Below are 72,089 nucleotides of genomic sequence, written 5' to 3'. Positions count from 1 at the left end.
ACAGTTGCAGTTACATACTGAAAAAGCTACATCGGCCATAAGAAGGAGTTTTGCATTGTCCAGAAATTAAAAAAGAGTACAAAATGCAAAGTGCAGAAAAAGAAGGAAAAAGTACAGAAAACATTCGAATCAAGACTCTTTAACATTGGCAGCCGGAGGGGCTAGGACCTCGGAAGACTCTGGTGGAACCTCCTCGGCAACCTTTTCTGCTTCAATCTCAGCATCAATCTCAGCCAGCGTATTGTCCAGATTTCTTTCAGCCAAAAGAAGGTCGGATGATAGTTGCCCGATGGCAATTTCCTTGGGTGCCTCCCCAACCTCATCACCCTCCTCATCCAAGGTTAAATCCATCACTTGCTCAGCAGGAGGAGGGGACTTAGCTTCAGCAGCATCCTTGGGTTTTCTCACCAAGGCCTCATCATCATTGTTCTCTTCATCCTCATCCTTGGCATCAGCCTCAAGCTCTGACTCGTCTTCAATCTGACTTGGAGGAGGAAATGGTAAAGGAATGGCATCGGCATTACGAAAGGGCGAGTCAACAGGGAGATCAAGCTTTTTTATCAGGGACATCCAACCAAGGGAAAATCCCCTGTTGCATGCCTGCCTGACTTGAAGTTTGTAATCCTCTGTGACGTAGGCCATACCCTGGGCATAGGCCTTTTCGTCGGCCTCTTTGACTTCGGCCTCTTTGGTGGCCAGAGCTTGCTGGAGCTCTTTCTCCGCTTGGGCCTTCTTAGCCTCGGCCTCTCTTTTCTCGGCCTCAGCAACTTTTTTGACAGCCTCAGCGGATTCGGCCTTCTCTTCGGCTAAAGTTTGGGCTTTAGTTGCAACCTCGGCCTGATCCTCCAATTTTTTCATTTTTGATTCAAGAGACTTTATCTCCCTCTTCAGAGAGGACGCCTCCCTCTTCATATCAACCAATCTTTGACGATTTTCAAAAGATTGCATTGAAAATGAATGGGCGTGTTGGACGGCCTGAAGGAAAACAGAAGTGTTAGAAAATATTCTCAGAAAGAAACAGAAGGAAAATTCACAAGTGTAAACAGAAACACTTACTTGCACGGAGTGTTGGAGCATGAGAGCGTAATTCTCATACTCACTGAGCTCAGCATTTCGCTCCAAATCCTTCGGAAGGAGAAGAGCAGTGCTGAGGGCGACACCAACGTTGATATCATCGGCGCTTTCGCTGGCCATAATAGGCCTATCCTCCAGAGTTAATTGAGGGGCCCATGGAACGTCGGGCTTCTTGGACGCCGAGGTCGTCGCAGACGATGACCTCGGCCTTTTTGATTGTGTAGACCCTGAGGGTTGGGCCTCAGCAGACCTCTTGGTGGAAGCAGAGGTTGATTTTTTGCTTTCTGCCAGCTGAGAAATAGGCAAAGCATCCTCAGCTTCGGCATCAGTAGCCTTGGCCTTGGGCTGAGCCTTTTTTACTCTCTTCGGCTTTGGTGGGGGCATCGCATGCGTAGGTACAACATCGGCGTCGGTTGGAAGGTCGGCAAGAAGATCTTGGGCGACAGGCCTTGGACGAACCATCTCGGCAGTCTTCACAAGTCTTCGTCGACATTTACGTTCTGGAATTGGTATTAAGTAGGGGGCCGAAGTAGATGGCAGATCGGCTGGATCAGAAGTGGATCCTTCGTCTGCTCGTGATATAGAAGCAATGGAAGGAGTTGTGGCAGAAGGTGGAGAAAGGCTCTTTTTCTTCCTTTTTGGGACGTCTGGTAAAGTGGATTTATAAGTTGGAATGAAATTTAGCAACAAGGGAGCCCTGCGCTTATGGATAGGAAGACCAAGAAGCTTCTTTAAGTCTTTTCCAGGAAAGAAGGATTGACGGAAGTTCTTGGGTGGTTGATGAAGATTTGCAGGACAAGAAAACAGACATTAGAAACAGACCAAATTTTAAAAACTTAAATAAAAACAAACCAAGTGTCGGCACTGGGCTCTTACCCTTGCCCTCTTTAACTGTTCAAGGAAGAGGGTAGAGGTGGACATCTTCGTCTGGGCCAAATTCCCAATTTCCCGAAGCAATAACAAAGTCATCCCCAGCCCCCTTGTTAGAGTCTGGGAGGTCGGCTACAATTTTGAACCCGGTAGACCTCGGCTTAAGGTAATAAACAAAGCCCCTGTCCTTCAGATTGAGGGGGCACATTGTATAACAGTACTGAAGGTCGGCCAGGGTGATCCTAAGATTCTCTTGCCTAGCTAAAGCTATAATACCGTTAATCACCCTATAGGAGTTGATAGTAAGTTGCATGGGGTTCAGCTTGTAGAAATAAAGAACTTCACGAAACAGGGGATTAAGTGGTAGCCAAAGTCCACATTCAGTAAAGGCTACTATAGGAAAGGGCATCGTTTGGTCTGTGGGCATGATGGTATCATCATCCCCAGCTAGCTTAAGGTGAACATCGGCTGGGATAGAGAATTCCTGTCTAAAGTATTCGAGTTTTGTTGGGGTATTTACCCTATGCCTCCACATACCCATTACGTCAAACTAAACAAAGAAGAATATGTTTCAGAAAATGGGCGTTCAAAGAAGGGTTGCAAGAACCTCGGCAAAGACCTAGGAAGGGACTGATAAGGCTTGTTTCAGTTTTCCTTGAAAAGTTGAAGGTTCTACACACAAACTCCCAAGCCAAAGAACTATAAAGATCAAAATCGAAGGCACAGAACTGAAACAGATACGAGAAAACAAGAAAACAATGGCAAAGTTTCAGATTCAAGAACAACGATGGGCTATCAGAAACACGAAGAATACAAAGGGTTAAAAGCCAAGAATTATGGCAAGAAAAGTGGTGAAATAGTGCAAGTATTCAAGATATAGCCCCGATTCAAGATACAAATGAATCCAAGGCTTTAAACAAGGCAATAATGACAACAGGCAGACGAAAGCACATAAAGAGAACTAAAAGTAAAAAGAACAGAATCTTACCAGAACAAATGAAGCCGGAGCAGTATTTGCCGAAATCAGATGTCGGTTGTGACAGCAAAGAAAGCTTCGCAAGAATGGAAGATTAAAGACAGTTGCAGAAGAGAGATTGAAGCAATGGCAGATTCGAAGAAAAAAGGGCTTTCGGAGAGAGAAAGAGCAAAAAATCAGAATGAAAAAGTGAAGAAAGAAAGGGGCAAAGAAAAGTTTTTGTCAAAAACTTAAAACGGCGGCAAAATAGGGCATTTATTGCCCCTAGACCACCGGATACGTCAGACGGCGCAGACGGATGAAAAGACAGCCTTAAGGCGCGTCGCAGGAACGGGCCAATAAAAACAGAGCACGCGAAAGGAACGGTTAGATGTGCATGACAGCTCATGCGCGTGGTGGAGTACATTTGAATTCTTGTTCTCAGAAGCGAACACCTCGGCTTGGAAAAGAATTAGCTCGGCCAAACAGTTTCTTGGCCACAATGCAGAAAGAAATATCAATATAGGTTCCATCACCTCAGAATGCCGAGGTAATAGAACCTAAGGGGCAGTTGTGGGGATATATTTTCTGAATACCAACACGTGGCATGGTGACGCCGACGTGTCAGCCGAGGTGCCACGTGTTGTGGTAGTTAGGCCGAAGTGATCTCGGCGTTGCCGAGGTTATCTCTGAAGATATCGGAATCCGAGATAAACGAATAAGGGATAAGAGTCCTAAGACAAAGAGGGGACTTAACCAAGATAAGGATAAAGCTCTTAGGGAGTTTAACTTTATCTCTTGAGGAGTCCAAAGTAAGCACAGAATTGGAGTTCATAGAAGTCATACTTCTAGTGGGACTTGGATTGAGTATATTATAAAAGAGAGGCACCCCCGTGGGTCTAAGGTATGCAATTTACATTTTGAGTATTAAGTTTAGCACTTGATTATCTTTAAGAGATATACTGATTTGATCGTCGGAGTGCCCCCGGGTGGAAGAACCACCGCCAGAGCCTTTTCCTTCTGTTTCAGGTTACTGAAGTCATCTATTCTGTCTGTACTCTCCAGTTGATTACTAAGCAGGCAGTGTGATCAGATTTTCACCCACACAATACTTTATACTCTTCATCAATTATGTTTCCATGAAATATTATGTACCAAATAATCACCCGAGGACCATGATAATCAAAATGAATACATTGTCTTAGTTGGTGCATTCTTTAACAAATTAACAAATTTGCTTAAATCCATCTTTTTTTTTCTGTCAACTTTTTTTTCTATCAAACCCCCCCCCCCCCCCCCAAACCAAGAATGGAATGGAAGGGTAACATTAGATAAAAAATCATTTTCAAACACGACTTAAATGAAAATGGAATGCAGTTTTAGTTGGGGAATTACGGTCAAACCCCATGTTACTTTTCAACATGATCAGTGGTGAGTTTGGGGAAATTATCAATTTTTCAAAACAAATAGACGTGATGTCATTACTTGAATTTGATTGATTAAAATAATATAATTCATTATTTTTGGGTCTTTGTTTAAGGAGATAATATTGAAAAATCTAAAATCTCTGAGATATTGATTTATAATTATATTTTAATTTTAAATAACAAATAATAATTCTAATCGAATAATTAAAGACAAATCAATACACTGATTTAACGTGAAAAAATCACAATTAAAACGCCTCCGATTGTGATATAAAAAAAAAATGAACCAATATCATAAAATAATCTGCTAAGACAAAAAAGAATTACATATGTATACCCTCAATTACCTAGCGAATCCACACTTGAATTGAACTAATCCTGCTGTGCCTCTTCCACCCCGTCTTCACTTCGGAATTGTCTTACCCAACGTTGAATCCACAACACTAATATTGAATCCACGGTGATGAGCCACTCTAGAATCTACCAAAACTCCAGGTCCAAATTTTTCAAAATCCATCGAACAACAACTCTCTCTTTTGTAAATAAAAAAAAACAAACAAACTCTTGATGATGTAGATATGAAATTTATGGATCCATTGATCACTCTTAAATAATCAAAGAAATACTCATAAAGTACCCTCTAATATAAAACACTTTTGTTTTTTTCTTATTCTCTAAAAATCTAGACGATTCAAACGCTAAAATGAGCAAATAACACATTTTATAGTAAACCAGATCACAATAAACGCTCGAGTGCACACTTCACCGCTTGAGCAATGTGAGCAAAGGCGGAGAAGTGGCAAACAAAAGCACAATTCAGGTTGAATTCACATCTAAACACTCATATCCTCACTAAAACATAAGAGTGAATAAAATTACAAGTAAAAGGAATTTTGTCAAACAGAATTACCAATTATAAAAATCTAGCAAATATGATCAATATTTTTAAATGAATAATGTGAAACAATATTCCAAGAACATCGACCAACATCTCGTTGACTTTGGATGTCTATGGTGGAAAATTACTTTGTGCCCTTCGAGGCAAGAATATTGTTATGTTTTAATTTGATTTTTATTGTTTTAAATAATAGATTTTATTACTTTTTATATTATTTTTTAAAAAACAACAACATACTTATCATAAAATGAGTAGTGTGGAATATTATTCGAATACTACCAAAGAATCTTTTTATCATCTGTCTTCTTATCTTTTTATCTCAAAATATTCATAATTATCGAATTAGTGATAATCTCAAAATGCATTAATCTCAAGACATAATTTAATGAATGTGAATATTTCAAAATAAAATTATAAGAAAACTTTGGAATAACGGATCCCATGTCGACTTGAAGTAGTCCCAAATGATGTCTCCACTAGCTACTCGTGATCATTCATCCTCAAATTCTCATATCTTAATACATCTTCAACAATTAAATTATACTTCAAAATTCACTAGACTCAATATTTTTACATAATTTAATAGTTAAAAAATGTGTTAAACAAAAAACACAAAGATTTAAGGAAATAAAAAAATAAAAGAAATCACTCAAACTTGCAAATTCTCTTATCTTAATACATCTTCAACAATTAAATTATACTTCAAGATTCACTAGACTCAATATTTTTACATAATTTAATAAATGTATTAAACAAAAAACAGAAAGATTTAAAGAAGAAAAAAAAAGATAAAAAAAATCATTCAAAGTATTTGCAAGAGGACTCATTCAAGATATTTTGGTAAAACAAGAAACTTGTGTTTGCACAATAAACATGTGTTTGATTTGAGACCATTAATCATATCTTCAAAGCCTTTACAAAGAACCCTTATCTCTGAGGCTGATGATCTTTTTTTCTCACCTCAAATCAAAGAATGTGAAATGCCACATTAATCTTTCCCCTTCATATGTTTCAAATGCGTGTAGGGAAAGAAATTGAGATATAAAAGTTGACTAGTCAATCCTTTCACTACAATAAATAATGATTTTAGAAATTAAATTATTTTATCTTCAAAATTAAAAATATTATTATAAAAAATTTTAAGAGATTAATTTATGTATCACTAAAAAGACATTTCAAAAAAAATAAAAAAAATATAATCTTTAGCAGTACAATTTTGAAAATGTTGCCAATATATTCATTTTTAATGACAAAACAATTCTGTGTTAAAGAGTTTAACTTTTAGAGATGAAAATTTTAACCTCAAAAGAATAGTAATTCATTATTACCAAATGTCTCATTTCGTCACTGTTGCTGCATAATGCACTTACGTTATTGTAATATTAAAATTATCTATATCTATACATGTGTATATATATATATCATGCCATGAAGTGCAGTCAATCATATTTGTACGGGGAGGAAATAATTCTCCTCGTATAATCCTGTTGACCAAGTCCACGCTCCTCCGTACGACGTCGCTTTATCACCTGAAAACACAAACGTGAGCTAGCCGGCGGGTGTGTGCCGGAAACCTCTCCGATGCCTAAGTCAGTAAGCTTGACAAATAGACAAAGTTTTATGTTCTCAGAAAGATTGTGTTCAATTACCTCCTCCAAGGTGATGCTTGTGGGCTTTTATAAGTTTTCCGTGGCACAATCCTAGTAGGACTTGTATTTCTCCATGTAGAGTCCTCCTAGGATTCATACTCCTAAGGATAATGCTTATCCTTTTACACCCTCCCCCACTGCTTAAACCAAGTGGGATGGTTTTCTTTATGGCCGAACTTCCATTTGACCGAAGTAAAAATGGCTATGCTGAGCCACAAAGTAGGCCGCACTAACAGTAGTTCGGTTCTTCTTCATGCTACAACATATCTCGGTTCTCTCATACATGAACCGTGGTGTGTTTGGACCGATCCACTGAGTAACAACATTACAACCGACCTATCCCGAGTTCAATCATGACCGGACTACCTTTTGAGACCGGACTAACTCAAGTTGTCAAAACCGAAGCAGCTTTACATTCCTTTAGCCGAAGTAAGTCAATCATCTCCGCAGAGCCGGAGTAAATCTATCGTTCTTGAGCCGGAGCCACTTCAACAGCTCGGGCCGGAGTGACTTTTATCTCTTTTGGGCCGCAGTAACATTTCGGCCTTTTACCCAGTCCTTGGCATTTTGGGCCACCAAGTCCATCTCACAACTCGGCCCAATTTTTACAAGAAATTACCCTCTCAATTGCCCCTTAATTCCATCTGCATGGCATGATTGGGATTATCAGTCTATCAACCGAGCTGGCGTCGTTTTAAGCTTTTCCAGCCGAGCTAAGAATACTTTAGCCTCTCCAGCCGAGCTAAAAACTCTCGAACTTTTAAGCCGAGCTAATTTCACTCCGGGCTCCGTTCTGCCCGGTCAAAAACGTCTCTTCAATCATAGCGTCTGTAACGCTTCCCATTCCAGTGACACGTGGCAAGCTCTGATTGGCTGGGAGCAGCTGTCACGCCGCCCTCGTAGTACGAAATTTTTGAACAGTTCCCGCCCTTTCTCTCCTTCCACAAAACGATCATTCTACCTTTGAACCATTCACCTTCTTCTCTCTCTGTGCCTCTGCTTCTCCAGCCTCTGAGCCTCCTGAGTCTGTGTTCTTCGTTGGTTCCGTTGCTCCTGCCCTCTGCTTCATCTTTTCCTGGTAAGCGATCCTTTTTCCTTTCCTTTGTTTTGCTTTCATATTCTGTTTTCCACGTTCTGCTTGCTTTTGCAAAACATTTTTCTTCCAGCTCTATTTTACTTTAGTACTTTCATGGAAAAAATCAGTAAAGCCCATGACTATATGTCATATACCCTAGAGAAAACTCGATTTTGATCCAGAATCACGTCCCAACCGAACTAGGATACTGTTTGTGTTATGTATGTAGATAGATTCAGAAAATAACCGAACTAGAACTTGTAGGAATATCAGTAGTCTCTTCTGAACCACTCTAGCCAAGATAAGATCACCGAACAAACGTGCACATACCGAACTAGGTACTTCGGTCTACAACCGAGCTAAGCTTTTGGGGCCAAGCCGGCTTTCTTAGTTCTTAAACCGAACTCAGAAAGCCGCCCCTAGGGGCTCAACCGAAGTAACTTTCCTCACACTGCAACCGATTTAGGCCTTGGGACTAAACCAGCTTTCTTAGTTTTTTAGACTGAACTCAGAAAGCTGCCCCTAGACGTTAAACCGGTCTATCGAGCAACCTGCTCAAACCGAGATACCAGACCTTCTGATGAAAGAACTAGTTCTTTGAGGCCGAAGTAGGGCTTTTATACCTTGCTTTTAAATTGTAGCACGGTCCATTGATCAGTGCTTTAACCCCCTCTTTTTTACTTTGCAGACTTAGGTTACCCAGGCACTCCTGCGTGCGCTCAACCGAGCTTCTGAGCACGATTATCGCACCGAAATAACTTATTCGTTAAATTATACAACAAATGGGTAAGTATAGGTATTTAGTTGAGACCCCTGGTGGGATGGCCGAATTCAGGAAGGACTATGATATACCGGATGACGTTCATTTGACTTTAGCAAAAAAGGACGTCATTCCATGGGACAACGAAGGTTTCGTTCCTTTTACTCTTCAATCCATAATAGAGACCGGACTACGGTTTCCTGTACAACCGTTGATCTGTGAGTTCCTTAGGCAAACTAGGTTATGCCCCACCCAACTGTCCACCAATACATACCGTATTATTATGGGAATAGCCGCACTAAACCACCAAACCGGTTTAAACCTCGGCCTTGCCGAAATATTCCATCAATATTCCATCGGCTCGAAAGATGCTGGGTGGGTCTATTACCTTAGGATCCGCCGCCGCCGAGAGAAGATTGTTAAGCACACACCGGACAAAGACCTTAATGATGATGACTTCTTCTGGGTCTCTGGGAATTTTGAGGATTTTCAAGCCCAAATTCCTGACCGACCTATAAATTGGAAAAAGGGCGAGCCTGGTAATTTAACTTCGGTCTTGTTCCTTGTATGTTATCTCGGCTTTTTTAGTCTATTGACCGAACTAACACTTCTTTTTTGCAGATTTTGCCCACCTCCATTCTCTATATAGCTATCCCAACCTTGCGGTTTTGCGAGCCGCACTATGGATTAAAGAACGAGGTTGGGCCAAGCTTCTAAATTTTGAACCGACCTACCGATATAGTGGTCGCCGAAAAGCAAGAGTGACCGATTTCCTACTTGAGGAAGCACCAGAACCGGACCCAACTTTGCCCGAAATAAGACTTGTTCCATTAACTGCTGAGGAAGAAATGGCAAAGAAGAGCAGAGTCAGGGCCCTTCTGACCGCAACAACCAGAGCCGAAGTACCACCAACCATTGAGGCGCAGCCTGCCGTTGTGGCCCTCCCCTCTCAACGGCCTTCTTCATCTCGCCCTTCCAAGCGCGCCCGATCTACATCGACCGAACAGCTACTTGTCGATGAGGTTGAATCCATCCCCCAAAGTCCTCAACCGTCCCCCCAACCGGAGCAAACTGACTGAACCGAATCTCCGAAGTGGGCTCCGCCGCTGACCTTTAACGACCGAGATATCAAGGCTACTGACTCGGTCGTGGCTGAAAAAGACCACCAGTTGGCCTTTAACCTGGCCAAAAGTGTGTGCCTTCCCAAGGACATGGAGCACCACTTGAAGCAACTGAACACCGAAATGAAGTCAATTCGGTCTGCTTCCAAGTCCATGATTTTGGTAAGTATCTCTGTCCACTTTTTTCTTGTTTGAAGTTTCTAACTTTTACTTCGGCTGAAGATAAGTCTTCGTTTTGTCAGGCCTTGCAGAAGAACAACATCACTTATAAGAAAGTCCAAGAACTCCGCAAAACCACAAGGCAGGCGATGGCGGAAGCCGAAGCAAAGGCGGCCGAACTAGAGGAGGCCGAAAGGAAAATGACCGAGCTTCAAGCAGAGAATGGTCGGCTTGCCGATCTGGTTAGCTCGGCCAAAGCGGAGAAGCAGAAAGCAGCCATCGTTATGAAGGACAAGTATCTGCAGGAGTTGTTGAAGCTTGAGAAGAGAAAAGACGCTGAAATAAGCGAACTAAAAGAGAGGGTGGAGGCGGTCGAAAAGGAGGGGTACAAGCGAGGTTATAAGAAGGCAGAGGAGGCCTATGTCAAACAATGCGACGCCGCAAAGGAGCTTTTCTTCAAGTGCGGCTGGAGGGCGGCTGTGGAGAAGCTCGGTCATGATGAACAGACCGAGGTCTTCGACCCTCCAGCATACTTTATACCGAAATCCCTTGCGGCGTATGCAGACGCCTTGCAACAAGAGTTTCTGGAGGACTCAGACACTGATGACTCCTCTGCTCCTGAAGACATTTCGGTTGTTGGTGCCGACCCATCACTTCGGTTGGAATCCATGGTAGAGGACCTTCCTAACGAGCAGCCGAATGAAAACGTGGTTCCAACCGAAGGAAACCTGGCAGCCGAGAGTGAGCTTCCTCTTGAAACCGGTCTTCGAGTTGGTGATGATGCGGTTTTTGACGCCGAGATAGATGAACTTTTTTCTTAATTTTGTACTCTTTTCTTTGTAACCGAACTAAGCCCCTTTGTAATGACCTTTCTTGCAATGAAAATTTTACGCAACTCTTATTCCGGTTGTGATATGTATGCCTGTATTTTGTAATGTCATCTATTACTTCAATTGTTATTTCGGTTTAGGCTGATTAAAATATGCTTACTAGCCAACCACTCCTTAGCCGATATAATCACTTCGGCTGAGGAGTACAAAGTGTTGGTTCATTCCAGCCAACTATTCTTCAGCCATGCACTTACTTCGGCTGAAGAGTAACAAGAGTTGGTTTATTCCAGCCAACCACTCTTCAGCCATACACTTACTTCGGCTGAAGAGTAACAAGAGTTGGTTTATTCCAGCCAACCACTCTTCAGCCATACACTTACTTCGGCTGAAGAGTAACTAGAGTTGGTTTATTCCAGCCAACCACTCTTCAGCCATACACTTACTTCGGCTGAAGAGTAACAAGTGTTGGTTTATTCCAGCCAACCACTCTTCAGCCATACACTTACTTCGGCTGAAGAGTAACAAGAGTTAGTTTATTCCAGCCAACCACTCTTCAGCCATACACTTACTTCGGCTGAAGAGTAACAAGTGTTGGTTTATTCCAGCCAACCACTCTTCAGCCATACACTTACTTCGGCTAAAGAGTAACAAGAGTTGGTTTATTCCAGCCAACCACTCTTCAGCCATACACTTACTTCGGCTGAAGAGTAACAAGTGTTGGTTTATTCCAGCCAACTATTGAAGTTAGTTTTTCCAGCTAACTTATAGTATTTGGTTATTCCGACCAAATGTCCTGCAGCCTGGATCCTTATCCTGGGCTTAGGAAGGGTGTTGGTTTAATCCAGCCAACCTCTAAGTTAGTTTTTCCAGCTAACTTAGAATAGAATGCTTGCAATATACTTAGTCTTTCAAGCTAACTTTTACAAAGAATAATTCGTGCTAAAAAGAATTTCTTATTTTATTGAAGGAAGAGAAAAGTACATATGTTTGGAAAAGAAAAGCTAAAAGTAAAATAACTTGAGATTGGCCGTATTCCATGGCTTAGGGATTGCCTTGCCATCCTTGTCTTCTAGGTGGTATGCCCCTTTGCCTGCTAACCCAATCACCTTATAAGGACCTTCCCAATTTGGGCCTAACTTGCCGTCTCCTGGGATCAAGGTGTTTCCCATTACTTTGCGTAGTACCCAATCCCCAATCTTGAATTGTCTTGGATAAACCTTTTTGCTGTATTTACGGATTAACTCTCGTTGGTATGAGGCGATGTGGACTAGTGCTCTTTCTCTTCTTTCTTCTGCAAGGTCGAGTTCTAAGGCTATGGCTTCTCCATTTAAGTTTGGATCAAAATTTTCGCTTCGAATTGTGGGGAGGCCAACTTCTAGTGGGATCACTGCTTCCATTCCATAAGCTAAGGAAAATGGTGTTTCCCCAGTTGATCGCCGGGGCGTGGTGCGGTAAGCCCATAAGACGTGAGGAAGTTCATCTGCCCACTTGCCTTTTGCTTTCTCTAGCCTTTTCTTTAGTCCATCCAAGACGACTTTATTTGATGCTTCAGCCTGCCCATTTGCTTGAGGATATGCCGGTGTGGAATTGTAGAACTCTATCTTGTATTCTTCACAAAAGCTTCTAAAGATTCTGCCGTCGAACTGAGTTCCATTGTCTGAGATCAGTGCTTTTGGTATGCCAAACTGAGTGATAATATTCTGCCAAACAAACTTCTTCACATCTTTTTCTTTGATTGACGCCAATGCTTCTGCTTCCACCCACTTTGTGAAGTAGTCTGTTGCTGCGAGAAAGAATTTTCTGCCCCCGGGTGCTGTTGGAAGTGGTCCTACTATGTCTAAGCCCCACATTGCGAAAGGCCATGGGCTAGTTAAGGGTAGGAGTTCTCTTGCTGGTTGATGTATTTGGTGCGCGAATTTCTGGCATTTTTCACACTTCTTCACATATTTCTCTGAGTCTGCTTGCATATATGGCCACCAATATCCTTGTGAAATAGCCCTGTAAGCGAGCGACCTTCCCCCTTGATGACTTCCACATACCCCTTCGTGTATTTCGAACAAGAATGCTTCTACTTTGCTGGGATGAACGCACTTGAGGTAAGGCCCAGAGAATGACTTCTTGTATAATGCCAAAGATGGAGATAGCCAAAATCGCTGCGACTTTGCCCTTATTCTGTTGGCTTCTTTTTTCTCTTCTGGTAGGATGCCGTCTTTCAGGAACATGATGATGGGATCCATCCAAGAAGGGCCTAATTCTGCGCAACATACTTCTTCTGCTTCGGGGTTTTCTATGCTTGGTTTTGGTAAGAAGTCGACGAGTAATGGATGAGGGATTGATGTATCTGCCATTGAGGCAAGGCCTGCTAGCTCGTCCGCTCGGCTGTTTTCCTCCCTGCCAATTTGTTCTATCCTTACCACATCAAACTTCTTGATCTCTGTTCTGACTAACTCTTGGTACTTGGCCATTCTGTCGTCCTTTGCTTCGTATTCGCCAGAAATTTGGTTTACCATCAGCAGAGAGTCACTGTATACCATTAGCTCGGTTGCTTTCATGAAGTGTGCCGACTTGAGTCCTGCGAGAAGCGCTTCATACTCCACTTCATTGTTGGATGCTGGGAAGCCAAGGTTGATTGCTTGCTCTATAACCAGGCCGTCTGGAGAGATGAGGACTATGCCAAGCCCTGCACCATGTCGGTTGGATGCTCCATCCACAAAGAGCTTCCACATCTCTCCAACGAATAGTTTCCAGCAAGTGGAAGGATCAGACGATGTCGTGAGGTCAAGAATGGTGTTTTCTTCAAGGTCCATGTTGGCTGTCTGTCCTTCGTCCTCTGTTTGAACTGCTGGTGGGCTTTGGTTTGTCTCTTCCTTGTTGTCCTTAGTATGGTCTGCCTTGGTGCTTGATTGACTACCTTCTACCAGGGGTTGCGCTATTCCGGCGTCAACTTCTGTCCCTAGTTCGGTTGTGTTAGTTAGGTCGACTGGGCAGATATGATGACTTCCAGGAGTAAACTCTGCGACAAAGTCTGCCAAAGATTGGGCTTTTATTGCGGTTTTGGGTTGGAACTTAATGTCGAATTGTCCCAATTCTACTGCCCACTTCAAAATTCGCCCACTAAAGTTTGCCCTTTCGAACAGAGCTTTTAGTGGAAAGGCTGTGAGGACGACTATGGTGTGGGTGTGAAAGTAGTGCGCCAATTTTCTGGATGCCATTATTAATGCTAATGCTAGTTTCTCCAAGGGCAAGTACCTTGTTTCGGCTCCCAACAATGTCTTGCTGACATAGAAGATGGGCAGGTGTTGTATTCCTTCTGCACGAACCAACACTGCGCTGACTGCGTGCTGAGAGACTGCCAGGTACAAAAAGAGTTCTTTACCAGGTACTGGAGTAACAAGTAGTGGCGGGGAAGACATGTATTCCTTCAAGCTTTCCAGAGCTCGGTCGCATTCTTCATCCCACTCAAATTTGGCCTTTAAAGCTTGGAAGAATGGTCGTAGTCTGTCTGATGACCTGCTTATGAACCGGTTGAGTGCAGCCGCCATACCAGTGAGATGCTGCACTTCTTTGACTGAGTTTGGTCTCTCCAACTCCTGGATTACTTTGATCTGAGAGGGGTCTGCTTCTATACCTCGGTTGGTCACCAGGAAGCCCAAGAATTTGCCAGATCCAACTCCGAATGCGCATTTGGACGCGTTGAGGCGCAACTTGTGTTTCTTCAGGATCTGGAACATCTCGCCCAAATCTTTCAGATGGTCATTCTCATCCTTGCTTTTGACCACCATGTCGTCGATGTAAGCCTCCATTGTTCTGCCTAACAATGGTTCAAACATCTTGGTGACCATCCTTTGGAATGTCGCCCCTGCGTTCTTTAGGCCAAAGGGCATGACCTTGTAGCAATATAACCCCCTTGGTGTTGTGAAGGATGTGACCTCCTAGTCTGGTTCATGCATGGCGATCTGGTGGTAGCCTCTGTATGCATCCAAAAAGCTAAGTCGGTTATGCCCTGCCGTTAGGTCCACCAGTTGATCTATCCTTGGTAGAGGAAAGCTATCTTTTGGGCACGCCTTGTTGACTGTTTTGTAGTCGACGCAGACACGCCATTTACCATTCTTTTTTGGCACTACGACTGTGTTGGAGATCCATCTTGGGTAGTGCACTTCCCTTATTGCTCCTGCCTCCAGCAGGTTGCCTACCTCTTCTGCCACTATTTCGGCGTGGTGGAGTGTCGATCTGCGTGTGCGTTGAATGACAGGTCTGGCGGATGGGTGGACATTGAGTTGGTGACTGATGAAGTTTGGGTCAATACCTGGCATGTCGTAGGGCGTCCAGGCAAACACTTCGATATTAGAGGTCAAGAATTCCAAGACCTCTGATCTCTCAGTGCTGGACAACGATGAGCCAAGCAAGAAGAACTTATCCGGGTTCTTCTCATCTATTTTTACCTCCACCAAGTCCTCCACCGCTTTCTGATCAGCCTCTTTGCCGACGTCCGCGAATAGTTCATTACTTTCTGGTTCTTTCACCGAATGAACGTATCCTTTGGCAGCTCGGCTTCCATTCGCTGTGGCGAAGCATTGTTTTGACATGATCTGATCGCCATAGACTTCTTCAATTATGCCGGTGTCGTTGGGGAACCGCATTACCTGATGGTATGATGACGCTACCGAACGCATAGCATGCAGCCATGTTCTGCCCAAGATGATGTTGTATGTGGAGGGGACCTTCAATACCCAGAACTCCACTTGTTTTGTTACACTTCCTGCTCTGACCGGAAGGATTATTTTGTTGACAGGCCACTCTGGCATGGAGTTGAATCCAATCAGGGGAGAAACTGCAGACGCCACGTCTTTGTCTTGCAGCTTTAGTTGTTTGAATGTGTCGTAATACATGATCTCACATGAACTACCCTGGTCAATCAGAATCCACTTGACGTCAAAATCCTTGACTCGGAGAGTGACAACCAGGGCATCATTATGGGGGCAGTAAATTCGTTCTAAGTCCTTATCCGAAAAGGACATGACGTTTGTTGCCTCTGTCCTCCCCTTCTTGATGGCAGGTTGGGCACTTAATATTTCCCTAAAGTGCTCAGCCTTTTTGATTGAACCTCTGAGCTCGCATACGCGCTCAGGTTCGAAAACTCCATGAATTACATTGATAATGCCTTGAAGTGGTGCATCGATTGGCATTCTATTGGGATGGTCATTATGATCTTGGGGGGCCGGTTGCGCTCCTCCTTCAATGTATTTGTCCAAGTGGCCTGCTGCCACCAACTCTTCCAAGTGCTGTCTTAGTGGTGTGCAATTCTCAGTTCGGTGCCCCTTTTCTTTGTGGAAGGTGCACCGTGATCTGTCGTCGTAATTCTTCTGAGCTTCCCCTAGCTTGGCTGGCCACTTGACAAATGGCTCGTCTTTTATTTCGCTCAGAATCCGGTATATTGGTTTTTTGAACACCGTTGTTATGGCAGTGCGGATTCTCAACCATCTTTTGTCTGGGTCTTCTCCGTTATCTCGTCTGCCACGCCCGTTTTTATTCTGCCGATCTACTGTATTGACCTTTGCTGAGGTCTTCTTTTCTGGTACCACGGTTGCACTAGATTTTGCTTTTGCACGTGCGCCATCCTCTTCTACCCTGATGTGCTGATGCACTCTCTCCATCAGGGCCTCCATGGTGAGGGGTGGCGTCATGGTAATTGAATCCCTTAGTCGGTTCCCTACTGGTAGGCCTCTTTTATATTGCGCAATGGCTAGATTGGTGGGGCAGTCTCCAATCTGGTTGAATGTCTCCCAGTAACGACTGTTGTAAGATTTGAGGGTCTCTTTTTCACCCATGTCGATGGAGAGTAACTGGTCTATCTCCACCGGTGTTTTAGTGTTTGTTCGAAACCTTGTTACGAACGCTTCTGCCAATTGGGCCCAGGAGGCTATGCTGCCCTCTGGGAGCTTTTCGAACCAAGTCAAGCCTAGGTCGCCAAGACTTGACGGGAAGAGTATGCACATTAAGGCCTCGTTTCGCCTGTACACAGCCATGACTTGGCGAAAGTGGCTCAAGTGTGAATACGGGTCCGTCTTCCCTTCATATGTATTGAATTTCGGCTGAAGGAAGCCTGATGGTAGGGGTGCGTTTTCGATCGCTGGGACAAACGGCGAAGTCTGTAGTCTTGCCAATGCCTTGTCCGTTGGTTCGTAGGCCGGTCGCGGTATTGGCATTCCAACCTCGACGCTTCCATGCGTCCGAGGAGCCAACCATTGTAAGGCCGAAACTCGGTGTGGATCTCTTGCCCTGGCATCCTCCTTGCATCGTGCTTTTTCTTCTAGCACGGTTCGTAAGTCGGATGACCTGGGCAGCTCTGTTTGTCTGGATCTGGTTTGGTGTGAATGTGAAGGCCAATACGTGCTTCCTTCAGTGTATGATCTTTCGGATCTCGTCCTCTCAGACCTGGAGTGACGAGTCCTTGAAGATAAGGAGTGAGTGTCGCCTGTCCTGAGGCTTCTGCTCTCTCCTTGGGAGGGTGTAGTATTCCTACTACGATTCTCTGAGTGGCGAGGGGGCGTCTTGTGCTTGCGCCCCTCTCCTGTCGCCACATCTTTAGTCTTCATCTGGCGTTTCAAAGCCTCCATGTCCGCCGCCATCTTTCGAATTAGTTCATCTTGTTCCTTCACGCGATCTTCCAGGGCTTGAGGATCAATCCTCCTCCTTTGCCTGTCAGGACTCTGAGAATGTCGAGGGCTGCTATTCCGCCTTCCCCTGCCACTCCTCCTGGAATTATGTTGTTGGGGCTCCAGATTTGCCATAGGAGGGACAGAGGGTAATCCTTCACGCCTTGCACCCCCCTCTGGAGTTAGTCCGTCAACGGCGGACTGCGGCAAGTCTTCAATGTGTGCCATTGAATGAGAAAAGGAGAAGCTTAGTCAAGAGGTTTTTGTTCTTGCCTGTTATTCCCACAGACGGCGCCAATTGTACGGGGAGGAAATAATTCTCCTCGTATAATCCTGTTGACCAAGTCCACGCTCCTCCGTACGACGTCGCTTTATCACCTGAAAACACAAACGTGAGCTAGCCGGCGGGTGTGTGCCGGAAACCTCTCCGATGCCTAAGTCAGTAAGCTTGACAAATAGACAAAGTTTTATGTTCTCAGAAAGATTGTGTTCAATTACCTCCTCCAAGGTGATGCTTGTGGGCTTTTATATGTTTTTCGTGGCATAATCCTAGTAGGACTTGTATTTCTCCATGTAGAGTCCTCCTAGGATTCATACTCCTAAGGATAATGCTTATCCTTTTACACCCTCCCCCACTGCTTAAACCAAGTGGGATGGTTTTCTTTATGGCCGAACTTCCATTTGACCGAAGTAAAAATGGCTATGCCGAGCCACAAAGTAGGCCGCACTAACAGTAGTTCGGTTCTTCTTCATGCTACAACATATCTCGGTTCTCTCATACATGAACCGTGGTGTGTTTGGACCGATCCACTGAGTAACAACATTACAACCGACCTATCCCGAGTTCAATCATGACCGGACTACCTTTTGAGACCGGACTAACTCAAGTTGTCAAAACCGAAGCAGCTTTACATTCCTTTAGCCGAAGTAAGTCAATCATCTCCGCAGAGCCGGAGTAAATCTATCGTTCTTGAGCCGGAGCCACTTCAACAGCTCGGGCCGGAGTGACTTTTATCTCTTTTGGGCCGCAGTAACATTTCGGCCTTTTACCCAGTCCTTGGCATTTTGGGCCACCAAGTCCATCTCACAGCTCGGCCCAATTTTTACCAGAAATTACCCTCTCAATATTATAATTATATAATAACGCAATATGGTATTGAAGGGCTTGAGTGTGTCATGTGAAAGGCTATAAGTTACAATTGATTCATTATTGTATTAAATATGAGGACTCTTTATTTGTTTGTGTATTCATATAAATTAGAGCTTGTACATTCATAATATATATGGAAAATTGTGAGTGTATTTATATATATTTTATATTATGTTTATACAAAAATAATTAGGCAACTTGTAAATATGTTTTTGTGATGGAGCTTTGGACTCACTTACTTATAGAGGGTTAGTTGAGTCAACACGACTAAAAGTCGGGCTGTTGTAACCTGTGAGAGAAAGGCTAATATGTGATATTCTACTTGTGATGACCAGTCATGTTATTCATTTGTTCCTCTTTGTTTAACCTCGGACTACTTTTGTTATAGCATCGGATTTTAGTGTAAGGTTTTGATTTGACCGTTGGATTGTTGCTTTGAAAACTCCTCAAAAATTTTCATTTTTTTTATTACTATTCCAAGTTTCACGTGTTTCGGAAGGTGCGGGTTCGGTTCGAAGTGCCAGGGATTGAGCCAAGGAAATTCTGGACTGGAGGGCCAGGGCCGCAAATGCAGGAGGGGGGCCGCACGTGCGAGAATCTGAGGAATTCTGGCTTGCACAATGCATTATATGCAAGTACGGGAAGAGGTGCAGATTGGGAGGGCCGCACGTGCAGGGATATGGGCCACACGTGCGGGGGCAAGTGTCATACGTGCGGGACGGGTTGAGTCTGAAAACTCTGTTTTTTTCCTTCTTTTCGGCTGAGTGTATATCACTTTTAAACACTCCCTTCTCACTCTAAAAGCATTTTTGCTCCTCCTCCTCTCTAAAAACTCTCACCAAACACTAAAAACCCTTGATTTCTTGCAATCTAGTGGGTTTTGATCCATTATCTTTCACAAATTTTGGAGAATAAAGCAAGAACTTCACTTTGTGCGGTGGAGATTGAAGTTCAACACTTTTGATTTTAGGGTTTCATCTCATCTCTTCAACAAGATTGAGGTAGGGACTTCTTTGAGTTATATATACATGTTTTTGCAAGGTTGATGTCGATTTTAAGGTTTTCTTGAAGATATTATGAAAGTCTTGACTTTTGGCTCAAGAATATAGGGATTTTCAAAAGTGGGTTTAAATCTCAAATCTTTTTAAGTTAATCCTTGAGAGTTTCGCCTTCATTGTGTGAGAAATGATGTTTTGTGTGTGTGTGTCCTTTTAAAAAGGTGAAGAGATACCTAATCTTAGCTAATGAACCAAATTTATGGATTTTTTTTGAATTGGGTTGAGGGTCTATAAAATTAATCAATTTGTTGTTATGTCACAATAGAAGAATGAAATGGAAAATATCTTTTGCCATTGTAGAAATGATGAGTTTCATGGAATGTGTGAAATATGGAGATGGAAATTTATAGTTGAAATTGTAAATAAAGTTATGAAGTAACAAATTGTTGGTTTAACATGAAATGTGAAAAGTATTCATTTGTTGATGAATTTAAACGAAATTATGGATATCATGCTAGATAATGTTGAAAGAGGAGTAGAAAGTTTGATTATGATGAATCATTGTTGAGAAATTTGATGATGTAGAAATATTATGTAGTGATGATGATTATTGCATTGCATATTCATTCAATTGATTATTACAAGATTATTATTTAGCTTTGGCATATATTGTATTGGCATTTCTAACATTGCATTGTTGCAAGTTTTGAGTTGAGATTTGAAAACATTTACATTGAGAAAGAAGTGTTGTGAAATGAATTTATTGAAATATTTTGGAATAAATAGATTGGTAAGTTCGAATAAAAGGTGTAGATGAAATTGATTAAGTGGCCTGAGTGTCCGGGGTGAAAGATCTAAAACACACGAGGAGAAGGTACCACTTCCCTTCCGGTTAGCAACTGGTAAAGTGGGGTTTGGTAGCGCTAGTTAAGCCTACTTGCAGACACCAACCTAGGGATTACCTGAGTCGTATTTACTGCCCCTCTAAAATAAATTGTAAATTTCTAAATTGTTGAGATCTCAAATTATCATTGACCATGGTGGTTTTCACAAGATGAAAAACGTAATCTTCTTTTAAATGGCATAGCATGAAATTTGTCTTTCATATTGGGAATATTGCATAAATGTATATACTTTGTTAAGAATTTTCTATTGGGTTTTATGCTCACCCCTATGGAAATTTGGTGTAAGAAAAGACGTGGTGAACCCGCCAATTTAGAGCGTGGGTATATGTATATAAAGCACAAGGCTCTGTTTTGTTGTGATTGCATTTTGTAAGCCTAGTGTTATAACTGTTTGAGTCCGAAAGACTATTTTTGTATAATCGGGCTTAAGCCTTGGAATTTGTAAGCCCTTGAGGGCATTTTAATTACTTTTGAGTTTGACGTTCCGCATGCTATAGATTCATGTATGTAATGTCATTGAATGTATAATTCGCATGTGGGACTATTTTGTACAAACTTTAATGATCAATGTTATGATGATTTGGAAATTGCTATTATTCTATAATGAATGTTAGTCGATGTACCTAAATTATGTTGGAGAAATTTTGGGGCGTTACACTACTGCATCGGGGAGTGATAGTTTTATCAACTGAGAATGGCTTGAATCTCCTTGAAGAAAGCGAGATTACCGCACCTCGGTCTGAATTATTTTATATTCATATATTTAGAGAGGTGATATATAATACATATTTAATATAATGGATGAGGGGTGATATCCGTCATGTACGTAGGTTGATTTGTTGAACTGCGTAAATCTAGTGTCTTCTCATGATGATAATTCTTGCACATATTTATTTTGACTCTATAATTATTTATTTATTTTGGTAAATACTCCAATAGTCACTAAAATATAATAATTACACTTTTGATAATTAAGATATTTCATCCTTATATTTTTTTTCTTTAAAACTTTAATTTGTTGTAGTGTTTAATTATAAAATCCTATATTTAGACCTCTTAATTATAAACTACATCACTTCTATCTCTTCAAGGGTAATTTGTATAATTTTTTTTTAAAATTTTTTTTATAGTTGAGAAATTTTAAAATAAGAATTTGAAGTTGAGACGGTAAAATAATACTGCAACGATAATTTAGTGTGTATGCATGTAATTAACCCTAATTTTAACTAATTAATATTATTATGATGCTTTTGGAAAATTTTGATGTATTTTTTTAGTGATTTTCTTTTTTATTGATAGAATTTAAGCTTTACTGGGTTTGGTGAAATGAGTTGAGAAAATTTCATTTTTATCCTTATATTTGGCCTCAATGGTCAATTACACCACCAAATTTCGAATAATTTCAATTTGACCTCTAAAATTTTTGAAATTGGATAAATTTGGCCTCTACCGTCTGATTTGAACAGAAAAAGTTAAAAAAATTATATTTTGATCCCAAATTTAAAAGAAAGATGCAAACTCACATTCTCTTATCCAAAATCATGTCTGTTATTTGTATTTGAATCATAGATCAAACCTCCTTTGCTGCAAAAATATGCATTTCATTCTTTTTAGCTTCGTTTCTGTTTGGTTGCTGAGAAAAAGAAAAAAAGAAAAAAGAAAGTGAGCTCGTTTCTGAATCTAATGTTTGCTTTTACTTATTCTTAAATTTTCTTTCTTATAAACCAAATGTTTCTGTACGGTTGTTGTCAATTATGATCTGTTTCGAGTAGATAGTAGCTTTTGTATCTATGTTCTTTATTCAATTTGTGCTCCAATTTTATGTGGTCTTATGAATTTCACTTTGAGCTATGTTTGCAACTTATTTGTTGCTTGGTTTGTAAATGTCTCTGGGCTTAGTACCATACTTGTTGCAACACAATTCGGGAGGCAAAAGACAGGATTTCTCTGATAGAATATATTTTCTGCAGCCAGCTCTTCCCTAATTTTCAGTCTCAATCTAAAAGCATGCAGAAAATTTATTCTGAGGCCAGGAAAGCTGCTGAAGATGCATGGAAAGAGAAGGAGAATAATCTCTTACTCCAAATAGATAAACTTCAGCAGCTACTGTTTGATGAGATTGGGGATTGATGTGTTTAGTGAGAGCGAAGGGCTTCTTGTTGGTGGTGGTGGTGGTGGTGGTGGTGGAGGAGGAGAAGAGGGCGGCAGAGACAGGAGGAGGAGGGTGGCAGGGGGATTTGGAGTAAGAGAGAATGAGCTTGTATCTTTCTTTTTAAATTTGAGGTCAAAATGTAATTATTTTTTTTTTTACTTTTTTTCCGTTTAAATCTAACGGTAGGAGCCAAATTGAAACGATTTCAAAAATTTTGAGGGTAAAATTAAAATTATTCGAAGTCTGATGGTGTAATTGACCATCAAGGTAAAGTATAGGGATAAAAAAAAAATTTTCTCAAGATTTTTATGAATTTTACATTTTCAGTTTATATTTACAAAAATTTTATAAACTGATTTTTGTTTATTTTTTGTTTATTTTAAGAAAAACATAAATTACAAACGCGTTTGGTAATTGACAAAATGTTTAAAAAAAAATTAAAAATATAAAAAAGAGTAAGAAATGGAAAGTGTTGGCAAGTGGCGGCGGAAGACGGTGGTGGAAAGTGGTGACGGTGGGTGGTGGTGGCGGGTGGGTGGGTAGGTGACGGTGGCAGGTGGTGGGTAGTGGTAGCAGGTGGGTGGCGGATGGCAGGTGGTGGTGGGTGGATGGGTGACGATGGCGGGTGGTGGGTGGTAGCGAGTGGGTGGTGGTGGTGGTGGTAGCGGTGGTGGTGGCGGGTGGTGGGTGGTGGTGGCAGGTGGGTGGCGGATGGCGAGTGGGTGGTGGGTAGTGATGGTGGATGGGTGGGTAACGGTGGTGGGTGGTGGGTGGTAGCGAGTAGGTGGTGGTGGTGGTGGTGGTGGTGGGTGGGTGGGTGGGTGACAGTGGCGGGTGGTAGGTGGTAGCGAGTGGGTGGTGGTGGTGGTGGTCGGTGGTCGGTGGTGGTGGCAGGTGGATGGCGGGTGAGTGGTAGGTGATGGTGGTGGTGGTGGTGGTGGCGGGTGGGTGGTGGATGGTGGTGGGTGGTGAGTGGTGGTGGCAAGTAGGTGGCGGGTGGTGGTGGCGGGTGATGGATGGTAGTGGCGGGTGGCGGGTGGTGGGTAGTGGCGGGTGGCGGGTGGATGGCAGGTGGGTGGTGGTGGCAGGTGGTGGATGGTGGTGGCAGGTGGGTGGTGAGTGGTGGTGGCAAGTGGTGGTGGGTGGTGGTGGCAGAAGATGATGGTGGATGGTGGTGGCAGGTGGGTGGTGAGTAGTGGTGGCAGGTGGTGGTGGGCGGTGGTGGCGGAAGATGGTGGTGGAAAATGGTGGCGGGTGGTGGCTAGTGTTGGGTGGTAAAAAAAAAAAAAAAACTCAAAACTCAAAACGAAAACACATTTTTTGTGTTTTCATTTTTTGGCCAAATTTATAAACTGAGACCACTGATTTATAAATCAAAAATTTTACCAAACAAGTTTTTATTTGAATTTTTAAAATTTTTGTAAATATAAACAGAAAACTAAAAACGTAAGTATTACCAAACGGCACCTTAGGATTTTCTTAAGCATGGACGATATTGCTATAAATAAATTTGTTCACCCACATATGAATAAAATCTAGGTTTGATAAATAAATTATTTAATGCTCTTGGAATAACACTCCATTTCATTTACTAATTGATATTTTTTACATTGTCTCCTAAAATTTCAATACAAAAATGGTAGGCTCTATAAGTTTTGGCAAATAACTATTTATTTTCCCTCCCTTCTTTATGTTTTTTTTTATTTTTATTTTTTATTTAAATAAAATGAAAGAATTAGTCGATAAGATACTCCCTTACTAATGAGATGCTTGGGCTCAAGTTTTTTCTATTAGAATACTTATTTAAATGAAGTTATATGAATTCATACAATTTAAGATAATGTAATCATTGCAATTATGGTTTGTATGGTAGCAAATGAGGAATTGTCTGGACCTTTAATTGATAAAATATGCACAATCATTTCAACCAACCTAATTATTTAACTCCCCATCTCACCAAATCAATTTCTTAAATAGTTTGGGTCCTCCAACTCATCTCTTCTTCCTTTATATGTCATCAATATATCTTGAATTTTAATTTAATAATGTTATAGTAATTAAATTTGAGTATTGAACTATTAAGCAAATTACACCATTGGTCCATTTAATTTGAGTTAAATTTTAATTTGGTACTCGTAGTTTTAATTTGAACAATTTATTTTTAATTTTGTTATAATGTGATTTGTCCATTACTCAACGAATCTTAAAAAATGAACGATTTAGGTCATCGAAATAAGACAGGTTGTGGGCTTTATGACCCCCTCAAGTTCTCTCATGTTAAGATGTGAGCAAAAGAGAAGTCTAACCTTATCTAATCTAATCTATCCAAATAAACATGACCTAAAGGTCAAGAATATTAATTGAAGGTTAAATTTCACTTTATTCCTTTATGATTTGCATCTTATGTAAATTATTCCATACTATTCAATAATAATCATATCACCCCTTGTAGTTCGTGAATTGAAATGCACCCTTAGACATTCTATCCATGTTAATAGCAAATATGAAACATGTATGAAAACATAAAAAAATTATATGATTATTTTCAAATGCCATGAGGTTAAGTAAATCTCACATGGGTAAAGCACGAAAAGGTTAAAAGGAATTTCTTCTTCCCAAACAGAAAATTACAAAAATGTTAATGATTTGCACAATGAGGTTACTCATATATGCATTTTAGTCTTTTCACTCAAGCAATTAATGAATCTGACGACATATTTTAGTTTACAAACTAAAGAAGAGCAATGTATTTATTTTGAAATGATTAGAAGTTATGTACTTAAATCATAGAAAAGTAAAGTAAAATTTATTTAAATTTGGCATACTAACAATATATATTGTATATATTAGCCTAGGAAATGGGAGGTATCATAACACCGTAGATATGCAAAACTCCTTAAAGAAGGGTAATTCGATCTTAGCCTTGCCGAGAGTATAGTGGAAAGGAATCGGTGAATTAAGATTAATAAGCATCTTGTCCATAAAATGTTGCCTTAGTTTGCACTAAAGATTAGAATTCATGTCCTAATCACCGAATTGCATGGGAATAACTCTCTACTACCGATTGATAAACCAGATGCGGTGGTTGTTGTGCGGGGACACAACTACTGTTGTGTGGCAATATGGATCTATTTAGGAGCCTGTTTTGATAATTTGAACTGTTCATATTTTAGAGTACATCGAGTAGAATATATTTGAAAAAAATTAAATTAATCAGATATCGTTAATCTTTTTATCCACTCGCATTTGTATTTATTTTTATACTTTAAATCACAATTGTCAATTATTTTTGCAAATACAAATGCAATTCAATGAAATGGTTAATGGTGTCCGATTAACTTAATTTTTTTGCAAGTATGTTTTACTCGATTTATTTTAAAATGTGAACAGTTTAAGTCATCGAAACAAGTCTCGAAATGGGCTCATATGGATTGCGCAACAGTGACTATTGTACCCCTATATAGCAGCTACTCCATTTCCTCAATCAACACGAGTGGGCTTACAGCAGTGCTTTAATTTAATTGATTATCTTTTCATCTCCTCTGTTATTCTTAAAAAGTACTTTCTTGCTATATATCCCAGTCAAAACAACCAAAAATAAAAAATAAATATTATAATTTTAACATAATTATAACATATTTCGCTAACTATTAAATTGCATAACATTTAATCCTCATAATTAAGATTCTTAGGTTGGTAGATGAAAATCGGTGATCCCACAGTTTTGATATCAGAATCCATGTTTTATCCCCTCTACCTACCCTTAAATTTCAATGGCTCAGTGGCTTGCACTAGTCATTTTTAATGAATAATACTATATGTATTAATTATTATATTAATAGATGATATACAATAATTTGTGTTTTTATAATTTATATAATCTATACCCCCGTTTTTTAATACAGGAAATGAAAACATCAATTTAATTAGATTTCTTGACTCTTGACCCAAATACAATAATATTCCGTACTTGTTGGGTCATACACGCAATTTAAGATATAAATACAGACTCAGCTCCGTACAAAAACGGCCGCTTTTTTTTTTTTTTTTGGGTAATAAATAAAAAAATAAAAAAAATAACTTATACTTAAAGTTATGAGTTATAACATTAGATTGATAATTTCATTAGTCTTGCAATAAATAAATAATAGTGTTTATTTGCAAAAATTACAAAGAAAGAGTCAATTTTTTAATAATAATTTTTTAACTATTTTAATCTATTACCAAAATTGCCCTAAGTGAGAAGACTTAAACCCTATTTATTTGTCAAATTAAGTTGGATAAGATTATTTATATGGCAAAATTGAATAAAAGAATTACTAGTGTTTTGGTATTAATTAATTAAAATTAAAATTTTAAATTTAAGTAAAATTTTCATAAATGTAACTCTATTGTTTTTATAAAAATAAGGACAGTAATGTCATTTTACTTCCAATGGTATGAGATTGAATTAACAAACTCAAGTCTCTCATGAAATCGCCGATTCCCTATAAGATTTTTACACTATATTTGGTTTATAAATTTGGATAGAGATTTGTAAAGAGAAAGAAAAAAAGATACACACATCTTTCACATATTTTTTTTTTCATTCCTTTTTACTAATTTTTTTATTCAAATCCATAAACCAAATACAAACTTAATCTCATGACAGTTTTACAAAACAAACATGACTTTGGTAAACCTCACCTCACTATTAATCAAATTCCACTCTTAATATCTAAAAACAAATAGGATCTTAGTTCCATGAGACTATGAATACTCCATCTAATTCAATTTTATGGGATTGTAGAGAAGAAAAAAAAAATAAAAAAAAAACTATTTCATCATACACTTCACAAAAACAAAATAACATTTTATATAAAATGATTTCATAAATTTAATTTCAACCAATTAATACTAACATATTAATATATAAATAAATATAATTTATCTAATATTTTAATTTAATACGATCATACTACTAATTTTTTTATTTTAATTTTATTATACTCATAATTTCATTCAACTAATCTCACATTTGACAAACAAACAAACATCGCATTACGTGAGAGTATCTTATGGTCTCACTTCACATCCCACACGCAATAGGGTCGGCGGTCACCGGCTTATATAGCCTTCACACACTTCTAAATTTCTTTCTCATTATCTTCTCATTTAAATAAATAAATGAATAATATCTATCCTTTTGTATGGACAGGAAACTTCCATGTCTATTGGACTCTATCTACATGTTAGAACTTGGGTCTGGCTTCTTGTAAAATGACTAGTCTACCCTTGCATTTTGATCTGTTTGATTCGATTTTCAAAATAATAAAATTTAAATTAATTTGATGAAAACTAAAACTTATTCATCATCTTTATATATTTATCTTCTGGAGTTAGTATAATTTTTAAAATTTTAAAAATATTTTTTAAGAGTTTATTTTTACCAAATCAGTTTCAATTTTTTTTTTTTTTTTTTTTTAAATTTAAAAATCAAACCAAGCTAGGGACACAGAGGCAAGGGATTAATGAACAAAGAGAAAGAGATTTGATTGAAGAGAAACGTGAATATTTGAAACAGAGAGAGGCTTGTGTGCCCTTGACATGTGGTTGAACAAAACATTTCTCTTTAATTAATTAAAGCAATTCACTACTTACTATTTTAAAAATTATACTACGTGAATTTTATCTACTCACTTGTCACAAACTCAAAGTAAAACACAAGGCCATATATTTAGCCCTAACACAGTGAAAAGTTACAATCATGCTTTCTATTATTTTCATTCAACTTCTGTTCTGGTGGGACTAAATTATGATTTATAATCATATGATCTTAAATCTCATAATGCTATCATAGTAGATAACAATAATATATATATATATATATATATACATATAAAATAGAAGGAGGATCCTCTTATCAGACTAGTGTTCAAGATTACATTAGTGGAGGAGGATCCTTTTATATATATACATATAAAATAGTAGTAGGAGGATCCTCTTGGCAAATTACATTAGTGTTCAAGATTCTCATTAATTCTTTGTTTGAGGAGGATCCTCTTATCAGACTATTTCATAGTTTGAACCCATAATATTCAATTCATAATTAGGATTAGAAACGAACTAAACTGTTCACGAACTGAACTCGACTCGGCTTAATTCATTAAGTAAATAAACAAATTTAAGCTACACTTCTAGATTCATTTCGATTTATTTATCTTTATTTAAATAATAGAATAAATATATTATTTATATATTAAATAATATATATAATAACAAAAATAATCATTATCAAGGGCTGAGTCAAGTTTAAACTTAATATTAATATAATAACAAAAAAAATCATTATCAAGAGGTGAGTCAAGTTCAAACTTAATATTAATATAATAACAAAAAAAAATCATTACCAAGGGATGAATCAGGTTCAAACTTAATTAATATTAAGAGATAAACTAAGCTTGAGCCTGGCAAAACTCCACTAAGCTTCTGCTCGACTCATTTACCAAAAATAAAAGCTATGCATATTGACAAAAAAATGTCAATAATGTAATTTGCGAAATCCTTGAGGGCAAAAGCATAAGCCAACTCAACCCTCAAAGTTTGACTGAAAAACACTCTTTAACCTCTCCTGGGATGTAACATGAAACCCTCTCATCTCCTCTTCCACCTCCTCCACCTCTTCACAGCCTCCCTTCTCCATGTCAACCACCTCATCTCCTCCAATGAAGAACCACCCACAACCACCACATCTCCTCCTCCTCTTTCTCCTCCCCATCATCCTCTCTCTCCACTCTACCTCTTCACTTGAATTCCTCTTCAATGGCTTTGACCCCTCCAATATATCTCTCTATGGCATTGCCACCCTTGAGTCCAAAATCCTAACTCTCACCAACCAAACAAATTTCACGATCGGCCGCGCTCTCTACCCATCGAAAATCCCCACAAAGGATCCGAATTCGTCGTTAGTCCGCCGGTTTTCGACCTCTTTCATCTTCTCCATGGCTCCATTCAAAGGTGGCAGCCTTCCAGGCCATGGCATAGTCTTCTTGTTTGTACCATACACAGGCATTCAATCAGCCACTTCAGCCCAAAACTTAGGCTTCCTCAACCACACCAATAATGGAAACCCCAATAACCATGTCTTTGGGATTGAATTTGATTGTTTTCAAAATCAAGAATTCAATGACATAAGTGCCAACCATGTTGGGATTGATTTGAATTCACTCACATCAACAAGTTCTCATGATGCAGGCTATTATAGTGGTGATGGTGACAAGTCCTTTAATGGGTTGAAGCTAAACAATGGAAAAAACTACCAAGTATGGATCGACTATGCTGATTTTCAAATCAATGTGACTATGGCTGTGGCAGGGATGAAAAGGCCTAGTAGGCCATTACTCAATGTTTCAATGAATCTCTCTCAAGTGTTTGAGGATGAAATGTATGTCGGATTCACCGCAGCGACCGGGCAATTAGTCCAGGCTCATAGGATCTTAGCTTGGAGCTTTAGTAATTCGAACTTTTCGTTGAGCGAAGCGTTGATCACAACTGGTTTGCCATCGTTTGAGCTGCCCAACAGCTCGGTTTTTCAATCAAAAGGGTTCATTGCAGGCATGACAGTGGGGGGTTTCTTTGTTGTTGTTGGTTGTTCTGTTTTTGCTCTGTTTTTAGTGAAGAGAAAGAGGAGGAGAGAAAGGGAGAGAGATGAAATGGAAGACTGGGAATTAGAGTACTGGCCACATAGAATGAATTATCAAGAAATTGATGCAGCAACAAGGGGGTTTTGTGATGAAAATGTGATTGGAATTGGTGGGAATGGGAAGGTTTACAAGGGGGTATTGCCTGGAGGAGGGGTAGAGGTTGCGGTGAAGCGAATTTCGCATGAAAACAGTGAGGGAATGAGGGAATTCTTGGCTGAAATCTCAAGTCTCGGAAGGCTAAAACATAGGAATTTGGTGGGTTTGAGAGGTTTTTGTAAGAAAGAGAGAGGTAGCTTGATTTTGGTGTATGACTACATGGAGAATGGGAGTTTGGACAAAAGGGTGTTTGATAATTGTGATGAGAACAAAATGTTGAGTTGTGAGGAAAGAATAAGAATATTGAAAGATGTGGCTGCAGGGGTGTTGTACTTGCATGAGGGATGGGAAGCCAAAGTCCTCCATAGGGATATAAAGGCTAGCAATGTGCTACTTGATATAGAAATGAATGCAAGGTTGGGGGACTTTGGTTTAGCCCGAATGCACGAGCACGGACATGTGGCAAGCACGACAAGGGTGGTGGGAACAGTCGGGTACTTGGCGCCAGAGGTGATCAAGAGTGGCCGGGCATCGGCCCAAACAGATGTGTTTGGTTTTGGAGTCTTGATTTTAGAGGTCATCTGTGGGAGGCGACCGATAGAGGAGGGGAAGCCACCTTTGGTAGAGTGGGTGTGGGAATTGATGGCACGGGACGAATTAGTCCATGCCCTTGATGAAAGATTGAGGCGTGAAGGAGGGTTCAATGTGGAAGAAGTGGAAAGGGTTTTGCAGCTAGGGTTGTTGTGCACGTACCCAGACGCGCAAACGAGGCCGACAATGAGGCAAGTAGTGAAGGTTTTGGACGGAAAGGGCGAGGTTGATGAGAGTGAAATTGAGGACATGGAAGTATATTTGCTTGAGAAGATGAAGTCTAAGGAGATGTGGTCCAAATATCCACATTGTATGGGCAATGGTTCACACCCAACATTTGAACAAATTAGACAGTCAATCTCATCTTCCATCTTGTCCCTCTCTTGGTCTGATGCTATTGTGGAAGGTAGGTGATTCTTCATCAATGAAGTGATATTGCATTGGTTTTTGTCGGTTTTACCAATTTTGGTGCACTCAAATTTGCCCAAACTGCATGCTCAAAAAAAGTTCAAAGAACAATTTTCATGTAAATTTGTTATCTTTGATTATAGGTTCATTCTTGTTTAGTGGATTGGATGTTGTAGATGAGATTTTTTTTAGTTTGCTAGAGGATATACATATGAGACAGATTGCTATATATACACATATATACTACCTACCATGTTACAATTGAGAAAATGGGTCTTGGATTTTAATGTGCATTTGTGTAATTTAGTTGAATATCTGATTATATGGTTTTAGTTTTTCATTCTTAAAAAGCAGATAAGAAAGAGTGAAAGACAAATTACTCTTGCTGTTGCAACATTTTTATCATGGGAAGTGTCTTGTCCTTGTCCAAATGATAGCCTTGTCATCACAATGCAAATTCATTTCTACTAATAGTAGTAATAAATAGTAATGGATAAAGTTTAGGAAAACTTAAAAACATAACTGTATCGAACAAGACACAATTGACACCTCTTTGTGTCTTGATGCTCATTAATTCTTCCTATATACCAATGGTATAAGTTTGTAATCATCTCAAAGTATTATTACTATGTCCATCAATCTTATTGTGTCTTATTTAATAGTAAGTACGACTAATTTAGGCCTTGTTTGGGGTATTTTAAAAAAGACAAAAAGTCAAAAAGTCACTATCGTATTTAAGTCACATTATCTTATTTAAGTCACATTACCTCTCTATAACATCACTTCAAATCCAACTTATATTTCACAAAAAGTCAAAAAGTGCACTTATTTAGATCATCCCAAACCACTCCTTAATCTCCGTTAGAGTAATTATTGGATATGATTTAAAATTTAACATAATTTGTATCAAGTGATTGTCTTCAAATTCAAACCCATAAATTTTAGATTAATAAATTGTAGCCATTGAACGAGTCATTCTTGTGTTTTATTCTGTAAAAATGAATGTAAAATTATAAATATCCCAAACATGGTTGAAAAGTAGTTCTCTGGAAAGTTAAAAGTTAGGTGAGGGGTTGGGCAAGACAATAATTATCTGGTAAAGGAAGACAACTCGTGTCTTGGTTTGAAAATGACCTTCAGGAGTTATTCTCAATTTGGCTCACGGATATCCTCTCTAAGGCCTCATTTGTGTAAAAGATTTTTTGGTAGCTTTTTTGCTTTGTTGCTTTTTTGCTTTTTAATAAATGTATTTGGTAATTGTTTTTTAATGGTTTTTTTGGATTTTCAAAATTATTATAATGTGGATTCATATCATTTGTCAAAATTGTAAAATTCTTATATTGGTGGATTTTTTTTGGGTATCTATAATGGGGATGGGTTTCTGTTCAGTTCAAATCTGTATTTGAAATAATTTGAGAGCCTTGTGAAACTCATCACAGGTTCCATTTCGATGATCCAAATTATTCATTTTGTAATACTCTTAATATATATTATTTATGAAAAAAATTAAATCGATCTGATAATCGTAATCTTTTCATTTTATCACATTTATCAATAAAAAAATAAAGGAAAAATTAAAAACACACCCTCTGAGGTTTACTTAAATTACAAATTATCCCCTGTAGTTCTAGAAATTACATTATGCCCCCTAAAGTTTCTAATTTCATAACAAATAGGTTATTTTATTAATAAATAATCAGTTAATTACTTACCCAAAAAAAATAATCAGTTAATTAATAGTGTTCAATAATGTTAAAATTTTATTTCAATTAATAATTCATATAACTTTATTAATGTATAGGTGAACAATTAGAAATTTCACTTTTTCGATTAATTCTGTTAAATGAAAAATTCTAATAGAGAAGTATTTGTAATTTTCCAAACTATATGAAACAATTGGTATTTTAAGTAAACTTTAAAGGGTATATTTATAATTTATCTAAAAATAAAGGACAAATATGTTTTGACAATAAAATAAAATAGCATTTCATGGGGGCATGGTTCTTGACATTTGTTAAAATCGTTTAAGTGTTTGGAACCAGAACAAGAGACTTTCTTGCCTATAATAAGAGTTCCCACTAGGGCTGCTCACGGGTCGGTTTTGGCCGGGTGCGGGTCAAACCCGACCCGACCCGCACTTATGCGGTTGGGGAAAAATGGACCCGCAACCGCCCGCGATGCGGTTCGCGGTTTGTGCGGGCGGGTGCGGTTCGGTTTGCGGTTTAGTTTTTTTTTTTTTTTTTTTTTTTTTTTTTTTTTTTACTTAAGCAAATTTGACATTTTTTGTTACTTTCTAAACATTTTTTTTTTTTTAAGAAGAGTTATAAATTAATTTACAAGATATACAAACATATTAGATAAGATGATATGGAATGGAACTATGCTTGAGGATAGTAATTAATCTTCCTCTTTAGCTTGCAAAAACAAACCCTTAAAGTCAAACTAGTAACACTAATTTAAATATGCAAAAACAAACCCTTAAAAGTCAAACTAGTAACACTAATTTTAATAGTGGATTAATCTTCACTGTTTAGTTTTTAATATGCAATAATGTGATAATAGAATGACAATTCAAAATATCATATTTAACTATGTCTACTAGACTAATGGAATATAATGATTTTTTTTTATATATATATAAATAAAAGTCAAACTAGCAACACTAATTTAAATATCATTAGATCATGATAATGTATATAAGTGCCCATATAATAAATTTTACTTTCATCCAAAATGTAAAAATAAAAATAATAATTAGTTATCTCCATCCATCCAAAATGCAAAAAATAATAATAATAACTAGTTATTCTTTCTTTCTTAAAAAAAAAAAAAAAAGAGATGCGGGTTGCGGGCGGGTCGGGTTCGACCCGAACCCGATCTTTTGCCAATTTCTTCACCCGCACCCGCCCGCCTACCTACATCGAAACCGCCCAAAGCACTGCGAGTAGGGTAGGATCGGGCGGTTTGTGCGGGCGGGTGGGTTTGTTGCCCAGCCCTAGTTCCCACTACACCCCACATTCACTCTCAATTTGCCTCGAGTACAAGTACCTTGAGCGATTGCATACAACTGCAATGAGTGGTTTTATAACAGCAACAATGTTGTGGAGCATGAATTTTTTTTTTTTTTTTTTTTTTTCAAACAAAAATCGTTTTAAAGCCGTTGTCAATTCATCAATTGGTCAATTTTAAATGTTTTTCGATCAGTCAATTATTTGTCTTGTCACAATTTCAAGACTATTTTTAAGAAACATTTTTCATGATTCATAACGTTTGTGCTAAATCCCACCTTTATCTGGTTTGGAATTGTTTTGCATGTCATCACTTTTAGACCAAAAAAATAAAGTCATTTTTTGACTGTTTGATGGAGTTGTGTTTACATTCTCCCCCGCCCAAAAATAAAATAAAAATAAAAACATTTCTACAAAAGCAATAATAAATAGGTATTGTCGATAAAAAAACAGTTATTTTTCAATTTTGACAAAATATTATCTCACAAAAATCAAACAGCAATCATTTTAAAATTTTTGATTAATTTTATATCTAATCAATTAGTGTAGTGTCCAGCAAAAAGAACCAGAAATGTTACATTCTTGTATGAGTTTCATGATATATAATACAATCGAGACAGAGGGTCTAACAGCGGGGATAGCTCAGTTGGGAGAGCGTCAGACTGAAGATCTGAAGGTCGCGTGTTCGATCCACGCTCACCGCAAAATTTTCATTAATTTTTCATAAAATGAAATTGGGTCTTATCCACATGACGGACTTTTGAGCTACCCAATCAAATTTTATGACTTTTCGCAAAATTTTCATTTATTTTTCATCAAATAAAATTGGGCCTCGTCCAATTAATGGACTTTGAGCTATCCCAATCAAATTTTATAACCTTTCATAAAATGAAAATGAGCCTTATCCAACAATCTACCTGTTAAGCCTTATTGGCCTTGCATACTTTGAAAAAAAAAAAAAAAAAACACTTACTAATAAGTCTCATACACAAAATTTAAAATCCATCTAGTTCTAAAATAAAATACTTGTACCAATTAGTTTTACATATTTTTAATTGTTACAAAAAAATCCTTCTTTTTTTGTTTTTTTATAACTTTAAAAACGCTACTACATCCCACCAGCGTCGGACTTCTGTCAAACGGTCAATGGAGACTTATCGGAATATTCAATATCACCGGGAAATTCGCCAGAGTATCGCCGGAAGTTAGTCAGAGTATCACTGAAGTGTTCTGAAGGTCATTGGAAATCGTCGTAATGTACAGAATGTTCGTTGAACGTCAAGAATATCATTGGAAGCTCAACGAAATGTGTAGAATGCTGGGGAAAAAAATAGAGAAATTATAGTGAAAAAATATAACAAAAAGTGCTAAATATTGATAAATTGATGAAAATAAATAACAACAACAAACTACAACGGGAAAAAGAATATATTATTTTTTAATTTTCGTAAGGTTTAAGTAAATAATATCTAATATTAATCCAACTGAAAAATAAGCTTTGAAACTGTAAAATGTTACAGTTTCAAAGTATGATTCTATTAAGCATTTATCCTTGTTAATCAAATTGGAAAACATGTTATGAAACTATAAAATTTTATAATTTTAAAGCATGATTCATTTCAGTACCAAAAAACTGAAACTATACATTTTACAGTTTTCACTGCCTATAACTAAAACTTAAAAACAACTTGTTTAGACCTTGAAAATTTTTTCCATTAAAATAGGAAAATAGAAGTGTGTACTGTAGAAAAAGTAGAAAAATTGAGAAATTGAAGTAGAGAAACAGATATAGAGAGAATATTGTAATTCGACAACTATTTTTTGTTTAGATTTAGTTAGATCTCATGTAGATTTATTCAGATCTGATCGGAAACTCGTCTCTTTCATCGTCGGTGAGGGTGAAGTAAGGAGTCGATGATCGGTGGTTGCCAGTGAACCCCAAGCAATGATAGTTGTCGGTTACTGGTGACTATATATTAGAAAGAGAAAGTGAAGAAGCAAGACATGGCCGCCGATCACCAAAAACCAGGAAGAGAAGGAGGTAGAGAAAAACAAACACGGAGAAGAATGAAGAAGAAAAATACGTAGTAGACTTTTAAGAGTATTCAAAAGATTGTGGGACTAAATAGACTTATCCTCTTTTAAATAGGACTTCCAAGAAATTCTATTTCCATATACTTAATTACCTCAGCACACATACTTAATGAAATATTATTTTAATGGCAATTATACCTTAAACTAAAATGACCATAATGGACATCCACTAGCACCCACAATATTATATGAAAATATGCTCTGTACACATCTTTAAAAAATAATAATAAAAATAAAAAAATAATTCTCAATATACACCTTTTGAGTAAAAAAAAAAAAAAAAACTAAACCCTAGTTTTTCCATTGTTGTCACTTTGCTTGCTACACACTCTATACTCCTCTATTGCTTGCAAAGCAATACTCTCATAACAACTCTCATATTGCTTTAATCTTTACATTTATACTCTATTAATGATGAAAATGTTAGGTTGTGTTTGGTAAAGTTTTCTAAATATGATTTGATAATAGAGTTGTATTTTGAGTTTGTGAGTTTTGAAATTATGATTTGACTATGGAAAATTTGTTTGATGAATGAGTTTATAAAGAGTTTTGAAAAGAGTGGGGAATTTTTGATATGACATGTGATATTTGATACAAAAACTTACAACTTATAACGAAACACACAACTCAAAATTCTATTCAAAACTCAAACAATTTTAAAAAATTTCAAAATTTTTTTATTTAAAATATAAAAAATGCCAAGTGCCAATTGTAAAAATAATAATAAAAATAAAAATAAAATAGCACTGTGCCAGTCAACTGGCCGGACATTCAGGGGGACGATTGGTTAGCCCAAATTTTCCTACCTTGCAAAGAACTTTCAAAAGTGAGTGTGGAATTAATTTTTGAAAACACAAACACCACACTAAAAAATGAGTGTGGAATGATATTTTGAAAGCTCCACGAAACGGAGCCAAAACGTTCTGCACAAGAAAACTAATTTGTTTTTTTTGTTTTGTTTTTTTTCCTTTTGCGATTTTCAGTCGGACAACCAGTGCCAAATTATTTCATTATATTTGGACATCAACTTTTGAATTATTTTATTATATTCGAACATCAACTGCATAAAGTTTTTCTTAATTTTTTTCGGAATAAATTTGTCCAACTAATTACTTTTATTCAGAAGTTAAGTATAGAATTAAATGTATAATTTCAGAAAAACAGTACCGAAATTCCCAAATCGACCAAAAAAAAAAAAAACGAGGGTTTTATGGCAATGGAGTACACAGATGTAACGCCCCAACCCTTTACATGTCATCGATATTGTCTTCTTTGGGCCATTTCTGCATAGATTTATTTTTTCCAGTGGGTCACCTATCCCAACACTACTTCAGCCTAAGCACGCTTAACTAGAGAGTTCTGCTAGGGATTTCACCACCCAAGAAAATGCCTCGATGCCATATAAGGGTTTAGGCTTTTACTTTTATAGCACAGGAACTCCCTTTCCATTCTCGATATAGGACACTAGGACCTTATAATCCACCTCTTTTAGGGCTACATGTCCCCGTGCAATAATCTTCCAGCTCACAAGCCCGTCCACATGCACCGAGAGACGCCAGGGGCCCACACTCGGTACTTTGGAGAGTTGCCTTTGATACCATTTGTAACTCCCTAATCCTTTACTTGTCATTGATATTGTTCGCTTTGGCCACGTCCACATGAATTTGTTTTTTTCAGTGGGTCACCCATCTCAGAACTACTCCAGCCTAAGCAAGCTTAACTAGGGAGTTCTGTTAGGGATTTCACCACTTAGGAAAAGGCTTCGATGCTATATAACGGTCTAGGTTTTTACTTTTATAGCCTAGGAACTTGCCCTTCATTCCTGATGTGAGACACTGGGACCATATAACAGAGATATGAAAATGGTAAATGCAATAAAAAAATGGAAAAATACCTAATATTTTGGAAGGTTTTCAATGGTGTTTTTAATGGAGGTTAAATAGGGTCTTCAATAAAGGTCTTCAATGGAGGACTTTGTTTTCACTTCACTTCACATTGTTGTCTTGAATGGTCTTCACGTGGGTCTACAATGGGTCTACAAATCGGGTCACTCAGTAAGTGTATGGAAAGGAGAGTTGAGTGGTTTGTGTACAGTGATTATAAGTGAAGGGTATAATTGTAAGTTTCAGTGTGTGGATTGAGAAAATTAATTAATAATCAAATTAATAAGTGTGTGTACTGAGAGGAGATGTGCACTGAGGTAATTAAGTATACGGAATAAAAAAATAACCATCCAACATTTTTGATATAATTATGTTAATCTCTCTTAAAACCTTATATGGAAACTCATATCTTCCTTGTGTGGAGATTTTCTTTATCTTTTTTAGGATCTATTCTGTACTCTGATGTATTTTAATTGACAACTTTTACCAGATGTGTAATCTATTAAGTCTCCTATTTTTCCAAATAAAAAAAATGTCCCTTTATTTGTGGTTAGACTATTTTTCATGAATGACTAATGATCATAATTATCAAGTAGGCGGTGGCACTTTTTTTTTTTTTTTTTGGAAAATATAAAATCTTCATTCACACTTCAATTCAAAATTTATTGTCTATTTTAATACTATAATAAATTATTAATCATCAACCCATCAAAATAATATAGTTATAAAATAATAGAATAATCCTTGGTAGCTCAAAATTCGGTGGCTCGAATTGGCTCGAAACCCAAAATGACGTCGTTTTGGGTTTCAAAATTTTTTTTTCTTCTTTTTCTTGCTTTTCGAATACAGAGAGACAGATAAGAGAGAGAGAAGGAGAAAAGAGGAAGAGAGGAGGAGAAGAAAAGAAGAGGAGGCGAGAGAGAGAGGAGAGAAGAGGAAGAGAGAAGGGGAAAAGATGGAGACGGTGATGGCGGAGGAGGAATATTGGCGGTGATGGCAGTGATCGCCGGTCGCCGATCAAAACTCTACTTTTTTTTCTTTTTTTTTTTCCTAGTGAATCTGGATTTGAAAATCTAGATCTAAAAAAGAATCTGGATCTAAAAATGATGTTGATGTTGATGATGATGTTGTTGATGATGATGATGATGTGTTGATGAAGATGTTGATTTTTTATTTTTTATTTTTTTTCTAGTGGATCTAGATCTGAAGATGAAGGGGGGGGGAGGAAATTTGCAAAAAGAGCATGTTTTGATGAAGATGGTGTTAGCAACAAATCAATTGGGTCTGGATGTGGGTGATAAATGTGTTGTTGATGGGTGATAAATGTCTGTTCTGTTTGCTGCTGTTGTTGTTGTTGATGATGATATGTTGTTGTTGTTGATGATGATGATATGCTCTCAGCTCCTCTTCTCTCCTCCTCCTCCTCCTCCTCCTCCTTCTTCTTCTTCTTCTTCTTCCTCCTCATCTGCAGAGAGTAAAGAAAAAAAAATAAAAAAAATTGCCCATAACGACGTCGTTTTGGACAATCGGGCCACTCGAGTCAAATGAAATTCGAGCTACAAAACGAGACTGAAAATAATAATAATAGCTCTAACATATGCAAGTCCACAATTTTAAGTTTGGTTTATCTTTTATCTTGTTTTTTTCTTTTTTCTTTTTTCAGTACTAGGTAGGTCCAAGCAAAAATTAAAACATGAAATGAACACAATCATAAGTTTGGTTTATCTTTGCCCCAATCACAATCACACAATAAAGAATCCACAGTAATCAACACCTCTGGTAAGGTATTTATGTCCTATTTTATGTTTGATATGTATACCTAACATTGTTCTTTAATAATTAATTGGGTTTGTACATTTTAGTCACATTTTCTCACCCAAAAAAAAAAGAAAAAGAAAAGTGTTTTCAAATTATTTATTTATTTTATTTTTAACAACACAAAATGCCATAGACATGCTACATTCTTGCATGTTTTTGATGATATATAATAAAAGGGTTTAGCTTGTATTATGTTTGAGATTAAGATTGGACTATCTAGTCTGGACCATGGGCTCATTTTTTAGTCTCGTTTTGATAATTTGAACCGTTCAATGTGCAGAGCTCATCGAGTACTATATTCCTGTAAAAAAATTACATTGATCGGATATCGATAGTTATTTGATCGGATTAGATTTCTGTCAACCGTTTATTTTTTCACCGTCTATTTTTTTTTATACAAATCTGATCCAATCAAATAGCTATTGATATCTAATCAATGTGATTTTTTATAAAGATATAATACTCGACGAGTTCTACACATTGAACGATTCAAATTATCGAAACGGACCCAAAAATAAGCCCATGGACTGAACTAGACGGTCCAATCTTAATCTCAAACACGAGACAAGCTGGGCCATAATAAAATTGAGACAATAAATGTTAAAGCGGGAATAGCTAAGTTGGGAGAGCGTGAAGGTCACGTGATTGATCCACTTTCACCGCAAGTACTGTATAATAAAAATGTTAGAGATCGCAAAAATTTTATCAAATATTTTATATGGGTGTGAGACCCACATAGGACATACATGGTGTGAGTTCCATACCCATATGAGACATTTAGTAGAAAATTTGAATCTCTAACATTACTCATTGTATAATTAATGTATCTGTTCCTACATTAGGTTTTGTTTGGCAACCACTAAAAAAAATCACTTTTTAATTTTTATTTTTTTCCTCAAAAAAGATTTTGTCAAAATATTTAGCAATAACTAAAAAAAATCACTTTAATTTATATATTTTTTTTCTCAAAAAAGATTTTGTCAAAATGTATTATTTATTTACTTTTTGGGGCCAACTTCTAATTTTTTAAATGATTAATGTAAGTTAGGCTAAATGTTATAAATTAGGTTTGAGGTTATTGTTATGCTTTGTTAGAGGGTCTCCAACAAGCATAGTTAAAATAGTTATTCAAAATTTCACTTTATTAATTAATTAGTTACTTTTTAAACATACATTTCAACAATACTCTCTATTTTAATTATATTCATTTAAAATATCATTAAAAACTTTAGTGGTCAATCGGATAGATGACAAAATGAATGCGCAGGGCAGACAAAAAATCTTTGAGTCGTCGATGCCATGGATGATAAGGTGATCGGTCACCAAAAGCTTAAGCCAAAATGTTATTTCTACTAAATTAAAATATCATTTTATATTTTTTCTTTAATAAAAAATTATGAGGCTAGTACATAGTGTCTCATCTCATTTGACGAGTTACTAAAACTCAAAAGTTATTTTAGCAAGCTTTTGGCAAGAATATTGGAGAATTATTTGGAGCTTCAAACTAGCTGAAATAACAGAATTGGTGATATAATGATTCTCTCTTATGGCATAGCAACCTGTTGTAAGGATTGAGAGTTGGACAATTTCAAATCGACGAGTTGTGAAAAATTTAAAATTTTTGAGATATTTATTCGTAATTATGTTTTAATTTAAAAACAATCTTAATTAAACAATCAACATAAATTGGAACAATTATTTAATGTGGAAAAAACTACAATTGGAGTGCCTCCAATTATAGTAGAAAATCATGGGTTAAAACTACAAAACAATCCAGTACGAAAATAAAAAGAAATTACACAAGAGTACTTTTAATTAATTAGCGAATCCACGCCCGAATTGAATCGACCTCAATGTGCCTCTTCTCCACTGTCTTCATCTCGAAAATCATCTTGCCTAACATTGAATTCATAACGCTGATATCGAATCCACGATGATGAGCTACTCCAGAATCTATCAAAGTTTCAGGCTCAAATTCCCCGGAATTCACCGAAGAACACTACTCTTTTTTGTGAATGAAATAATAAGAACAACCCTTAATGTTTGACAATCTATAGTTCATTGATCAATTGATCACTTTTTATACATCAAAGAAAATCATACAAAATAGTCTTCAATGGAAAACATTTTTTTTTCTTTTTCTCTAAGTTTCTGGACAGTTTAAACTCTAAAAATAACAAATTGTGCACTTTATAGTAAATTGAATCTTGAAAATTGCTCGAGTGCACACTTCACCGCTCGAGCAATGTGAGTAAAGGCGGTGCACAACATATAAGCCGACCATTTGAGCGCAACTTTCATCGTTTGAGTGGTAAAACTTACTTCCTAGAAGTTCAGACGCTCTTCAAAAGTACTGGATGGTGTCATTCATTGCTCGAGTGCACAAATGACCGCTTGAGTAGTCAAACCACTTTGGTTTCGGGGGGCGCTGCCCATTGGACTCCCGTGAGTTGACCGAACAGCTTAATCCCTGTACATAGTTAGTGAAGTGAAAAACATGAAAGCCTAAAGATCACAAACTTCTCCGTATAGGCATAATTCGGACTGGATTCGCATCTAAATATTCACATCCTCACTGAAATATAAGAGCGAATAAAATTACAATTTAAAAGAGTTTTGTCAATTACTAAAACTTAATAAGTTGGACAAGTTAAAAATACAAAATGAAAAAGAATATCAATAAACATACAATATTAATCTTATTATTTATTTTAGAGTTAATTACCTAAAAATGCTATTTACAAATGTTATAGTAGCTCAGATTTTACTTAAAATTTTTTGAACCAATAAGTCCTATTTAGTAAAATTGAGAATATTATTAATTTTTCTCAATTTTTAAAACTAAGAACGTTATCAATTTTGAATAGTAATATTCTAGATAATTGTTTAACTAATTGATAAAAAAAAAGAAGAGCATGAGATTAAACGTTTCTGCCCTTCTACTTATTTGTTTGTGTTACCCAAAAGACAACATAAGAGGGGGGTGAATTAGGTTTTTACAATTAAAATTAATAATACCCTAATAAAAATTATAACTAGCACAATAGATAAATATAATTAATGAAATAAAAATAATTAAAACAAGTGTCTTAACAACTATGTCAGTTAATGATTTTAGCACAGTAAAAATGTGAAATATAGTTATGATAATTTAAAATAAAACAAAGAGATAAGGGAGAGAGAGGCAAACAAATTTATAGTGGTTCGGTTTCAACTGGGTTTACGTCCACTCCTCAAGTTTCACTTGAGATTTTTCACTATCTTCTAGCTTCACAGGACTGTTAGCAATCTCTTTACAAATGGAGCAATCCTCCACAGATTTTACACAGATTTCACAAGCCCAAACCCTTCCAAATCTTAGGTGATTCACAATTACTCTCAAAATTTCAAGAACACAGTGTTTGCAACACTTTTGCAAGATGAAATGGTATCTTTGCTTTCAAAGAAAGCTAATAATAAATATCTCTCAAAGATAGATATATAAAATAATGTTTTGATTTTTCTGTAAATCTCACACAGGAAAAATATGCTTAAAGCTATAAGGCTCAGTGTATGATTTCTGAGAATAGATGTGAATGATTATAGATCAAAGAATATTTTCAGTTTTTTTTGTAACTTATTTACATTAGAGGCTTTGATACATATAATGAAAATTATAACCGTTTATAGCCGTTGTATTTATTTGAATTTATAGCCGTTTATTGCTATTGTAGTCATTTGAATTTACAACTGTTTATAACCATCGTACTTCCATCATTACCAATTTGAATATCTTCCACTCCATCATTACAAATTTGAATATCTTTCACTTGACCTTTTGAACCTTTTGGCCTTTTGAACCTTTTATAGCCATTGTACTTCCATCATTACTAATTTGAATATCTTTCACTTGAACCTTTTGGCCTGCTGCGGTGCTAGGCTGTTTGAACTCCTGATTTAATCAAATATTAAATACATTCTAACAACATTTAGGATAAATGTTTAGGTAAGAAATAATGAGACAAAATAAATTTTGATTCTATTTTTCTCTTTCAAATAAATCATCAAAATAAATTTTGGATTATATTTTTCTCTTTCAAATAAATTAAAACATAATTAAATAAATCATCAAAATAAATAAGTCTAACAGTTTGATTCAACTATCCAATAAAATTGAGAATATTATCAATTTTTTTCAGTTTTAAAAATGAGAACATTACAAGTTTTTTCATTTAAATTTTTTTTTTCCAATTTTGTACGTCAATGTTCTATCATCATGCTCTTCTATAGACACAAAATTTTCAGTTTTGCACAAAAAAAAAAAAAATAGTTTTTTTAAATTTTCAAGTTTCATTAAAGTTTTTTTCTTTGCACATATATATATATATATATATATATATTTTTTTTTTTTAATTTTTTCAATTTAAAAGTTAATGTTTTAAAATTTTGAAAATCAAAATAAATGTCAAATCATCATGTTCCTTTATAGATAATCATAAATGATTAACAATCATTGTTTGAAAGGTAATTTTAATTATTAAAATTTTAATGAAACTTGAAAGTCCAAAAAATCTTAATTAGGATTTAATGAAGTATAATGTTTTAAATTAGGATTTCTGTGTAAATGTCCTTTTATTTTAAGTCTCAATAAAAAAAATCTATAAATCAATAAAATGTGATATTCAAATCATTTTCCACAAATTAATATACAAAACAATAATTTGCTTGGTTTTATTTTTCTAAAAACAGTTTTCAGAAATTTTACTTTCTTGTTTTCCGTGTTTTTTTTGTTCTTATTGAATTTTTTTAATAGTTTAAGCCATTTTTTTTATTTTCTTGACATACTTAACATAAATATACGTAAAAAGTAAAAAAATTATGAAAAAAACCTTTTAAAAATTCACTAAATACCAAAAATACAAAAAAAAAATACGAGAATTCAATACATTTTTTTTTGTATTTTTATGTATTTATTAATATTTTAAAATATTTTTTCACATTTTTTTGACTTTTTAGATACATATAAGTAACGTACATCTAAAAACGTAACAAAATTGTTTAAAATTTTAAAAATATTCACTAAAAATAAAAAAATACGAAAACTAAAAAACTCAATTTTTAAAAAACTTAATCTAAAAAACTCAAACCAAACATTATTATGAAAAAAATTATTTGATGGAAATGAGGATTGAGAGTCATTTGATTAACGGTACTAGGATTACGGAAAGATTGTTTGTGAACAAGTGGAAGATAGCTAGTATAAAACATATAGGAAAATTAAATTGGTTGACATTTGGTTCGGATTTTTCAAAAATAATTTTATGAGTTTTTCATTTTTATTTTTAATAATTTTTTAAATATTTTAATCAAAAAATTTAGTTTTTAGATTCACTACTTAATATGTCCGAAATTTGTGAAATAATCTTTCATAAAAATTTAATATATTTTCGTATTTTGTTATATTCAATAAATTTTTAAAAGATTTTTGTAAAACTTCTATATTTTTTAAGTGTATATAGATTACGTAAATCTCAAAAGTATTAAAAAAATGATGAAAATGTCAAAAAATTCACTAAAAAAAATTAAGAATTAAAAACTTGGAAAACCTTTTTTTGAAAACTCTAAACTAAAGAGTGAAATGTCTACCTTAATACCATAATATTATTATTAACTATCAACTCATCTAAACATTAAAGTTATTTTAAAAAAAACAAATTCCAACATATACAAGTCCACAAAAAAATCTTCTTGTAAGTTAGTTTTTTTTTCTTTTAGATCGAGTCTTTTAAGCATTGGTTTGGCATGAGGGGTTAGGGTGAGTTGGGCTAAAATAGTTACAAAAAGAAAAAATAAAATTTTTAGTTTCAGGTTAAAAAATGTCACATCAAATCATAATCATTTTATTTTTTCTTTCATAAAAATTAAAAAAAAAAAAACTCTTCACAAAAGAGACTTTTTAACCTCTAGACTAAAGCCAAAAAGCTAAAAAATCAACCCACATCCCAAACGAAACCTTAGGTTTATTTATTTATTTTTCCTTGTTCCTTTTTGGGTAATAGGGAGGCCCAAGCAAAACATAAAACAAAAAATAGAAGGTAAAATTACAAATCAATTGTATTTTTTCAAAATAATTACAACTCAATAATTAAAGTTTATAAAATGTATCATTAATTTGAATTTTTTTCTTTCAAATATAAACTGATTTGTTATTTCTCCAAATTAAGCATATTTGAGATTATATAAATAAATATATTTTTTAACTTTTTACAAAAAAAGAATAAATAAAAAAAATGATATAACCTGAATAAATACACTTATCTAAATAAATGCACTTATATAATACATGCAAAATAACCCCTACAACTAGAAATGAATACAATCATTACAAAAACAAACTTCTTAGCATCTGTTTGGGAAGTGGGTTGGCTTTTTGGCTTTTTGACTTTTTTGACTATATGAGCCTGAGCTCAAAAGCTTAGTTTGGGAAGGGCTTTTGGCTTTTTGACTTTTTTGATTTTTTTGTGAGAGAAGAATGAAATGATTATGGGTTGGATGAGATGTTTTGTCTGTTGTGACTCATGAGCCTATTCTGTCTTTTATGACTTATTGAGCCAAAAAAATCCAATGAGCCCTTGCCAAACCATATGTGCTCCGATAACAAACATTGCAATAAAGAATACACTCAACAATTAATTGAATTGTACATTTTGGTCATCATCCAAATATATACTGATTTGGTATTCTTGGAATATGACATTCCATATTATTTATATGATGTTTTAAATCAAGATGAAAATATAAGTGGGAGTCTTAAAAAATTATAACAAGTCGATGAAAAAGTTTAAGAATTTAATTATTAATATTTATAAAATTTACTATTAATTTGTAATAATTTTTTCAAACACCCATTAATATGTATTTTCCTCTTAAATCAATTGCTTAGGCCCCGTTTGGGAACAAGTTAATTTAGTAACTTTTTAACTATTTGGCTAAAATATGAGCTAAAAAAAACTAATATGTTTGGGATGACTTTTTGACTTTTTACGAAAAGACGTGCAAAAAGTAGAGAGAAAAAAGAATCTTTGACTTTTTTGTATGGATTGTTGGCTTTTTGACTAATTTAGTAACTTTTTGACTTTTTGACTAAAATGGAGGGTTCCCAAACGAGGCCTTAATATAAAATTTTAGGAGAAGAATATGATTATTCATTTTTATTATACAGATGAGAAATAAAGAACAACTCACTTAGGTCTCTTTTGAAAAGAACATAAAAAGCCAAAAATTAGCTATTAATTTACTTTGAGTCACATCATCTTTTCTATTTTTTTTACATGTGTTTTTAAAGAAAATCAAAAAGTCAACTTTTAACCCACTTTCCAAAACAACTCTTAGGGTTGGTTTAGGATATTCTAAAAAAGTATACTTTTTAACTTATTGGCTTATATGGGTTGGGTTTGGATTGAGTTTGATGTGATGTGTTAGAGAGATGATGTGATTTAAATAAAATGATATAACTTAAATAGGATAGTGACTTTTTAACTTTTTATATTATTTAGTTTATGTCAAACCAACCCTTAATATATGTTGTAATTTTTTATTTACTAAAAGGATCACATCAACTATATGAAATGATATTGTAGCTAATAATTTCTTAATGGACTAGCGTCTCTCTAGTGAATGGACTAGACCATGTTGTCTAAGCCAATGAGACTCACCATGCCCCTACATCAATAATCAGAATCGTTTGATTTTTAAGTCATACGTATAAATCATTTATGAAAAAAATAAGTCAATCTAAAACTTGTACCTACATAACATTTTCACATTTGCCTTAAAAAAAATGAATAAACTAATTTCTGAAAATGTTGGTTGTTCATTTTTTTCCCCATACAAACGTCATAAAATACTATAGTTACAACTATTGTATCGACTTGAATTTTTTCATAGATGATCTATACATTATAGCACTCGTTTGGAAAGTTGGGTTGAGACTAAAATAGTTATAAAAAGATAAAATAGGCTTTTTAGCCTTAAATTAATGTTGGCTACACATTTTGTACTAAGCCAGTGACAATCCGACGTGTGGCGAAGTGAGGGTAATATGGGGAGACCAGGTAGGTCTTCGATCCTGATCATACACGTGGCAATTAATATTGGTTGTTATAGGATCTGAGTAGTAGCAGATCAACAAAGAGACGTACAGTGATGTGGCTTCAACGGTTGCTCACATTTCAAATTCGAATATAAGGGGGAAGCCTAACTGCAAGTGAAGGCGTAGTGGAACTACTTATAAGGTAGCATGATCAGCAACTACGGAGGAGCAGTTCGACGGTTTGAAGTACAATTCGATGGTTATCTTCGGAGAGTATAAATAGCAGGAAGGACTTCAGAGAAGGGACGAAAAAAACATCTAAAGAATCACTTTACGTATTCTAGTGTTATTTCATGTCCTTTATATTCCTGTATTTTAAGTTTCTGCGCTGCACTTCATTTGTAGGAGTAGTTGTCGAGTATATTGCTGCTGTAATTCTCTACGGAACTGAGATCATTGTAAGTTCTTTTATACTAATGAAATACTCCAGTTTAGTTAACTGTTCTTATGTTCAAATTTTCTGAAGTTAAATTACCAGTAAGCCACCAGTAAAAGTCCTCTTTATTGAGGCCGAAAGAACCATAACACAATCGTCTGAATAATTGTTTGGCAATTCTGTAAGGACTGATTGATCCTTGCTGGCACGCTCATAATTACGAAAGTAACATTCGAAAGCCAAAAAAGCCAACAATTAAAAAATATCACATTAAAACCATAATCATTTCATTTTTTTTTTCTTACAAAAGTCAAAAAACCTATCCCAAACGAGGGTTTTTAGTCTCAAAAAATAGCCAAAAAACTATCTCACATCTCAAACGAACTCATAGTATAATATAAAAGGTTCAAATAATCATGGTAAGGCTTATAGTGGTATAAACAACACAGGTTAATCCATTCACTAAATTGAACTATAACCAGAACCTAAACCGTCTTTCCATCAATAGGAAGATGTGACATTAACATAAAAGCATGAAGAATACATTTACTAAATTCATCTTCGCCATTGTTTAGTCCATGCTTATCAAGTATATTATCATTTTTCATCTATCCAAACGCAAGTCTCATGTCTCATAAGTATTAAATCAATCATTGTGATTTAAAGTTAAAAATGGATAAATTTTTTGGTGTGGGTACTCAAAAATTACAACTAAATGTGTTCAAATAACATCATTATTACATAGTTTGATATACATTGTTAAATTTATTTTGTAAGAATTTAAACTTTTGAATTCAAGTCTCTCTATTAACATTAGCATTCGATTCCTTTGAATTATTTTTTTTCTGTTTTGTTGTCTCCAATCGGTTCCTTCTCTTTGTGTTTAGTTTTCGGTTGGTCTCCCTATCTGTAATGTGGGAGAGAGTATTTAAATAATTTGATATACATTGTTAAATTATTTTCTTTTAAATTAAAATTTTAAAAGAATTTAATGATTTAACCGACCCAATGTGATTCTCTCTCAACTTAATATAATATGAAACGTTTATCACATTAAATTATAACTTTTGAAATGTGCATGTGTGGATGCAAAAGATTGACATGCCATAAAAGAATAATACTATATATATTAATTGATATATTAATTAGTGTACAAATAAATGATACGACAAAATTTTAGAAGTTTTTAATATTTATAATTTATATAATGAGTAGGGTTAATAATAATATTATAAGATATGTACACTAGTTAGTATATCAATTAATGCATTTAATACCACCGTTAACTAAAAACATAAGTAGTTGTTGATGTATATATGGTATATATTCTGACATATATTAGGTATTGATTTCCTAAATATATTAGATACACTACAGGAATTATAGGTTTTGACGACGTTTCTTTAATGGCGTTTTATGAAACGCCACATTTTGTACTATTTAACGGCGTTTTTTAACCGTCGTTTTTGTTCAATATTAAAACGGCACCGTTTAACTATTTGAAGGCGTTGTAAAACGCCTTCGAATGTCCTCTCTCTGGCGAACTGGTAAATACAATCGTTCACTCATCAGGAGAATGCCCTAATCTTTTACTCACTCATCAGTCTATCGTTCGCTCTCTTTCTCTCTCTCTCTAAACAGATGCCCTAATCTCTTCCTGCAGAAATCAACGAATCGGTTTCGATTTTGATTTCGAAGTTCTCTTATTTTGAATCCTTATGCCTTCTCTGATTTCGATTTCATCTGAATCTCTGATTTCGATTTCAATTTCGATTTTGAAGCTCCACCGCCACCACCATCTGCACCGACGAGGTAGGTGAGTTCTCTCTCTCTCTCTCTTGCAACCATCTCTAAACGCTTATCATTCACAGAGATTCATATCGATCTCAGTGATTTCATCTCAGAGTGATTTCGATTTCGAAGATCCAAAACACCATCTGCACCATCATCTACTAAGGTAAGCTCCATCGTCTCTCTGTCTCTCTTTGAAACTCTTCATTTCAAAGCCTATTTCAGTGCTGTAATGGAAACATCTCTCTCAATTCATTATTATGATCTTCAATAAAGCCTTATAAAGACTTTGGATGTGGAAGAACTTGTATTGAAAAGAGAAAATAGTGATTCAAAAACACTTGAGCTACATACCAACAACAATAAAAAAGAACATACAATCCAATAAAACACTTGAGCTAGATAGAGTCATTTTCATGGTTTCAAAAGAACAGATCAATCTGTTTCAGCCAAAAAATAAAAATAAAAAAATACAGCAAAAATTCCTCTCCCTATTTGCCTTTGATCATTAAATCCCTCAGCTGTTAAACACAGGACATGGTACATCAAAGGGAAACTATGCCCCTCTGATGTTTGATACTTGAGTGACTTACCATTTTATGTTTTGTTCTTATTCACAAAAGAAAGAGGAATTATTCATTCTCTCTGTCAAAAAGTCAATAATTTCATGCCATTTTCAATATTCCAGTCAATATTTTCTTTTAAAGAATGTCATAAGATGTTGTACAAAAGATGAAAATTGAAAGGACAGACATAGTTGATGGCAATAAAATTGCATTGAGCAAATTATGGGGTAGCTAATCGGAATATAAGGATTAATCATAAGATTCTCAAACATTATAGAGTTCATCAAAAAGGAATAATCTAACCTTCAACGAGGTGGAGGACCTTATCTACTCCTCACCTAAAGAGCTCCTCCACTGTGCAAGTACAAATACCCCTTTTCTCATGTTCAAAATTCAAGTTCTATATAGCTCCTTATGTGTCCAATGTCCAGTCCTGCTCAGAGAATCTCATATTTTGACATCTCCCTATGCCTTTCTGAAGAACCACTTCATATGGCCTCACAATTTCAAAAGTTGTCCAATGACCCCCTTAAGCCACTGTAACCCCTGTATTTCTTCGACCACTCTCCTTTAAAGTCATCCCTGTTTAAGTTAAATGTTGACAGCCATTTTCAAGTTTGAATAATTCAGGATTCCAAACTCCTGACCCTCTTGTATGGACTAGGAAAGGTATGTCCTCCCACTTTACAAGATGATATTCGTGGTTGCTTCCCTTTTTTTTTTTTTTTTTTTTTTTTTTTTTTTTTGCGCCTAATGGAATTCATAGACTCTTTGCTATAAATACTAAATTAGTGAAGGTAAACAGGAAGACTTGAACAAGTTTTGATATTTCATGTCTGATGCTGTCATTGAATGATGACTTTATTGTCCACATCCTTGACTGACAAATTTTTTTTAATTTTTTTTTAATGCTTGATGAGGTATGGATTTTGCAACTTAGGTCATGAGACTTAACTTTTCATCATCTTATCATAGCTGTTTGCTGGTGAAGAAGAGGACTCTGATATATCCAACAACTTTATAGTGCAGACATGCCAGAAATTTATCCCTGTGACATGTAAAATTCTCTCTCCACATTTTTCTTTTCTATATGCACATTCCAAGTTGCGAAGTGGTTCAATGTACATTGTCATGATTGGTTAATCAATTGGAATTTCTGAATTTTAATGATTACTCGAAGAGTTTTCCAGCTGTGTTACAAGATGCCCCCAAAAAACTTTAAAAGCTGATCTCAAGAAGTAGTTGTAGTGTATGTGGACTGTGGGCTTGCTGCATAATTGAGAAGGCTGTAGATGTAATAAACTCAATTTGGAGCTCCATGACTAATATTGTTTGCTAATAAAGTTTGGAGCCATCTTGTGTTCTTTTTGGTTCAGAATATCAGGGTTTTTTTTTTTTTTTTTCTCTTTTGTTTTTTTTTTTTTTTTGTAAAAAAAGTATTTTTGTGGGATTTCTATAAGATCATTAATACGTTTTTTTAACTTTTTTAAGAAAACACTGTGCTGGGTCACGAACGAGGAGCCTTGCTTTCATAGTGCCTCTGCTACCATTTGGCTACAAGGCCTGTGATTAGATTTCAAACCATTTGAGAAAAGTTGGTTATTATTGTGTTAATCCTATGTTTGTGTCTCTAAGCCATATTTAGGGTCTTTTCACTCCAAATATCATTCGACTGGTGGTTAATGGTTTAATTTACCTATTCATTTTTTAGTAGGCATTGTCTATTTTGTAGCTCAAGATCCTCATCTGCTATCATTCTTTCTTGATATTTCAGCTAACTATGACGGAAATCGATTCATAACCATTCAGGATGGTGTGTGGAAAGTAAGTCCTTGATGGGTTTATCTTAGCGCAATATTTTTGCCACTTTACTGCATCATCTATTCAGCATGCTTAATAAGAGATAATTTTTAATTGCATGGAAGGACTTCAAAATTCTCTTTGGATCAGCCGATGACTTCTTTTATTGCACAGAAATTTAAAGGCCATTGATTGTGTTAAATTATAGTTTAAATTGACTTTTAATAGGCATCAAACATTTTTGGCAGGCCACACCTTTACTTCTGACAGTGGCAGTTATTGAGCTCAGTGATATTGCATTCACAGTGGGTTCCCTTTGTCCCTGTCCATGTTAAGTATATACATTCAAAGAGCTTGAGGATTTTGTAGTTAGTATTTCTATACCAGCAGTTTTTGGTGTTACTCGAGACCCTTTCATAGTTTTCACACCTAATTTCTTTGCCATCTTAGGTAACTCTTGGTTTTCATTCTTCTAATTTCTATCAAAAGTAATCATAATTCAAGCTAAATTCCATCCGTTAAATTTCTCCCCTATTTATGTGATCACTTATGCATAATACAATTTTTTGGCGAACAAGAGTAAAGTGAAAAGCAATATACATTGATAGGTTATGGATTCACTTAGTAGTCATCCCACTGTTCGGCCAATGTCACATCAACAACAATCTCATGCATTTTCATCCCAAGAGGTGAGCAATCATTTAATCAATGCTTTTTTTGACAAATACCATATCTTATTAATTACAATACTTGCTCTTATTTAATGTAGGTTCACCTTTCAAAGAAAGAGAAGAAGAAGAATAAGAAGAACTAACAAGGTAAAAGTATTAACATCACTAGTTTTTAATTTCTCACTTTTCTAAATCTATTAAGAAAATTAATTTTCTTGTACAACTCATTATAGCATGGTAAATGAGATTTCAATTTCTTGTAAAACACACATGAAAATTTAAATTTGTTATAAAAATAGTTACTTATAATTAGAATTCTTATTTTGTTGTGAAATGTTCATTCTAATCAAAAAAATATTTTTTCTTTTTCTTTTCCTTTTACGTTATTTTGTATAATTTTTACTTTCTATAATTTATTTCTTTTTAATCAAAGTATAGGAATTTAGTTGGATTAGCATCTTTTATTGAATTGGGCTTATACGCTTATTTAAATGGGTATTTCAAGCTTCAATGACCTTGGATTCTCTTTCCTGTTTTTTATGGCTTTTGTAGCCTCTTGCCTGAATTCAAATTCATGAATAGTCCCTCTTGTGTGAAATTGATCATACGTTGAAGAAATTGTTGGCAATTTTTGCAGTTTTTTTAGAAAGAATGGTGTTTGCCAAATTGGAGAGCATCAGATGGTGCCATCAATTATTTTTTTTATTGTCAATTAAAGGTCTAGATTTGTTCATCATAGAGTTGTTCAACATTAGCCCAGATTTTTGGTTGGATTCAAATTTGAATTTGTATGTGATGGCAAATCTCATTTTGATAAGGTTATACACATTCTAAAAGAAAAAAATATGTTAAAGACCCTTCAGAAGTCTTGCCTAATTTGATGAGTGGGAGTTAGATCAAATGGCCTCTAAATTTGTTTATGCTATGAGAGCATTATTTATTTAATTTTACATGATTCTCATATGTGTCTATATTGTCTATGGGTATGCCTTTTTCTTTATATGTATTTAGTGCTTCTTGGTATGTGATAAAATCTTCTTGTTAGTGCTTCTTCAAGTTCTAAGTACTGTTTATAAGTATTGGGTACAAATTCTTCAATTTGTGTTTATTTTGGTGAATCTGATTGCAGTTTATGTTCTGATGCAGGCATGTAGACCAGTGAAGACTATAACTTTAATGTTAAGACATGATTTTTGGATATATGTTAGTTTGTGGTTAATGTTAAAACATGATTTTTGGATTTTGAATATGTTAATTTTGTGGGTAATGGTGATTGGATATTAATTGAAGGAGAAAGTGAATTAATACTTCATTACAGCTATTTGAATGGGAGTTATTATTTTATATTAGTGCTATTACAGGTATTTTTTTAGTTCAATCAAATAAAATTAGCACAATTTCAAAAAATAAAAAAAGCGATATGACGGCGTTTCTACAAATGCCTCTTAAACCCTACTTATTAACGGTCATATTTTAAAAAAAAAAAAGATATGATGGCGTTTTTCCAAAACGTCGCTAAATATCGTCAGTGACGTCAGCGTGTGTTTAGTAGGACATTTGGCGGCGTTTTTAAAAACGCCAAATGCCGCCTATACTAATATCACGACATTTTTAAAATGCTACAAAACTAAAGCGACGGCCGCGTCCTCGGCGTTTGGTGCTAAGCATCGCGAAAGGAATTGGCGGCGTTTTTGGCACTTATAGCGGCATTTTTTAAACGCCACTAAAAGTCTGCTTTCCAGCAGTGGTATTACCATAATTAGATAAGGATACTCTTTCTCATGGTTAGATTTCTAGTAGGATACTCTTTCTCAGTGTATATATACAGGCCTTTTATTCAACACGATTCATTCAATATAATACACTCAATTCAATACAATACATATTATTCTCTCTCTTTCTACTATTCTAACATGGTATCAGAGCTATAGGTTAAGCTCTTAGTATTCTTCGCCTTATCGGCGGGCGGCAGCCTTGTCTTGGCTGCCCGTCGAACCTCAATCCATTCCACTGCTATATTTTCCACTACTATATTTTCCTTTCAGTATTACTTCGTGGTGATTTCTTCCTCTATCCACTAATTTATTCCTACCCCAAATATCTCTATCATATATATATATATATATATTTTTAGTTTTATTCTCTCTCCAAACTCAAGATGTTTATCTTCCTTGAGTTGAAGGGGGATGTTAAAGTATATATGGTATATATTCCTACATATATTAAGTATTGATTTCTTAGATATATTAGGTATTGCCATAATTAGATCTCTTATAGGATACTCTTTCTCACAGTTAGATTTCTAGTAGGATACTCTTTCTCAGCCTATATATACAGGCCTTTTGTTCAACACGATTCATTCAACATAATACATTCAATTCAATATAATTCATTCAATACAATACATATTATTCTCTCTCTCTCTCTCCTATTCTAACAGTAGTGATGATGAAATGTAATATTATAAAAGAAAAAAGAAATTGTTGTCTAAGATCGGCCTATATATCATCTTTTTTCTAAAATTATAATAAATTGTCTCACCCTGGATTGAGATTGGGGTATTACTAAAAATGATTAATTTAAGAACACTTTGATAAAAGATGGTCAATGTATCAATTCAACAGTCCAAATCTCAATTCTTTTTATCCAAAGGTCAAAATTATTGTGTTCATAAAGACATATTTTTACATAATAACTAAATTACCTCGTATATTTAAACCCTCGTCTCTTTCTAAATCACAAATCTGTCTCTTTCAAACTCCTCTCTCTGTGTCTCAAACCCATTTCTCCAAACTTCTCTGGCCTTGTTTGGAAAGTTAATTATTTTAGTTAGTTATTTGGCTATTTAGTTATATTGACTTAGCTAAAATAGTTATCTAAGAAATTGATTATTTTTTATTTTTATTTTTATTTTTATAGTTGATTTGATAGTTGTGAGAGAAAAAATAAAATAATTATAAGTTAGATGTGATATTTTATCTTATTAGTTATTTTAATCTATTTTTTCATTTAGTAGACTATTTTTGCCTAAATCTCTTCCCAAACAAGGCTTGTCTCACTCATCATCCTCTCTTTTTCTCTCTTTCTTTCTCTCTGACCTCACCATCACCCACACACCCATCATTGGCACAAAATCGCCGTTGACCTCTGCCAAGGCGCCGCCTCCCTCAGTCACTCCTTCCACTGCCGCAAGATCTCCAATTCCTACCCCTTCTTCGTTTCTATCCTTGAAACCCAAAACCATTGACGAAATCCCTACGGTTGCTCTCTCTCTCTCTCTCTCTCTCTCTCTCTCTCTCTATTAGGGCTAATCCAGAGATACAAAAGCCATAACCCTAGTTTGTCATCTCCGCATCTGAGGTTTCACAAGTTCTCATAATCGAACACTCTCTTTGATCTGTAAATCTTCATTATCTCAGATAGAAGCTAAAGACCTCCCTGATTTGTAGATCTGCGACGCCGACTTGATGGTGGCGATGTAGATCAACATCGAGTAGTATGGTCTCTTTCGAGGGACGATTGGACTAGTTAGATCATCTCTAACCATGTATCAAACTTATTATATTTGAATTTGATGAAAAATAGTCACGATCCGCTTCCCGTATCCAAGGGTTAAGCATCGTAATGGCCAGTAACTGAAGTTATCTACGATCAATTCTTGAACAAGTAAATAAACGCAAAGGGAAAAAATATTTAACTGAGGGTACCAAAATAATCATTGGAGCTTTTACTTTCAAAACAAAACTCATTGACCAAAAGGTTGATATTTACATATGAAGTGCTATGTGTGTCTATTCCATAGTCTCACGTCTAAGACTCTCTAAAATCTATTTTTGAATTGCATTGTTTCTTGAAAATTGGTAAACAACTATAAGCAGAGTGAGAAATATTATACTACGAGCATAAGGGCAAAAATTCACCATGGATAATTATTGGCTAAACAAAGCTTGATAGTAAAATACGAAGTACATAATACGGAAATCATTTGACATATAATACAGAAATCATATAAACAAATTAATCATAACCATGGTACAAAACGGAACAAAACAGATGCATGGACTCAAGAGGTGGCTCTCATGGATTCTAGAGGTGGCTCTCATAATAGTGTAGTATTTAACTCCGCACAACACTACAGAGGTATGGATTCAAGAGGTGGCTCCCACAATAGTGTAGCACTTAGCTCCGCACAGCATTACAGAGGTACGGATTCAAGAGGTGGCTCGTATGGATTCTACAGGTGGCTCGTATGGATTCTAAAGGTGGCTCCCACAATAGTGTAGCACTTTGCTCCACGTAGCAATTTGCTCCACACAGAACAGAGGTCAATAGATCCATGACAAACAATGGTTATATAAGTCCCCCAAGGCATGGGACTCCCGTGGTGGTACTTACAGAAAATAATTGCTTATAAAATCATTTTTAAATAATTATTAAAAGTTAAACAAATATATCTATGGGTTTCAATTTAAACAAATAGAGTTCAGAAAATAATTAACGTAATTGAAATATTAATATAACTAATATAGTTTATAAAACATGAATAAATTATGGTAACTCAAAACATACGTAAAATATATTATGGTGACTCAAGATATAATATAACTCACCTTAAAATTAATACCTCACTCTTTTTTTCCACTACCAAATACCCTTTCAACTTCCAGTATTTTCTTTCTATTTTCTTAGTTTCATTTCCTTGTCCTATTCACAGCACCACCACTCCTTTTATACTAAGTTTCATACTTGCTCAACAAGCTTGGGTGAGATGTAGCCTCTCTATTTTGCAGCCATCATCATGCCCTAGACTCGAAGCTTATCCCTCAAATGGATAAGTTTAGATAAGTTGCGTATTTACACTTTGACCCCTAAATTTCTTACTAATTACATTATTTTACAAAATTACACATAATAATACAAAATAAATCGTATATTTTCACAACTATGATTGAATAATATTAGTATAAATTTTAAAGAATAAGTAAAAATATGGATTGTTACAAAAATGGTTCATTTTTCAACTCCAACGATTTCATCAAATCAATATGAAATCTAGGATTTCACTTTTCTTTTATCAAATTGATGACCAATATGCCTTTCATCAAATCACTGTTCATTGCCATTGGATTTTCACCATCGAATGTCCCCCTAGATGTCCTCCCGGATAACCACTTCAAGGAAAAAGTTTGTGAAAAAAATTACATTGGCCGGTCGACCCCTCGGGTGACCACCTCAAGAAGAAAAATTGTAAAAAGTTTGCATTGGCTGGTTGACCGACCAGACATCCGCCCATTGATTGGTGGTTTGACGAGGCCGCAAAACCCTCTGTTTGAGCACTTGATATCCAAGAGAGATTTTCATCAAATTTTTACTCAAATTTGATGAAAAAATTGATGCACCATTGGAGATGCCCTTAGAGTTCAGATCTTTGAGAGATGACGAGGTACGTCATTGTCCATGTAAGATTGGAGATCTTTCGTAGCTTTGGCGTTGTGGAGTGTTTTGCTTTGTTCGTGAGAGGTGGTGCTTGGTGATGAAACTAAGGTTTTTGATTAGGTAATACCATGATTTACAAATAGAGGAGAGTCTGATTAGGGATTTCACTGGTATTTTTGAGACTATGTCCATGACTACTATGAATGAGAGGTCCTTGAATGATTGTTCTTCATTGACATTATCAACAATGTTGGCCACTTCTCACATAGATCTAAGCTTCCAATTTTCCCTTAATATAAATAGATATTGTAGATATGTGTATTTATTTACTTGCCTTATTTTTCTTCATTTCCAGTTCTTCATACTTCTTTACACTCTCATTCCACTTCTACTATACATAGAAATCATAAACACTTGCAAATTTGTATAATTTTTTTTTATTGTTTGTTGAGAGGATCATTGAAGAACACATATTCAAGAGGTCTAAGAATGAAAAAGATGAGTATAAATTCAACAGATAAAAAATAAATAAACAGATAAGAAAAATATTATAATAGATAAAAAAATGAAGGGGTGTTCACAGGTCGATTCGACTCGGGTGCACCCTTAGCCTGCCAGCCGAACCGACCATATCTTTGCGAACTTCTCACTCGTTGCCGACCTAGAATACATTCGAAATCGACCACAACTCACCATTCAAATTGGCAGCTAGTTCGGTCGGTGAAAGTAAATGGATTGAAAAAAAGACAAATCTGAGGGTATAAAGATAGATCTTAAAATATTAAACATGAAAATAGATCTGAGAGTATAGAGACCCAACTTCGCTTCAATCTGAGCATCATCTCACAGCTTTGAGCATCATTTTAACACCATTGCTGCCAGTAGAGGGAGATTAAGAGAAGAGAGAAGGGTTTTATATGAGAGAGACTCAGAGGAAGACGGGGTTTCTCATAGAGGGTGAAATACACAGTGAGAGAAAGACAACGGTGAGGTCTGAGAGAGACAAATCGAAAAGGTAAGAGATGAAAAGGTTGAAAGAAGAGAATGAGAAGACTAGAGGGTTAGAAAGAGAAATGATGAGAATGAAGTTCAAAATAACGCTAAACAAAATATATGTCTTGGGAAAGGGATAAGACATTGTGAAAAGCTAAGGCCACGTTTGTTTGGCGGATTAGGTTGGATGAGATTATTAGTGAGGGGATGTGTCATGACTCGAACCCGCCCCTATGGGTTAAGGCCATAACCGGCCAGTAATCACGAGATTACCTACGGCCTCAAACCAAATAAGACAAAACTCATCAGAGTAAAGGGGCCAAACGGAAACAAATTTAAAACTTTGTCCATAGAGCCGTGCTTATATGCACATCATAACATTCCATACATACGCATGTTAATAACTCACAACAGAAAGTATAGTAACATTAAGTTCTATACAGACAGGATCATTCAAATCTAAGTTAGCCAAAACAAAGCTATATACAGACGTACACCAAAGTCCTCGCCAACATGACAAAATAACATAGAATGACAGAAGGGCGAAGACGTGTCTCGTGCGTGAGACGCAAGGGCTGACTGTTCAAAACCTTAGTTGTTCCATACAGACTTCACTGGGGCTGGGTTTGGACTTCTCTTGGCTCACCTACAAACACATGAATGAGCATGAGCGAAAGCCCAGTGAATAATATCAAATAAAGAATACACATTTTAACAACATACATCAAACGGCCTTGGGCCCAATTTATAGTTCTACTAATACATACATACACAGACATATGTAAGTTAAGGAACTGCGATTCCAAACACATCATACGGCCTTGGGCCCAATTCATTAGTGTCGAACTGTTATTCGTTCAAGCTGTTATTCATGTCAAACTGGCCTTTGGCCTTTTCAAACTTCCATATCAAACTGGCCTTTAGGCCTTTCAAACTTTCATATCAAACTGGCCTTTAGGCCTTTCAAACTTTCATGTCATGTCAATCTGGCCTCTAGCCCATTCATGCATGTCGAACTGGCCTCTGGCCCATTCATGCATGTCAAACTTTCATTTGTGTCAAAACGGCCTTTGGCCCAACCATTTATGTCAATCGACCTTCGGCCCAATCATTCATTCTTGTCAAAACGGCCTTCGGCCCATTCATCCATGTCAAAACGGCCTTCGGCCCATTCATTCATGTCAAAACGGCCTTCGGCCCATTCATTCATTCTTATCAAAACGGCCTTTGGCCCATTCATTTATTCTTGTCGAAACGACCTCTGGCCCAATCATTTATTCTTATCAAAACGGTCTCTGGCCCATTCATTTATTCTTACAACCATTGTCCACCAAACGAATCAATGAACTTATAAGACTTACATAGAAGTAAGCAATTTGGACAACAACATAATTCAGATATCTTTGTTAAGATATTACTCACAGTGATCGGCTCGTGGATTTGCCTCGGAGCTTGACCCTACACATCATATAACACATATGGGTCAAAAATGATTCAATCCGTTTTTTAATTCACATATTCCTCTTTAGGCTTCATTCTTATCTCTTTAACTCAATTATAATGCTTAATGCATGCCTAAGAGTGCTTGCAAGTGAAAGAGAACGGAAAACGAAACACAGAATACACTTTCAAAATTTCAGAAAACAGGGTCCCCGCTCGAGCGTGGACTTCCCCGCTCGAGCGGACCCTTGAGGCCTGCAAAGTACTGGATAGGTGAAAATTACACTCGAGCGTTCTTTTTGGAGCTCGAACGGAAGGCCTCTCTACATGGCTTCCCGCTTGAGCGTGAACTTCCCTGCTCGAGCGGGCACTATGTCTGCAAAAAGTACTGGATGTATCATTTTTACGTTCGTGCGTGAACTTCCCCGCTCGAGCGGACATCAAATTTTTGGGTTTTCCAGAATGTGTTCTTGAGCTCAAACCCGACCTTCCAACGTTCAAAACTCATGTTTTTGGTTCCAAAACATGGAAATACATTATATAACATGAGTATACAAGCAAGATGAGGTCAATTGCTCAAAACCATGGTCCATTTCTTCAAATTAATCAACATTCTTTGTATAATCAAGGCTCATGCATTCAAACCTCACATAAGCCCCACATCTTTAATATTCAAACATGCATGTTAATTTTGACTTCATTTCTATTTCAAATGATGCAAATGGTGTTCATTCTCATGGAACTCAACAAAAACATGCTTGCATGTATGATTCAACTCACAATCTTTCAAAATTCACATATTACATGCTAGATTATGTAATTTTATAGGAATTCTCTACATGCATGCATATATGGACTTCAAATTCATCAAAACCAACACATTTCATGTTCTTGATCACTATTTCATCTTTAATTCACAAAATTACAACTCAAACCCATAAATTAAGGGTTGATTACTCACCTAAGAGCTTTAATCTCCCAAACTAAGATCAATTCTTGAGTATAGCTTCAAACTCCCAAGCCTTCAAGACCAAATTTTGATTATCCTACACACACTCTCTCTCTCTCTAGTTCGGTTCTCTCTTCCTCTAGAGGCTAAATCAGCCAAAAGATGAAACCAAGAGAGGTGTTGAGTGTGTATTGCCCTTTTTATAAAAGTCCCACTAAACCAATTTAATAATAATAAATAATTGGGCACTAATTCATCAATTTAATCAACTTAATCTGGTTCGAATCAATTTTCGATTAAATTTCATCGTAGGCTCTAAAAATTATGCCAATCACAATGGCGCAATCAATTTTGGTTTCGGTGCCCGATAAGGCCTTCAATTTAAATTTCGAAGTAGATAATCAAACAGATATTCCTACGGTGAACAGATAGAAATTCAAAACCACATATATTCATATAAATGGCACTCAAAATCATAACAAACACATAATCATATGCATAAGGAGGATAGATTAGCATAATACGGAACAAGGGTATCACAGGATGATTAGTGAAAATATTGTTAATGTCGAGATTGTTGGTGAGAGGATTAAGTAAAAGTATATTTGTGTTGATGATAGTGGGAGTGATGATTAGTGATGGGATTGTGAAATTATTTTGACATAAAAAATTTAAAAAAAAATTCTAAGACAAATATAACTTTTTTTTTTTTTTTTTACAAATGACCGGTTGCATTTGGGTAAATAAAAATAAAAATAATAAAAAATAATAACATAACACTTAATCCGCTCATTATTTTGTCAATCCTATACCTTTTCCAGTTTTGTTAATCCGATTGTATAGGGGGATTGTCAATCCGGCTGAACTAATAATCCACTCATAAATTTTCTCAACCAAACATTCTTTCACAGGTCTAACCTCACTATCACTGCAATCTTACCACTCATGGGTCATAACAAACATTACTTAAGGATTAAAGAGAAATAGGGTGTTGAAAAACGTTGAGAAAAAAGAATGGGGAGATCAGAGGGTTAGATAGAGAGGCTAAGAACGAAATTTAAAATATAATAATAAAAAAGGTAAATTACAAATACATCCTCTGAGATTTACTTAAATTATACATTATCTCGTGGTTCTAGAAATTACATTATGCCCCTTACGGTTTCTAATTTCATAACAAATAGGTCCTTTTATTAATAAATTATCAAGTTAATTAACAGTTTTTAATAATGTTAAAATTTTATTTCAATTTATAATTTAGATAATTTTATTATTGTATAGGTGAACAATTAGAAATTTCACTTTTTCAATTAATTCTAATAAATAAAAAATTCTGACAGAGAGGTATTTGTAATTTTCCAAACCACAGGGGACAATTCGTATTTTAAGCAACCTTAAGGGGTGTGTTTGTAATTTACCTTAATAAAAAAAGAAGAAGTTTGTCTTGGGAAGAGAATAAGACATTGTAGATAAGAAATGGTCAAATTAATTGGAGGTGACAAGGCTTCTTATCTTGGAAAGGTAACAATGAAAATATATAAAAATAATATTTAAAATATATAAAATCTTAAGAAGATAAAAACCCTTTATCATTAATGAAAGGTTGTAGAAATTTTCATGTCTTCGCTAGATATATATATATATATATATATATATGGTTGGTTCAGATCAATCGGGTTTTTGTCTATCAAATTTGTTGCCGACCTATGACAACCACCTCCTTAATTAAATAAGTTAATTAAATTAATTATATGCTTATCGTTAATCATGTGATTATGTGTTATGCTAATTATGTGTCATATGATACATGCTAGTGTTGATTGATATTATAGTGTTATTGGGAACAGATACGTAAAGGAATGAATTAAACCTGTCTGATTCGCTAATTTTGACGAGTTAGAATTAAATAGTAAGATAGGAAATTAGAGCCTAATCCATCTTAGTATAATTCAATTTAGTGCAATTAAGTTTATATGATGATGATATTAATTAAATTTGAATTACTTGACTACAATTTAATTTAAGAAATGAATCACTATTATTATTATTATTATTATTATTATTATTATTATTATTATTATTGTAGAGTATTCTACTCATCTTTTAATTAAATTTGGATTGTGATTTATTTATTATTATTGAAGAGAACTAGTGGGGCTTACTGAATATACCGCATGTAGAGAGAGAGAGAGAGAGAGAGAGAGTACTCTAAGTAAGAACTTAGCAAGAAGAAAGGAAATAGAGGGAGAACTAGGAGGAAGTTAGAGCCTGACTTGAATTCTCTTCAATTATCAACAATAGGTAAACTTTTCTTTCCAATTTCTTGAAGCTAAAGCTCTTTTACATATCATCTTCTAAGATACAAATGTAATTGATGAGAATTTACAAGGAATTAGAGACTTTAGTACATGCAAGCCAAGACAGAGAGGAATTGAGGGAAGTTGGTCTTAATTTCAACATGCATGGCATGTATTGATGACTTTTTTTCCTATTTACACCTATATTGTCTTGCATAACCTTCATAAGTCTAAAGGTTTTGAAGGGATTTCTCTCATAAATTTTGGGATTGGACTTTTGAGACCACATGGTATATGGTTTCATAATTTCTTGGGGTCTGAATTAATTAATTAGTAGTGTTAGCCAATTTTGAACATGCATGTCTTAATTTGGAAGAATGGAATGAATTAGCTCCTACATCCTACATGCATGACATGATTTCACCAAAACTTTCTTCATTTATTTAGTTCCTTGCATGAGGTTAGGAAGTGAAGGAGGCAAACTCCATGAAAACTTAAAGATTGGGACCCAATTTGCATGGTTTATGATGTTGCATTACAATTTAAGAGTTTAAACTTTTTGCATGGTTTTGGGCCTCAATTTGGAGACATGAATTCAGTTTCAAACTTTCTATGTTAAATGTAATATTTTCTTGAGTGTTTAAGACTTGAACTACTTGGAATTGAGGTTAAATTTGCTTGGAAATGCATTGCCCAATAGAGCAAATTTCGAACACCATTTCAGCCCAGACCGCTCGAGCGGATTGGGCCCCCGCACGAGCGGCCCACCTTCATTAGCCCAAGGGTGCACACTGCTTGACCGCCGCTCATGCGGCCAAATCCACTGCACCACCGTACCATCGCACGAGCGGCCAAGGAAACTACACGTGCGGCCAATAGGGCAGTCCCAATTTTGTTTTTCGCTTCACTTTTTCCTTTTTCAGGCCTCTGTTTGCATAGTTTTTAAATGTTTTTATAATTATTTGCATCTCATGAGTGCATTAAAGTGCATGAATGAAGTTAGAACCGAATGAGTGAGCAATGAATAAAAATTGACGGAATAATAACGAAGCGAATAGAAATAGAAGTGATTGAATTTGGCATGGATATAATTGAACTGTTGTGCTTGAATTTGTTTGTTAGGTCGGACGTCATAGCTTAGTGCCTTATCGTTCGTGTATTGAGGAGCCCACTGTGAGTAACAATGTTGTAAAGATATGTTTAAATTATATTTATTTTTTGAATGATAAATTATATTGTTTCTAAATGGTTACTTTCTATCGATTGAATGATGATCCTCTTTTGAATTGTATTCGTGGAATTCATAGCGTATTGTTATTGTTATTGTTATTGATATAGCTATTGTTACAGAGATCTCTGTCAGTTCCCAATATTGGAACTCATGTTATTGTATGATGGCCATCAATTGATTGTTCGGTCTTTTAAGACCAAGTGTATCGTTGCTATTGGATGTACCACGTATGACTTATTTAATTATCGATTGATTGAAATGATTGAATCGAATGATAGATCGACTAATGATATTGATTGAAAATGTATTAATGTTAATCGATTGTTTCAAAAATTGAAGGACATCATTCTTAAACTCTTTACACATTTGTTATTCACTGGGCTATAGCTCACAGTTTACTATATATATGTAGGTGGCCAGACACCGAATTAAAGATAGAGTGCCAACCCGAACTCACGTTTTGTCAAGCCAGTCATTGTGCCTCATAACGAGGTTTCAAACTTGCACGAGCAAGGCTTTTTGGGTGATTCAAATCCACCCTTTTGCTACGTGTAAAGAATGTCTAAGATTTTTTTGTTTATATAGTTTTTGATGATGGGATTATGTCTCTAACTTGCATGCTATCTTGTATATGTATTTTTGGTATAAGTGGTTATGAATATGGCTATGTATATAAAAGTGTGTTTCCATTCAGGTCCTCACAGCTCATTAGACGATGTATATTAATATTGATTGGTTTCTGCCAGTTCCTTTATAGTGTAATATTGTCATTATTATTAAACAGACCTTCGGTAATCACGGATTACTGGCCAGTTACGACGCTAAACCTATAGGGGCGGGTTTGGGTCATGACTGAATGGTATTAGAGCACGAGTTATACCGCACACATGTGTCCAAATGAGATATAGGGTGTCCTAGAAAAGTAATAGGGTATTCCATGAGCATACATCAGTATGTGTGTGTAGACGTGCCCGAAAGTCCCGGCCCTGCGCGGCGAAATGGCGCGAAATCCGTTTTGTTCTTTAGGCTACTACAGTTTGGACTCAATGTCACGGTTCTGAATCTAATCTCACAAAGTGCAATGCAAGACCCATAAATCACCAAAGAGTCCAAATCCGGCAAATCGTTTTGGAAAACTGATTTTTATAAAGAAGTGCCAAACATGGACTGCTTTTCCAGATACAGAGTCGCCACCTAGATGTTTTTGTTTTGGGAAATGTAGGAAACCCTGACTCGTGCCTAAGGCCACGTGTCCATCATCACCAAAGTTGTCTTGGCTCAGGAACTTGGGTACGAGAGGGGAAGGTCATGCAATGAGCACCCCCGCTCGCCCGATCTAAAGATCGGCCTTTACTAACATGATATTTTGTTTTTGAAAACACATGTGTTCTTATTCCGATTATTAGTTAGAATTACTATGTGATGCGCACAACACACAAGTATAGATTAGATCACCTAAGTTGGAACAAAACATCTCATGTTTGTTTGTTTGAAAATGGTTTGAAGGTGCTACTCGCAAGTAGGCTAAGACGTGGATTTGCCACCCTCAAGTGGGCTTAGAAAACATGATTTTGCCACCCTCAAGTGGGCTTAAAACTTGTATTTCAATGAATTGTTCCAATTCAAGTAATCCAACCTTCACCCACAGGCATTCAGGCAGTTAAACACATAAGCAGTTAGCCTCATGGCAAGCATGCTATCATGGAAACACTCACACTCATGCAAGATGTTAAAGCATAAAAGCTTACCTAATACTCCGAGCCAAAACAATAGCTAGTTAGTAATCAATGCATGATCCTAGCTATGTTAAGATGGCTAATCCAACACATGCAAAATGCAACTAAAATAGGCTCGGCTATTCTAAAATGGCATATGAGATGCAACTTGATAATCATGTATTCAAGTAGGAATTGAAATACAATGCAGTTAGTATAATGCCCCGAGCCCGGTGCATGCAAGACAGATGAATGGATGCAAACATGCAAACATAAGGATGCTAATTGAAATATGTCCTAAACTAACCATCGAAAGTGGTTAAGTAAAAGGGAGAAAGACGTGGGGTTGGAAGACATTCACACACTCACACACACTTATTACAAAATTCGCCCTCTCGACGGAGGGTCCGAATAAATAATACAAGCTAGCTACGCTAAGCTATTCTAACTAATTTAATTAGACTAATTATTACATAGCCAAATGAATAACTAGCTAACACATTAACTAATTAATTACAAAACATTAACTAATTAAACAAATTAGCTAAGTTACAAAACCAACTAAGTAAGAAAGCAAAGAAGCTGAATTGAGCTGCCACAGCTCTGCGTCGGAATGATGAATGATGCATGCTCGATTGCCTCGCTCGGAAATCCGTTGCCATGCCTCATGTTGCCTCTGTTTGCACTGTTTTGCACCTTTGAAAACTGTACAAATCTCTATGATGCTTCTGAACCACCTCATGGACATGCTGAGAGGCGATCGGCCAAAAGAAATGGCCATCGGCCAAGGGAAAAGGGTCATCGACCACTTTTGAGTCCATCGGCCAACAATTGTTAGTTGTTCGGCACTCCAGATAGCTGATCGGCCATCTATTCCTGCAAACTGCTCCTTTTGCTGCAGCAGAGTACAAACAGAGGCATGGCAATACATTTGTAAGAAAATGTTGTGCAACTACACCACTTATCATGTTTGAAGCTCAAAGGAGTGTAGTGCTCGACCCTCAAGCCATCAATCACGCATTTCGATGAATGATGGCCAAAGAGGCCGAGTCGCACAATTCAATGTGACTGAAATGCACAACAACACATAAATTCCTTAACCTCTATCATGCATGATCAAGAGGGTCGGGGACCGAGGATTGAGACACATTTCATCACTTCAAGTATGAAACGTCCCTCGTTCCTCGTGTTTGGTTTAACACCCAAACCAAACAAAATGCAATGCATGCAACATGGAGATACTATGCAATGCAACACTTGAAGCATAAAACACCAACTCTTCAAAGCATTGAAAGAGTGACAAGCACAAGTGTATGACCACATTACATGGACTGAAATAACATTTCAAATGATGCCAAATCACAAAAATGGTCCAAATAACGCATGCTAGTGACTTGGACACTCAAAGCAAACAAGCTAGATTGAACCATGGCTATACAAAACAATGCATGTATGACCAAGACAACACAAATCATAGCTTAATCATGGTAAAACAAGGCTAAAAGCTTCTTTGAATTGAGCCAAAACATGCAAGAATGATGGTCCAAACACAAGATGCATGTTAAGGCAATAGAGAGGATTGCAATACAAGTGCATGGTGCACGCAAGAGGCTATTAAACCAACCTTAGACAGAGGTATAACATGGAAAAATAACACCAAATACTTGCTGAAATAGGGCCAAAACATGCTAAACAAACATGCTACTATTATGAGCCATTTATACTAGCATACAAGACACAAGGAGAGGGGGGTGTCCCTCTCCTATTCAAGACTCTAAAACCATATTTTCACCACTGAAAATCTTCTGGATTTCAGTGGTGAGAAGGTCAAAACAAATGGGTTCCAAAAGCTTAAAAGGATGGCACAAAACAAGGCCAAACAAGGCCTAAGAGGGGGTACGCTATCCCTAACACAAAAGTGACCTTAAACAAACATCACAAGCATGAAAAATCAGAGCTTTTTACAGTAGAAAGTTAAGCTTAAATCAACATGCAAATAGGTCTAAAAGCTTAAGCCAAAACAAGGTATTAAAAGGTTAGTTTCTCACCCTTGAAGAACACCTTCAAGAACACAACTCTTGCACCTTTTCTGAGCTTAAACCAAACCAAAAACACTAAGGCCCCGTTTGTTTTGGGTTATTGGGAGGGTATTGGGACTATTAATACCTTGGTATTACTAGTACCCTTGTTTGTTTTGAGAGATAGCCTTGGGACTATTAGTCCCTTGGTATTACTAATACCCTTGGAAGAGGGATTGGTAAGGAGGAGGTAGAGATGGTATTAGAAAAATAGTGAGGGGATTAGATTTTTTTTTTTTTTTTTTTTTTACATATTAGGAATTTTTTTTTAAATATAATGTTTAATTTTTTATATTTTTTTATTTGTTTTATTATTTTATATAAAAATAATTTAACAATTTCTCACTATTAATCCCCTCACTATCAATCCCCTCCATTCTATCTCCCAAAACAAACGGGGCCTAAAACCAACTCTTTAGTACCTCAGCAACAAAAGGATGGTGTTCTAGTAGGTGTTTGTGGGCATTGGGCAATAGTATGAAGAAATCACACTTTTGAGCACAAACAAGGGTAAATGGAGAGAGAGAGGTAAAATATATATATATATAGAGAGAGATATAGAACTTGTATATCAAATTCTCAGAACCTTTGGAAAGGGAGAGGGGCCTCCCTTCTTATAGAATTTCAATTCTCAAGCTTGAGTCTTGAATGCAATCCCTCCATACACGTGTATGGAGGATGAGAATTGTGCCCACCAGCTGGTACAAAATATCTACAAAAAGCAGATGGAAAGGTCTCGGCCAGAAAATTTGGCCGATCGACCAAAAAGAGTGCCGATCGGCCAACACTTATGGCCGGTGGCAAGAAAACAAGGCCGATAGCACAATGCCTTAGCCAATGGATTGTAGGGATGGCCACCCTCTCCCCTCAAAAGCAAAACCACAAGTCCTTGGTCCACAACTAAGCAGAAAATAGACAAGTTGAGAGATCCTAAGGCAAGGCGCGCAACCGAGACTTTTAGGAACTCAAAACGAACACGAGCATGGATGATCATCGAGTGTTCAAACGATGACGTCCAAGTCTTAAGTACGGTCAAAAATAGGGTGTCTACAGTTCCCCCTCTTTGACAGAACTCGAAAGTCATAAGATGACGGAAGTGACTGTCAAAGCCTAGAGACGACCCATTTTCGACAAGGCCGAAGACTTAGACAAGCATACTAGATGACAAAGAGATGCGCCCGCAGGCAGGGGCAAGATGCAAATGACATGCACGATATCGAACATAACTTATGATCATGCAAAGAGAGCTGTAATGAAGAATTTATGCAAAATAAATACAACAGTTTAATCAAGTGAATAAGAAAAAGTAGTCTTACACATTCCAACAGAAAAGATGTAAGAAAATTATGCAATTCTCACTGCATTTCACACAGAGAATACTAAAAGCGACTACCGAGGACACCCGGAGTCTCAAACACAACATCTCTCAGCGTATCATACGCAGGAGAGGAAAGGACTGTGCAAGCAAGCGCAGTCACCCAAACGCTTACCAAACGCGAGAAGAGAGAGATACGTCCAAACACATGCCAAATGCGAGTGGAGAAGGGTAGTAGTTAACCTGAACCGGGACTTCCCATGAATGAACCGTACATACAATATTGTGCCTGCAAAAGAAAGAAATTCAACAGGTACAATATAGTAGAAACACATGTTCAATCATTAGATGAAGAAATCATTTCAATATGAAATAAACACGAGCATAACAATGCAAGTAGGGCATAACAATGCAAGTAAAACGAGCATAACAATGCAAGTAAAGGCATGCGCAACAACGCAAGCAAGGGGTACATAACAATGCAACCTAAGTGTACTCATAACAATGCGAGCAAGACGTGCGTGACAACGGAAGTAAAGAGGTGCATGACAATGCAACAAGTATGCGCGGCAATGTAAGTAAGGCGGTGCATAGCAATGCAACTGAAACAAGCATGACAATGCAAGTAAAACATGCATGACAACGCAAGTAAGGGGTGCATGACAATGCAACCTAAGTGTATGCATAACAATGCGAGAAAGGCATGCGCGACAACGCAAGCCATGGGGTGCATAAACACATGTAAGTAAAGCATGCACGACAACGCAAGTAATGTGTAAAACAAGGAAAGCACAAACACATGTAAGTAAAGCATGCGTAACAACGCAAGCAATGTGTGTGACAATGTGAAAGGGTGCATAAACACATGTAAGTAAAGCATGTGCGACAACGCATACAATGTGTGCAGCAATGCGAGAAAGGCATAAACATATGTAAGTAAAGCATGCGCGACAACGCATACAATGTGTGTAACAATGTGAGGAATGAAGAGAGGCATATATTCAATGGAAGCATGGTAAAGGCATGTTATTCGCGATGTTG

The 72,089-nt window shown here is 36.0% G+C and overlaps 1 protein-coding gene and 1 non-coding gene across 2 annotated transcripts; both read left to right on the top strand.

The window, feature by feature from the left end:
- Positions 1-29,126: 29,126 nt before the first annotated feature.
- LOC114301803 (Concanavalin A-like lectin protein kinase family protein) lies at positions 29,127-31,726 on the top strand. The gene has a single exon (XM_028246762.2). It carries the CDS (start codon positions 29,360-29,362, stop codon positions 31,460-31,462), a length of 2,103 nt encoding a protein of 700 aa, XP_028102563.2. The 5' UTR covers positions 29,127-29,359; the 3' UTR covers positions 31,463-31,726.
- A 3,369-nt stretch (positions 31,727-35,095) lies between these two features.
- TRNAF-GAA (transfer RNA phenylalanine (anticodon GAA)) lies at positions 35,096-35,168 on the top strand. Its single transcript has one exon. It is a non-coding gene; the product is annotated as a tRNA-Phe (tRNA).
- Positions 35,169-72,089: the final 36,921 nt, after the last annotated feature.

This window comes from Camellia sinensis, chromosome 9 (assembly GCF_055761805.1).
Source record: "Camellia sinensis isolate YWXY chromosome 9, ASM5576180v1, whole genome shotgun sequence".
Lineage (NCBI taxonomy): Eukaryota > Viridiplantae > Streptophyta > Magnoliopsida > Ericales > Theaceae > Camellia > Camellia sinensis.
The sequence above is the reverse complement of the archived record's forward strand: the minus strand, read 5'-3'. Positions and strand labels throughout refer to the sequence as shown.

Excerpts from the sequence above, each read along its gene's own strand:
- LOC114301803 (XM_028246762.2), top strand. The coding sequence starts at position 29,360 with ATGTCAACCACCTCATCTCCTCCAATGAAGAACCACCCACAACCACCA.